The sequence below is a fragment of the Arachis ipaensis genome, chromosome B9 (genome assembly GCF_059453495.1).
Source record: "Arachis ipaensis isolate K30076 ecotype BB chromosome B9, ASM5945349v1, whole genome shotgun sequence".
In the NCBI taxonomy this organism is placed as follows: domain Eukaryota; kingdom Viridiplantae; phylum Streptophyta; class Magnoliopsida; order Fabales; family Fabaceae; genus Arachis; species Arachis ipaensis.
The window spans coordinates 113,557,779-113,629,867 of record NC_142444.1 but is presented as its reverse complement, the minus strand read 5'-3'; the positions used below and the strand labels follow the sequence as shown (position 1 = coordinate 113,629,867).

Below are 72,089 nucleotides of genomic sequence, written 5' to 3'. Positions count from 1 at the left end.
TATCTCAGGTGTATAACTACTAAAACTAGGTGTATCGGAACACTTGTAAAAACATCTCTAAAAATTATTTTCTGAGCTACTAGCATAAATGACACTAGTAACATATTTATTATGAGAATAGAACATGTATGATGAGGCCTTAGCATTGCTAAAGTCATCAGAGAGTGCTGGTGCTAAGCTGCACCAGTAAACTGTGAACCCGGTTAAATCGATTTCCTGTTTTTAACTAAAACAGACAAGGTAACCTTATAATATCATTCAAGCATATTCTAATACTAATTTAATGATAATATTATACTATTATCTCTCTTCTATCATGAATCGAGTCCGGTTCGTCAAACTGAGACTACTTACGAAAATCAGAATTAAAACTCCTAACCGGTACGGTTCAAAAACTAGGTTCTTCGTGATTGCGTTATCGAGCGTGCCTCAGAAAAGGTTCTATCTTAAAGATGACATAATGACAATGAGAATTGAGATACTTGATGATATATCAGAGGTTCTCCCCTTACTGATCTTCCGGAGGATTCCGTGCCTTCGGAAAAGATCTCGCATACTCGAAAATCAGGGTTGTTACATTCTACCCTCCTAAAAGAAAATTTTGCCCTCAAAATTTCAGCCACATGCAGAATCCATCTTCAAGCGATTTACTTTCTTCAAGCCATCCTGATGAAGAGATAGGTCCGTTCCTTACAGCATCCAAATCTAACATAGTCATTGCCATGTATATCATAACAGCTATTAGGATAGCTGGTCTCACATCGATTCGTCGTTCGGATATCGATTAAACCAAGCCTATTCACAGTCATTGAGGTCTTATCCGCACCAAACAATCAACATTAAGGTGATCAGTCTTAATATCTCAAGTTAAGTACGAACATTCCCAAAATGAGTGCTCATAGACATTCATGCCAAATGTATCTTGAAGATACCCTAACAGCATGAGACACACAAGCAGAGTATGCAACGAAGCATAGTCAGTCCACTCCCCAGGCTCTACTAGGAATGAACTGCTCTGATACCAAATATTAACGACCCAATTTCTGGTACGTCATGATCATACTAGAAACTGAGCGCTACCAACTTGTCTTCCTAATTATTATCTATTATTTATTATATGAGCCTGATTCGTTGTTAAAAACGTAGTTATTTTGTGAGGTACTTTTTTTTTTAAAACGTTTGGATTAAAAATTAGAATCATTCATAATCAATTCACAAATAATAACAGATAAAATAGTTATAAACAACCACACATAAAAATATCTCAAGTAGTTAACAACATTCAGTGATCCAGCCTTTATTTAGGTATAGACTTTTAGTTAGAACACCCCTAGGTATAGCTAGATAATAACTATATACATATATATACATACAACATCCCAGGTCTTGACCTGTTCAAGAAGTCCCTAAGCTGGCACCCAAGCTAGCCTAGACTCTATACTCACCTAGTCCCTCTAAACTACTAAAGCGAGGGTCAGTACGTTCTAAGTCTTCAAAACTCAAGTCAGGTGGAACGTCATCAACGAACTACGGAAGGGTACTCATGCTTCCATCTGAAGGGGGAAGGGAGAGAGAAGGGGTAAGAACTGGGGAGTTCTTAGTAGGGCTGGGGTTATTAGTTACGTTCATTAATTCCGTGTTGTTTAATAGATAAATAGCAGAATACCGAGAAGCAGTAAACAGAAAAAATAGATAAATAGAGAAAATAGAGAAAACAAAAACAAAAACACAAACAAAAGAATACAAGAAAACCAAACACAGACACGGTGAATAGAATACAAACAAAGAAAGCATACATTCAAACAACAATCATAACAGAGGAAATGTGCAACCAAGTATGATGCATGTCTAGCCCTAGTTCAGGTAATGAGCTCATCTGTCGGTTTCTACCCGCTCCCGATGTAACCCGAAGCAGCTGAAACGGTTATGATTTTCCAGTCAGCATAGGTACAGTTCTCACTAACCGACGTATGCATCATATCCTCTGTAAGCAGACTCTGCCTTACAGGTGGCGGCATTCCAGCCGTGTATGAAATCATATTCTCTGTAAGCAATCCTTGCCTTACAGGTGCGGCATTCTAGCCGTGTATGAATTAATATCCTCTGCAAGTCATCCCAGGTTATCAGTTGCAGGTATAGCTCTCAATAGCTGTGTAGCACTGGAAAACGCTCTGTGGTCGTACCACTATCTTTCTGACTTCCTCAATGCAGCAAATGAGCATACAAATAATTCTAGAGTTGCCTTAATGCAACAAATGAATAAACAAACATCTCTTGGGTTGCCTCAAGCAACAAATGTACATAAAACAAATATCTCTTAATTGTATTACTCATCTCTTTTATCTCTTTACTCTGTTCTGGTTTCTCTTTTCTCTGTATCTCTTTACTCTGCTCTGGTTACTCTGTTCTCTGTAACTCTTTACTTTTCTCTAATTACTCTTTCTTCTGTATGTATAGTGCTCTTTTTCTCTTTATCTCTTTACTTTAATCTGTTCTTTGTGTTTCTTTATTCTACTCTGATTTTTCTGCTTAACGTATGTATTTAAAGCTTATGTAAATTTTGGTATGAATAGTTAACCTGTCCCAAGAAAAGGTTCATTAAGTCTATACTGAAACAGTTTAACTTTTCATATAATACCTAACCCTGGTCGTAACTCAAGGACTAACTATGTTGCCCTAGTTCGTTCACTAATCTCTGTCTATTTTTCTGTCATTAAAACTTTACAGTCTTTTTCTTTGGTTTTTATATTTTCTTTAACTTTCTATCTTTCATTTATCTTTTCCTCACTAATATGTTCTTACCACTCCCTAAGTGTTTTATGAAGGTAATTATGAGATTCTACGCTTAAAGTTGTCTTTCTAAAACTTTTACAGAAAACTGCCTTTTTCGCATTATTTTATTATTTTTATTAAAATATTATTTTTAATTAAATATTATTATTTAATATTTTATTATTATTTATTATTTTATTAATATATTTTCGAAAATTACCCCACTTCAACTTTTAACCTTTAAAAATTCACTTTTTACCACCCGTAACTTTTAATATTTCTACTTTAACCACCCTAACTTCCAGAAATTACAAAATAACCCCTCAAACACCAAAATATTTACTTTCTTGCCCTTTTCAAGATCTAAAAGGTGTTCTTCATTGTTCTTCACCACACTCAAAGTGTTCTTCATGTTCTTCATAAATTCTTCAGATTCTTTCTCTGTTTTTAACCGTTTTTCAGTCTTTTCAGCAACCGATTTTTACCAAAATTCAAAATACATTTCCAGCCACTAAAACCCCATCTTTTCCACATGATTTTAACACAAATTGAACCCCAATTTAGGGCCTAGGGTTTCGTTTTCCCGCAGCCACAAGAACACAAGTTCATAGCTTGAATTTCATCAAATTTCATCAAATTTTCACCAAAATTTCAACAAGAATTACTCATATAAACAACCAATTTCAAGCACAGACAAACCATATCATAATCACACAACTCAAACACCATCAATCAAGATTAAATTCGTCAAATCCTACCTGGTTTTGCTGCTCCTAATTCAATTAGACTTTCAGGTGTTCCTTTAGCTCTTTTTCCTCCTAAATCAGATTAAGAACAACTTTAAATCCAAAAACCCTCAACTAACCAAATCTCTCTCAGCACATTAGGAGGTGATTTCTAACCTTATACTTGCTGGAAAGTCATGTTTCTTGGCCCTCAAGTCAAGTTAAGCATGATTCCTAAGGAAGAACATCAAGAAAACACATGTATAAGCATGTTTCCTTGAAAACCGAGTTGAAAGGGGAAAAAAACAGCCATCTCACCTTATTTCCAGCCTTGATAAGTTACATGGTTATGTAGAGGAAGAAGAGAGGATCATTTTGTTGAAATCGGAGTTTTGATTTGAGTTTTAGTTTAGAAGAAATCAAGCTTTGAAGATTTGGAACTAAGAACTTTTCTCTCCTTTTTCTCTTGATGATTTTCGGCCACAATGAGCAAATGAGGCAGCCTTGGAGTGTCTTGGGAGTTTAGGGTGAGTTGTGATTGGTTGGCTAGGAGGTGGATTAAAATAATATTAAAATATCTCAGGTGTATAACTACTAAAACTAGGTGTATCGGAACACTTGTAAAAACATCTCTAAAAATTATTTTCTGAGCTACTAGCATAAATGACACTAGTAACATATTTATTATGAGAATAGAACATGTATGATGAGGCCTTAGCATTGCTAAAGTCATCAGAGAGTGCTGGTGCTAAGCTGCACCAGTAAACTGTGAACCCGGTTAAACCGATTTCCTGTTTTTAATTAAAACAGACAAGGTAACCTTATAATATCATTCAAGCATATTATAATACTAATTTAATGATAATATTATACTATTATCTCTCTTCTATCATGAATCGAGTCCGGTTCATCAAACTGAGACTACTTACGAAAATCAGAATTAAAACTCCTAACCGGTACGGTTCAAAAACTAGGTTCTTCGTGATTGCGTTATCGAGCGTGCCTCAGAAAAGGTTCTATCTTAAAGATGACATAATGACAATGAGGATTGAGATACTTGATGATATATCAGAGGTTCTCCCCTTACTGATCTTCCGGAGGATTCCGTGCCTTCGGAAAAGATCTCGCATACTCGAAAATTAGGGTTGTTACAAAGTGGGCCCGGAAGAAGATTTCTGCATTAATTACTTGATTCTGTAACCCTAGGCTAGTAGTTTTCTATAAATAGGACCTTTTGCTATTGTATTTTCATCCTTGAATAATCTTTTAATCATGTTTTGATGATTGAACCCTCTTTGGGGAGTCTAGCCATTCGGCCATGCCTGGACTTCCATTATCACTTTTGTATTTTCAACGGTGGAGTTTCTACACACCATAGATTAAGGTGGGGAGCTCTGCTGTTCTTCATGAATTAATGCAAAGTACTATTGTTTTTCTATTCAATTCAAGCTTATTCTTATTCCAAGATATTCATTCGCACTTCAACTTGATGAATGTGATGATCCGTGACACTCATCATCATTCTCACCTATGAACGTGTGCCTGACAACCACCTCCGTTCTACCTTCGATTGAGTGTGTATCTCTTAGCCTCCTGGTTCATGATGCATGGTTGCCTCGCCTGACAACTGAGCCTTCCATTCTATGAGATCAGAGTCTTCGTGGTATAGGCGAGAATCAATTGGCATCATTCCTAAGATCCAGAAAGTCTAAACCTTGTCTATGGTATTCCGAGTAGGATCTGGGAAGGGATGACTGTGACGAGCTTCAAACTCGCGAGTGTTGGACGTACTGACAGACGCAAAAGGATCAATGGATCCTATTCCAACATGATCGAGAACCGACAGATGATTAGCCGTGCGGTGACAGCGCATTTGGACCATTTTCACTGAGAGGACGGGAGGTAGCCATTGACAACGGTGAAACCCAACATAAGCTTGCCATGGAAAGGAGTATGAATGATTGGAAGAAGGCAATAGGAAAGCAGAAGTTTAGGAGGAACAAAGCATCTTTATACGCTTATCTAAAATTTTCACCAATGAATTACATAAGTATCTCTATCTTATTTTATGTTTTATTTATCTTTTAATTATCTTAAACTCCATAACCATTTGAATCCGCCTGACTGAGATTTACAAGATGACCATAGCTTGCTTCAAGCCGAGAATTTCCATGGGATCGACCCTTACTCACGTAAGGTTTATTACTTGGACGACCCAGTGCACTTGCTGGTTAGTTGTGCGGAGTTGTGACAACGAGTTGAGATTACAATTGTGCGTACCAAGCTGTTGACGCCATTGATGATCACAATTTCGTGCACCAAGTTTTTGGTGCCGTTGCCAGGGATTGTTCGTGTTTGGACAACTGACGGTTTATCTTGTTGCTTAGATTAGGTAACTTTATTTTATTCTTTAGAATTTTTAAGAATGAATTCTAGAGTTTCAGATGATGCTTTTATCATCACAAAAGCTACTTGATTCCCATCAATTTGGCTGTTGTATGTAATGTCTGCTGAAGCTTGGCTAGCCATGTCTAATCTTTTAGACTGAAGCTTTAGACTAACATTGCATGATTCCTGGAATTCTTATTAAAAATTTTGAAATCCTTATTTTTCTTTTTATGAATAATTTTCGAAAAAAATACAAAAAAAAAATTTATAAAATTATAAAACCAAAAATGATTTATGTTTCTTGTTTGAGTCTAGTGTCAATTTTTAAGTTTGGTGTCAATTGCATGTCTTTATTCTTCTTGCATTTTTCGAATATATGCATTATGTTCTTCATTAATCTTCAAGTTGTTCTTGATGATTTCCTTGCTCTGATCTTTAAATTCTCTTGTTTTGTGTGTGTTTGTTATTTCTCATATGTATTCTAAATTTGTTAGTGTCTCTAATATGAAAATTTCTAAGTTTGGTGTCTTGCATGCATTATTTATTTGATCGTAGTTCTTCATAATTTAGTTTCATTTTGTTATTATTCTCTAAAAATTCAAAAAAAATTTCAAAACTATGTCTTTTCAAGTTAATAATACAGAGAATTGAAGATTCAGAACATGCAGCAGAGGAATTACACAGAAAAAGCTGGGCATTCAAAACGCCCAGTGAGAAAGAAAAACTGGCGTTTAAACGCCAGCCAGGGTACCTGGCTGGGCGTTAAACGCCCAAAAGGGTAGAATTTTGGGCATTAAACACCAGAATGGATACCATTCTGGGCGTTTAATGCCAGGATGGCACAAGAGGGAAGATTTTGTTTTTAATTCAAATCTTTTTCAAATTTTCATACTTTTTCAAAATCATATCTTTTTCAAATCATATCTTTTCAATCATATCTTTTCAAAATCAATTTCTTTCCATTTTTTATTTTTTTACTATTTTAGAAAATCCTTGCTACAATTAAAGATTTAATTCAAAATTTTCAAGTTGTTACTTGCCTATTAAGAAAGGATCAAATTCTAGAATCATGTCTTTTTAATTTCTTGTTAGTCAAGTAATCAACTTTAATTTCTTTTTTTAAATTGATTTTCAATCATATCTTCTCAATCATATCTTCTCAATCATATTTTTTTTCTCTGATTTCACAATCTTTTTCAAAATCACTTAACTACTTTCTCAATTTTAATTTTCGAAAATCATCAATCAATTTTTTTCAAAATTTCTTTTAATTATTTCAAAATCTTTTTTTTTAATTTCGAAAATTCTTCCCCTCTTCTCACATCTTTCTATTTAAGGACTAACACTCCTCCACTATCAGCAATTCGGACTCTCTCTCCATAAGTTCGAATTCTCTCCTCTCTACCTCCTCTTTCTATTCTTCTTTTCCTCTGACACCTCAAGGAATCTCTATACTGTGACATAGAGGATTCCATACTTTCTTCTCTTCTCTTTCATATGAGCAGGAGCAAGGACAAAGGCATTCTTGTTGAAGCTGATCCTGAACCTGAAAGGACCTTGAAGAGAAAGCTAAGAGAAGCTAAAGTACAACTCTCTGTAGAGGACCTAACAAAAATGTTCAAACAAGAAGAAGCCATGGCAGCCGAAAACAACAACAATGCAAGGAAGGTGCTTGGTGACTTTACTGCACCTACTCCCGACTTCTATGGGAGAAGCATCTCTATCCCTGCCATTGGAGCAAACAACTTTGAGCTTAAGCCTCAATTAGTTTCTCTAATGAAACAGAATTGCAAGTTTCATGGACTTTCATTAGAACATCCTCATCAGTTCTTAGCTGAATTCTTGCAAATCTGTGATACTGTTAAGACCAATGGGGTTGACCCTGAGGTCTACAGACTTATTCTCTTCCCTTTTGCTGTAAGAGACAGAGCTAGGACATGGTTGGACTCACAACCTAAAGAAAGCCTAAACTCTTGGGAAAAGCTAGTCAATGCCTTCTTGACAAAGTTCTTTCCACCTCAAAAATTGAGTAAGCTTAGAGTGGAAGTCCAAACCTACGGACAGAAGGAAGGTGAATCCCTCTATGAAGCTTGGGAAAGATACAAGCAATTGATCAGAAGGTGTCCTTCTGACATGCTTTCAGAATGGAGCATCATAGGTATCTTTTATGATGGACTATATGAACTGTCCAAGATATCATTGGACAGCTCTGCTGGAGGATCTCTTCATCTGAAAAAGACGCCTGACTCATTGAAATGGTTGCAAATAACTAATTCATGTACACTTCTGAAAGGAATCCTGGGAATAATGGGACAAATCAGAAGAAAAGAGTTCTTGAGATTGATACTCTGAATGCCATATTGGCTTAGAACAAAATATTGACTCAGCAAGTCAATATGATTTCTCAGAGTCTGTCTGAAATGCAAGTAGCAACAGGCAGTACCAAAGAAGCTTCATCTGAAAAAGAAGCTTATGATCCTGAGAATCCAACAATGGAAGAGGTGAATTATATGGGAGAACCCTATGGAAACACCTATAATCCTTCATGGAGAAATCATCCAAATCTCTCATGGAAGGACCAACAAAGGCTTCAACAACAGTAATGGTGGAGGAAATATGTTTAGCAATAGCAAGCCTTTTCCATCATCTTCTCAGCAACAGACAGAGAATTCTAAGCAGAGCCACTCTGACTTAGCAACCATAGTCTCTGATTTAATTAAGACCACTCAAAGTTTCATGACTGAAACAAGGTCCTCCATTAGAAATTTGGATGCACAAGTGGGTCAGCTAAGTAAGAAAGTTACTGAACTCCCTCCTAGTACTCTCCCAAGCAATACAGAAGAGAATCCAAAAAGAGAGTGCAAGGCCATCAACATAATCCACACAGCCGAACCTGGAGAGGAGGAAGAGGCAGTGATTTCCACTAAGGAAGACCTCAATGGACGTCCACTGGCCTCCAAGGAGTTCCCTAATGAGGAACCATGAGAATCTGAGGCTCATACAGAGACCATAGAGGTTCCATTGAATTTACTTCTTCCATTCATGAGCTCTGATGAGTATTCTTCCTCTGAAGAGGATGAAGATGTTACTGAAGAGCAAGTTGCTAAGTACCTTGGAGCAATCATGAAGCTAAATGCCAAGTTATTTGGTAATGAGACTTGGGAGGATGAACCCCCCTTGCTCACCAAAGAACTGAATGACTTGACTAGGCAAAGATTACCTCAGAAGAGATAGGATCCTGGAAAGTTCTCAATACCTTGTACCATATGCACCATGACCTTTGAGAAGGCTCTGTGTGACCTGGGGTCAAGTATAAACCTCATACCTCTCTCTGTAATGGAGAAGCTAGGGATCTTTGAGGTACAAGCTGCAAGAATCTCACTAGAGATGGCAGATAATTCAAGAAAATAGGCTTATGGACTTGTAGAGGATGTCTTGGTAAAGGTTGCAGACCACTACATCCCTGCTGATTTTATAATCCTAGACACTGGAAAGTATATGGATGAATCCATCATCCTTGGCAAACCCTTCCTAGCCACAGCAAAAGCTGTGATCGATGTTGACAAGAGGAGAATTGGTCCTTCAAGTGAATGAGGACTCCCTTGTGTTTAAGACTCAAGGTTCTCCTTCTGTAACCATGGATAGGAAGCATGAAAAGCTTCTCTCAATACAGAGTCAAACAAAACCCCCACATTCAAACTCTAAGTTTGGTGTTGGGAGGCTACAACCAAACTCTAAGTTTGGTGTTGAGAGGCCACAACCAAACTCTAAGTTTGGTATTGGGAGGCCATCATCATGCTCTAAGTATCTGTGAGGCTCCATGAGAACCCACTGTCAAGCTATTGACATTAAAGAAGCACTTGTTGGGAGGCAACCCAATTTTATTATATTTATTTATGTTTTCTGTAGGTTGATGATCATGTGAAGTCACAAAAATAACTGAAAAAGCAAAAACAGAATGAAAAACAGTATAAAAAACAGCACACCCTGGAGGAGAAGCTTAATGGCGTTTAAACGCCAGTAAGGGTAGCAGAATGGGCGTTAAACGCCCAGTCTGGCACCATTCTGGGCATTTAACACTAGAAATGGGCACAAGACTGGCGTTTAACGCCAGAAAAGGGCACCGAGCTGGCGTTAAACGCCAGAAAAGGGAGAAAAGCTGGCGTTAAACGCCAGAAATGGGCAGCAACCTGGCGTTTAACGCCAGGATTGGCACAGGAAGGGGCGTTTACACGCCAACATGGTGGGATGAGAAATCCTTGACACCTTAGGATCTGTGGACCCCACAGGATCCCCACCTACCTCATCTCTCTCTCTCTCTCTCTCTCTTCTTCAGACCTTCCCATAACACCCTTCTCCAAATACCCTTCACCAATCCACATCCATCCATCATAAAACCCCACCTAACCTCACCTTTCAAATTCAAACCACTTTGCCTCCCAAACCCACCCATACATGGCTGAACCCTACCCTTCTCTCCACTCCTATATAAACCCATCTTCACTCCTTCATTTTCACACACCATACACCCTACTTACCCCCCTTGGCCGAACCACTAAACCCCCTCCATCTCCTCTATTTCTTCTTCTTCTACTCTCTTCTTTCTTCTTTTGCTCGAGGACGAGCAAACCTTCTAAGTTTGGTATGGTAAAAGTGTTGCTTTTTGTCTTTCCATAACCATTTATGGCACCTAAGGCCGGAGAAACCTCTAGAAAGAGGAAAGCGAAGGCAAAAGCTTCCACCTCCGAGTCATGGGAGATGGAGAGAATCATCTCAAGGGTGCATCAAGACCACTTCTATGAAGTTGTGGCCAAGAAGAAGGTGATCCCCGAGGTCCCTTTCAAGCTCAAAAAGGGTGAATATTTGGAGATCCGACATGAGATTCGAAGAAGAGGTTGGGAAGTTCTCACCAACCCCATTCAACAAATCGGGATCTTAATGGTTCAAGAGTTCTATGCCAATACATGGATCACCAAGAACCATGATCAAAGTGTGAATCCAGATCCAAGGAATTGGCTTACAATGGTCCGGGAGAAATGCTTAGATTTCAGTCCAAAAAATGTAAAGTTGGCATTCAACTTGCCCATGATGCAAGGAGATGCACGCCCCTACACTAGAAGGGTCAACTTTGATCAAAGGTTGGACCAAGTCCTCATAGACATTTGTGAAGAGGGCGCTCAATGGAAGAGAGATTCAAGAGGAAAGCCGGTTCAACTAAGAAGTCATGACCTCAAGCTCGTGGCTAGGGGATGGTTAGAGTTCATCCAACGCTCAATCATTCCCACTAGCAACCGGTCTGAAGTTACTATAGACCGGGCTATCATGATTGGAGAGGAAGTAGAAGTTCATGAGGTTATATCCCTAGAACTCTACAAGGTGGCGGACAAGTCCTCTACTTTGGCAAGGTTAGCCTTCCCTCATCTCATTTGTCACCTCTGCAATTCAGCTGGAATTGACATAGAGGAAGACATCCTCATTGATGAGGACAAGCCCATCACTAAGAAAAGGATGGAGCAAACAAGAGATCCCACTCATGGACAAGAGCATGAGGGAATTCCTCATCATGAAATCCCTGAGATGCCTCAAGGGATGCATTTTCCTCCACAAAACTATTAGGAGCAAATCAACACCTCCCTAGGAGAATTAAGTTCCAATATGGGACAACTAAGGGTGGAGCACCAAGAGCATTCTATCCTCCTCCATGAAATTGGAGAAGACCAAAGAGTCATGAGGGAGGAGCAACAAAGGCAAGGAAGAGACATTGAGGAGCTCAAGCATTCCATAAGGTCTTCAAGAGGAAGAACAAGCCGCCATCACTAAGGTGGACCCGTTCTTTAATTTCCTTGTTCTTTATTTTTCTGTTTTTCGTTTCCTATACTTTATGTTCTATCTATGCTTGTGTCTTTACTACATGATCATTAGTGTCTTAGTGTATATGCCTTGAAGCTATGAATGTCCTATGAATCCATCACCTTCCTTAAATGAAAAATATTTTTAATTGAAAAAGAAAAAGAAGTACATGAATTTCGAATTTTAAAATAGTTTAATTATTTTGATGTGGTGGCAATACTTTTTTATTTTCTGAATAAATACTTGAACAGTGCATATTTTTGATATTGTTGTTTATGAATGTTAAAATTGTTGGCTCTTGAAAGAATAATGAAAAAGGAGAAATGTTATTGATGATCTGAAAAATCATAAAATTGATTCTTGAAGCAAGAAAAAGCAGTGAACACAAAGCTTGCAAAAAAATGTGAAAAAAAAAAGAAAAAAAAAAGAAAAAGCAAGCAGAAAAAGCTAATAGCCCTTTAAACCAAAAGGCAAGGGTAAAATAAAAAGGATCCAAGGCTTTGAGCATCAGTGGATAGGAGGGCCCACAGGAATAAAATCATGGCCTAAGCGGCTAAACCAAGCTGTCTCTAACCATGTGCTTGTGGCGTGAAGGTGTCAAGTGAGAAGCTTGAGACTGAGTGGTTAAAGTCGTGGTCCAAAGCAAAAAGAGTGTGCTTAATATGGATACCTCTAATTGGGGACTCTAGCAAAGCTAAGTCACAATCTGAAAAGGTTCACCAGTTATATGTCTGTGGCATTTATGTATCCGGTGGTAATACTGGAAAACAAAATGCTTAGGGTCACGGCCAAGACTCATAAAGTAGCTGTGTTCAAGAATCAACATACTGAACTAGGAGAATCTATAACACTATCTGAATTTTGAGTTCCTATAGATGCCAATCATTCTGAACTTCAAAGGATAAAGTGAGATGCCAAAACTGTTCAGAAGCAAAAAGCTAAAAGCCCCGCTCATCTAATTAAAACTGATCTTCATAAATGTTTTTGGAATTTATTGGATATTCTATTCTTTTTATCCTACTTTGTTTTTAGTTTCTTGGAGACAAGCAACAATTTAAGTTTGGTGTTGTGATGAGTGGATAATTTATACGCTTTTTGGCATTGTTTTTAGTATGTTTTTAGTATATTTTAGTTAGTTTTTATTACATTTTTATTAGTTTTTAAATAAAAATCATATTTCTGGACTTTACTATGAGTTTGTGTATTTTTCTATGATTTCAGGTATTTTCTGGCTGAAATTGAGGGACCTGAGCAAAAATCTGATTCAGAGGTTGAAAAAGGACTGCAGATGCTGTTGGATTCTGACCTCCCTGCACTCGAAGTAGCTTTTCTGGGGCTACAGAATCCCAATTGGCGCGCTCTCAATTGCGTTGGAAAGTAGACATGCTGGGCTTTCCAGCAATATATAATAGTCTATACTTTGCTCGAGATTTGATGGCCCATACCGGCGTTCTAAGTCAGCATAAAAATTCTGGCGTCAAAACGCTAGAACTGGCATAAAAACTGGAGTTAAACGCCCAAACTGGCACAAAAGCTGGCGTTTAACTCCAAGAAAAGTCTCTACATGTGAAAGCTTCAATGCTCAGCCCAAACACACACCAAGTGGGCCCAGAAGAAGATTTCTGCATTAATTACTTGATTCTGTAACCCTAGGCTACTAGTTTTCTATAAATAGGACCTTTTGCTATTGTATTTTCATCCTTGAATCATCTTTTAATCATGTTTTGATGACTGAACCCTTTTTGGGGAGGCTGGCCATTCGGCCATGCCTGGACTTCCATTATCACTTTTGTATTTTCAACGGTGGAGTTTCTACACACCATAGATTAAGGTGGGGAGCTCTACTGTTCTTCATGAATTAATGCAAAGTACTATTGTTTTTCTATTAAATTCAAGATTATTCTTATTCCAAGATATTCATTCGCACTTCAACTTGATGAATGTGATGATCCGTGATACTCATCATTATTCTCACCTATGAACGCGTGCCTGACAACCACTTCCGTTCTACCTTCGATTGAGTATGTATCTCTTAGCCTCCTGGTTCAGGATGCATGGTTGCCTCGCTTGACAACCGAGCCTTCCATTCTATGAGATTAGAGTCTTCGTGGTATAGGCGAGAATCAATTGGCAGCATTCCTGAGATCCGAAAAGTCTAAACATTGTCTGTGGTATTCCGAGTAGGATCTGTGAAGGGATGACTGTGACGAGCTTCAAACTCATGAGTGTTGGGCATAGTGATAGACGCAAAAGGATCAATGGATCCTATTCCAACATGATCGAGAACCGACAAATGATTAGCCGTGCGGTGACAGCGCATTTGGACCATTTTCACTGAGAGGACGGGAGGTAGCCATTGACAACGGTGAAACCCAACATAAGCTTGCCATGGAAAGGAGTATGAATGATTGGAAGAAGGCAATAGGAAAGCAGAAGTTTAGGAGGAACAAAGCATCTTTATACGCTTATCTGAAATTCTCACCAATGAATTACATAAGTATCTCTATCTTATTTTATGTTTTATTTATCTTTTAATTATCTTAAACTCCATAACCATTTGAATCTGCCTGACTGAGATTTACAAGATGACCACAGCTTGCTTCAAGCCGAGAATTTCCATGGGATCGACCCTTACTCACGTAAGGTTTATTACTTGGATGACCCAGTGCACTTGCTAGTTAGTTGTGCGGAGTTGTGACAAAGAGTTGAGATTACAATTGTGCGTACCAAGCTATTGGCGCCATTGATGATCACAATTTTGTGCACCAACCGGCCTCCTTAAGAGTGACTCTTCTTGGAGCGGCCATAGTCTCGGTACCTAGATCAATGGAAGAAGTATTAGTAGTATCAATGGAAGAGTAGATAGTTTCTTCCTCGAATGATGCTTCAGATGCAACCTTGGATAAGGTTGGTGAATTGGTAGAACCCTTTCATCACCTCCAAAGGCTAACTGTCTCCGAGCTTGCCAAAGATGGAGTAAGGTCCTCTCAATTTCGGGAACAAAAGTAGCTAACCTCAGATCCTATAGTGAACACGTCATTCAATGAAAGAATCATAGAGCTCATGACAACAAAATGTACTAAACAAAGATTAATCCTAACTAACAATTGAACTAGCAAACAATCAATGAAAATACAAGTATTCACATATCAACATATTTACACTAACCAACAACATGGCACACATATGCAACTCCCCGGCAACGGCGCCATTTTGATGTGCGATATTTTATATGGTCTAGAATTTTACCAATAAATTCCGTCGTGAGTATAGTCTAAACCAACAAGCTATGACGCATCAAACATAGAAAATGTGTGTCCACAATTCAAAATCAATAACCGAGAGTATTAGTCCCGAGTCGTTCTCCCTAGGAGTTTCCCTAAGATGCACATCATTGGTTAGGAGTTCTCTTGGTAGTTTGAAGTTGAGTACAAGAAAAGTAAATGAGTATGAATTAGAACAATGAGTAATTAACAATTGAACTAAGGAAGACAAGAACCTAAGCTAGCAAGTGAATCAATCAATGTAAAATCCTTGGCTAGGGGTGAGAATTGAAATTCCTATCCTCGTTGCCTCAAACAATTGTGATAAGAATTGGTTATTGCTCCACTTAGTTAACCTCTAACTATGAAGGAAATTCAAGTGGAGATAATCAATTTGAGTCCACAAGTCCTAGTCAAATCCTAAGGAAAGACTAGAGTTAGTGTCATTTAAATCAATTAGTAATTTCCAATTATCAATCAATGAAAGGCTTTGATAATTCAAGTGTCTCCAATTACCCAACCCCCAAGCCAAGAGTAAAGATCTACTCCATAGCTATAGTTGACATTTTCTCAAGCACTTGGTGAGCAATAATGGAAGACATCATGAATTTGAGAAGAGAATTTGAATTAAAGCTATCTACTACAAACAATTAACAACAATCAAGCAACTAACAATAATGAACATGAAATTCCTCAATGCATTAATAGAAATCAAGTAAACAAGATCCAAATCCTAGATCTACAATACTAGAGTAACAAGAACACTAAATTGAGAGTAGAAGAATGAGATCTACAAATTAGAGCAAAGTAAAATTGAATCAAATTCAGATCTAACTAAGGATCCAAGTGAAATTGAAATTGAGAAAGCCAAAACCTAGAGAGAAGTGAGAGTTTCTCTCTCTAGAAACATAAACTCCAAAAACTAGCTCAGAAAGTGTGTAATGTTTGAATCCCCCCTTCAATCCTTGGTCCCTTGGGTCTTTTCCCTCCAAAATTCAGCTCAAACTGGGCTTGGAGCTCTTCAGAAATCGCCAGCCACGATTTCACTATTGAAGTCACGCGTACGCGTGGTTCACGCATACGCGTGGCTCATGCGTACGCGTCGTCTGGGTTTTTGAAATCCATGTGTACGCGTCAGGTGTGCATATGCGTCGATGAGATTTCTGCCCAGCCATGCGGAGGCATCGACGTTTGCGCGCCAATCCCAGATCCAAGCTCCGACGCGTGCACGTCGATGCTAATACTCCAAAGCTCCATTTTTATGCTCCTTCCACTTATGCATGCTTCCTTCCTCTCTTCTAGACCATTCTTGCCCCTATAAACTCTGAAATCACTTAAAAAATAGATCACGGCATCGAATGGTAATAGAGAGAGATAAAAATATAGCATATTTAGGGCCTAAAAAGCATGTTTTCAACCATTAAGTGAAAGTGGAAAGGAAACACAAAACTATGCATTTTATATGGATAAGTGTGATAGAATATTGATAAAACCCTCCAAATTCTATACAAAATAAACTCTAAAATTGGGGTTCATCAATTCTAAACCCGCAGATCTTTTAGTAAAAAAGGTTCCCTAACTCTACTCCTGTTTATCCCTACCCCCTACGTTTAAACATTCTCTTTTTTTCTCTATGTGTACTCTCTATATTTTATATATTCTCATGAAAATTTTGAGTTACATCTCATCCATCTTGTTGTGTTGAGTTTTTATAAAATAAAAAAATACAAATCACTACGCCAGGCACGGTAAATAGCGGCAAAGATCTGGAGACCACACACCTCGCCGCCGCAAAACATGCTAGGTAAGCAGAACTCCTTCGCGTGCCTTATCATCAGCGGCGACTCTATCACAAAACGCCGCCAGGTGAGGATCCAATCTTAAATCAATTTTTATTTTGCCCCCTTTTTTTCTATAACCCTGAGTTGATTCCCCCCAAATTTGCAGAAAACCCGCGAAGAGTGATTGGTAGCCCGCAAAGCACACCCATTGCTGCTATTCCAAAACAAGGTTGTGAAGGCAGGACTCCTACGCGTGCCACAAATCAGCGGCGATTGCATCACAAAATGCCACCAGGTAAGGATTTGTTAACTCAATTTCTCCTCTACCCCTTTTAAATTTCTCCTATAAATTCTAATTCATTCTTCCCCAAATTAAGCAGAACCCCGCGAAGAGTCCTTGGAAGCGTGCGAACTCTGCTGCCGTCGCTGCTCCACTGCGGAGGTGCTGCCGATACTGGGTCCTCTGCCCGCCGTGCACAAAACTGTTGAGCCACCCTCCACTGTTCGCCATCCTGAGCTATCGCGGCCTCTCCCTGTCCCTGGTTAGTTCTAACACCCTAAGTTTTCCTTCGTGCTTTCACTCTTGGTTCGGAATTTTGAACAGGAATTTGTCCGAATCTTCTATTAATTGGGGTTAAGTGCTGTTTTGATTGGGTTAGGGATTTGATTCATCTGACTTGGTCCCATGTGAGCAAGCTCAGCTGGCTACTCATTATTCTGCTCTTGTCATAATTTTAACCAACTGAACACATGAGTGTTGATTGGCTAGATAGATAATTGAGTTAGATTAATTAGCAGATTGTAATTCAATATTTAAAGTGACATTGCTGATTAGAACCTCATCAACAAACTCGGTTCTATTGCAGGAAGTGACTTTGTTTGGTGTCGATTGCTAAGTATTGTGCACGGAAATTGTCAATTGGTGTTGTTTACGCTGTTGATAATAATTGCAAAATAAATTACAGCATAGAAGCTTCTAGAGCACATTCCAAACAAGGTTTTTTTCTTTCAACTTTCTTATTATATATGAATATGATGATCTTGATTTATTATTGTTGTACTATTCCTCGTTGGGCTTTGTGAGTAGTAGAATTGATCATTCTGTGCTACACAAGAATGCATATCTAATAATGCATGATATCAGCACCAGTTTATAAAAGAATGCATTACCTGGTAGGGACGTTAAATTGGAAGGGTGGGGGTTAAAAAGGCTAAAATTCACATAATGCTTTAAGGATAAAGGATGAATGGTATATTGAGAATACATATCTAATGAAGCCATTTTTTACAAGAACTAGGACTTTGTAAAATTGACTCTTCCAAGTGACCATTGAACGTTGGTAATTTATTTTTCAACTGCTGTTTTGCTGGTCTGTTAAGTGTGCTTTAGACCTTGGTATTTTGTAAAAACATTCTTGCTAGAAGAGGTTAACATTTTATTTCAGCAAAATTTCATTAACCTTTTTCAGCACATAAATAAGGTAACATTGTAATTCCTTTGAAGTTAAATAATTAGAAGTCAGAAACCAAGCTCACCCCAATCTAGGATGAGATGCTAAAGTGAGAAGAATGAGTTCAAACTGTAGAATGAACCACTCATGCATTTAATGGTTACTGCAATATTTAACTGCAGGAAAACTCGCAGGATTCTAACACATTTATCATTGCCCGAAAACTAAAAAAACCTTGTCTCCCTGATAGCGCTTGCCCTGTTTAATTAGAACCTAAACATGGAAAAATATGGAGTTAATATTAACATCACTTGATCTGGAATCTCCTATACGATTATTGAAGACGCTAAGGCAAAATTAGCTTACTAGGACACACTGGAGTATAGCAGCTAACACCATCACACCAGAAGATTGTGGTTGAGAGAATAAGCCCTATTTGTTTAAACACTTGTCAACTCCTAATGCAATAAGCAAGAGACCTAAACCCTCCCCTACAGTTAAATACTGCAGTAAATCTGTTATCTTATTTGAACAATTTTTAATGCAAGAAGGAAAAATGAAATCAAGAATATGCGCCCTATTGATCATCTTCCACAGTCAGCATGGTTGTAAGTTGTAACTATGATTAAGCTGAGCTAATTTATCAATATGTCAGTTGCTAAATTTGGTAACGGATTAGTCTCTCATAACATTTAAGGATGGAGGGTATATAGGGAATACATATCTATACTGTGAACCTCACAACTAAGCTATACTTTCTTGATCTTCCTTGATCTCACTCTCTTTTAACAGTGTTATTTTACTCAACTTAAAAGACTTTCAAACTTTTAGTTCCTTAATAGTCTATACTTATCCCTAAAAAAACAACATTCATTCTATACTTTGCACATATGCATTTTTTATTTATAAGAAACAGAGGTGAATGGAGGTATATAGTGTTTATATTAAAGTAGCAATGTTGATTGATAGAAGTAATAGCATTATTGCCACCTTGGGATGATGAAACCAAAGTAATAGCTTTATTTTTCTATGGACTTCGCTGTTTTCAATTGTTATGAGAAACGGTGAAACTAATCCTTTATATGAGTTGTGTTTCCCTTGCAGCTTTTAAAGTAATACAATAAAATAAAATAAAACCATGTTAGAGTTTGAACTTATAGTCCATCAGGATTTGGTTATTTTTGCATTGCTTTCATTCTGAGTTAGTTATGAAATGCTATTTGGCTTGCTTGATCCCATGAGATTTTTATGGAGAGTAGGAACTCATTCAGTTGTCACTATCTTTATCTTCAAAATCTTTGAATTTGTTTGGCGCTGTAGCATAACTGGCTAGTCTCCTGAATAAATGCCTTCTTAACATGCTTTCATGAAAATGTCAGTGTTAGAAATTATTTTAACGATGATCCCAATGCTATTTTTGTTCAAGGCACCTTCCCTAAAATTTTCGTGAGAGATATTAACTATTGGAAAAGGCATATAAAACTTTTAGCAGAGTTGGTGAGAGACGTACTTTTTGGTCCTGCATATGGGGGTAGCATTCCCAGATACCTTTTTCTTTTAAAGCTTAGTACAAAGCATCCCGGATTATCAACAGATGAAATAATATACTGCAGAGCATTAATTATCCAATATCTGAAACAATATTCGAGCTTTGCAATTGAATGTTCGTTTTATTTATTTAATTTTCTACTTGTGGTTCATTTGGCAGCATAATGTTGATTGAAAGGAAATATAGCCTTTGCTTGTGATATCTAGATTGTTGTCTTCAACGTATTTATAGGCTTTTGCCACTGCATGAGAGAGTTATATATGAATTATATAAGTATTAATATATGTAGTTTCCACTGCATGTTAGTTTTCTTTATTAAGAACCTTTTGTCATCCTTGCAAAGATCTTCATCATCAACATAAACATGCCAGCATGCTTTGCTAGAGAATCTTGGGAGTAAATGTTTAGATTTATCTCCAAAATTTTTTTTATTAAATTAATTTTTTATTAATTTTTTCCTAAAATGAACATTTTATTTTTTTCAAGTGAGCTTTTTAATCAAATTTATCTTTCAAAGAATTTAAATTAAACATAACAGAGGATATTATATTCGGCCATTCTCTTCTTATTTTGTTGAATTAACCCGCAATTAAGGGCAGAAAATTTGTATTTGAGGTTTCTGTTCTTTATGAATGTTTAGTTTCTTATTAATTATTACATAAATCTAACTTTTACTCCTATTATTTTTTTTCCTCATTTTTTAAGGTTTTTCCTTCTTTGGCTTTTCATTGTTTGGACTTGGGATCAGCAATTCTTTCTACCAGTAATTTTTTAGAAAGCACAGAATTTTGACAATGAGTAAGCAACCTCCTCAATACCTTTCTACATGGTTTTGCTTGCAATATATTGTCGAGTTTATTATGTATGGTACTCTCCCATCTCATAACTATGATAAACTGTTACTGGTTTTCTTGACACATACCCCATTTTTTCTTTTTTTTTAAGTTCTATGTAATTTTTTACTATTTATTTATTTGTTTGTACTATTTCATCTATTTAGACATTGATAAGAGCTGCATTACAAAGCCACGAGGTAATGTAGAATATATGGATGGTCTGAATAGATTTCTTGACTTCGCATTTGCCAATGCATCATCCGATGGAATAATACATTGTCCATGCCATTTGTGTGGGTTCCGATTTTTCCAAACTAGAGAGGACGCCTACGATCATCTTTTGATGAAACCCTTTTCCCCTAACTATACCTTTTGGTTACATCACGGTGAGAGGATCATAGACGAGAGATCCAGCGGTAGGGAAAAACTATAACCAACTGTAAATTCAGGATATCAAATGCGTGACATGGTTCACGACGCATTCAACATGTCGGGACTGCAGAGTGACGATGAAGACTCGATGAATGGGCATGTCAGAGACATTGCGGAGGGGTTGCCGTACTTTTCTGACAAACCTAGCCACGAGGCTCGTGCCTTTCACAACTTGCTGGAGGATGGCGAGCAGGAATCGTACCCGGGATGCTCAAAATTCTCGAAGCTGTCTTTCTTAGTGAGGCTGTACCATATCAAGTGCATGTATGGAGTGCACGACAAGGCTTTCGGTTTGATTCTAGAGCTACTGGGGGATGCCTTCTAGCATGCAAAGATTCCGAAGACCTTGCACGATGCCAAGAGGATCATACGGAAGCTTGGTATTGAGTACAAGAAGATAGATGCATGTCCAAATGACTGCATGCTATACTAGGGCTCCGACCAAGACCTGTCTAGATGCAAACAGTGTGGAGCATCCAAGTGGAAGCAAAAGACCCGGAAGAATTCTTTAGTAAGGATCAACGTCGTCGTCAAGAAGAATGGGAAACCTCAGGTGGCGAAGATTCTCCGCTACTTTCCTCTGATTCCACGGTTGCAGCGATTATTCATGTCCAACAAGACAGCCATGGACATGTTGTGGCACAAGAGAGGAACCAATACTGACGATTATTTGAGGCATCCCGGGGACGGCGAGGCCTGGAAAGCATTTGATAGGAGATACACTGACTTTTCTGGTGATTCGCGCAGTGTTCGCTTAGCCCTGGCCAGCGATGGCTTCAATCCTTATGGAAACCTCAGTTCAAAGTATTCAATATGGCCAGTGATTCTTATTCCGTACAACTACCCCCCTGGATTTGCATGAAACAAACCAACTTTATTCTCTCTATGATTATCCCTGGCCCTAAAATGCCTGGCAATGACATAGATGTCTACCTACAGTCCCTGATCCACGAGTTGAAGCAGTTGTGGGCCGGTGTTGATACGTACGATGCCAGTGAGAAGAAAACATTCAAGATGCGTGCTGCGTTGATGTGGACTATCAGTGATTTTCCTGGATTGGGCAATTTATCTGGCTGGAATACGTACGGCGGGAGAGCTTACCCCACGTGCAATTTGGACGCCGAGACTAGGCGACTCACCTTCAGTCAAAAATGGTGTTTTGTGGGTCATCGTCGCTTCTTGAATCACGATCACAGATATAGACAGGACCGGAGTAGATTTGATGCAAAGGTAGAGGATAGATCCCACCTATCAAATTGATTGGCAGGGATATCTTGAGACAGTTGGAGGGTGTGCCAGTCTCACACAGCAAGGTGGGAGCGGTGGGCGGTAAAACAAGGCGCGGACAGCAGACCGTGGTTCAAGACGAGTCTCCCTGGAAAAAGAGGAGTATATTCTTTGATCTCTCATACTGGGAGAACAACGAATTATGCCACAACCTTGACGTGATGCACATAGAGAAGAATGTATGCGACAACATTGTCTTCACCATGTTGAACGAGAGTGGTAAGTCCAAAGACCACCTAAGGGCTCGAAAAGATCTCCAGTTGATGGGAATCAAGCATGATATATGGCCACTTGAAGGTGGAAAGTATCCCTCTGCAGTCTTTACCATGTCAAATCCACAGAAGGATGTCTTTCTTAGGACTATCAAGAATATGGTCTTTCCATACGGGTACTCTAGCAACATCTCTCGTTGTGTTGATTTAAAACAGCGCAAGTTATCGGGCTTGAAAAGTCATGACTGCCACATTCTAATGGAACATCTATTGCCAATTGCGTTAAGACACGTATTGCCCACCCAAGTGTCCACCGTCTTGGCTCAGTTATCAACCTTTTTTCGGCTACTATGCAGCAAATCCATAGATCCTCATCAACTCCCTATCCTTCAGGATCGTGTAGTCTACACTCTATGCCACATGGAGATGATATTTCCACCTTCCTTTTTTATAGTCATGGTTCATCTAACGGTTCATTTGGTCGCAGATGCACGCCTTGGTGGCCCAGTGCATTACTGGTGGATGTACCCAATTGAGAGGTAAAAATCTACTTGATATTCTTGATAATGTTTTTGAAGATAGCCGGCATCTATAATTTTACGTGTTATGTTCTCGAAGGTACCTATGTCGTCTCAAGCAGTACGTGCGTAATAGGGCACAACCGGAGGGATCTATTGTAGAGGGCTACTTATCAGAAGAGATTCTCATATTCTGTTCAAGATATTTAGATTCACACCAGTAATCGAGAAGACGATGAGCCATACATCCTAGCATCTGAGGCGCGTCTTGTGTTCTACGTGGAGGATAAGGTGGACAACGGATAGAGTGTAGTAGTCCATGTGATGCCAAGAGATTTGTTTGACATGGACGAAGATTATGAACAATGTGAGGTCGACTTTCACCCCCAGTTCTGTATGACTAGCTTGCCTGAATTTGATGTCGAAGGCTTGCGGTTGACAAGAGATGAGGTTTTAGAGGAATCCACTCATGACGTGGTTAAGAATTGTGATGAGGCCGCCGATTCCTAAAATACATTTCTCCATGATGGTAATATATCTCATATTCACGGGATTTCATGCATATATACTACTGTCATGATTCACCTAGGAGAGATAGTGGATTGTATTCTAGTCATTTAATTATCAGAAAAGATATCTAGATTGAGTTATTTCTTATTATTTAAAACTTATCCACTCATATAAAGCTCTATTATTTGACTGGGTTCTGATATAAATCGATTTTATCTAACTGTTGCCTCTCATATAAGATTTCCTACAATCACATTTTTTTAATTGTCCCTGTACGTTCGTTCTATCTCCGTTGCCTATCAGGGAAATTGGAGAGCCGAGACTTCTATCTCATTACCAGAAGCCGTTGGTTCGCAGAGAAAATGATAGAGGCATCTCCATTCTCTTCGTTGGACCACGCAACATCCTTTGTAAGGCAGTTGTGGTTCAAAGAGTCAAGTATACAGTCATGGCTGGATGCCTTTTCTGGACAAAGTCATCTCTATCGAGCCATTGGTCATGCGCCGGCTTCTCTGATGAGGGTTTGTTTGCTGATTCCCAATTTATTAGTATGTGTTTCCTTGTCATATTCTTTGTTGAAACCCATTTCACTGTGGTTATGTTAAATTTATAGGAATTGTTTCAATGGGACCGAAAGTACCGAGCTAAATTTGGGTTTGATTTTATAACAAGTACGAAATTGTGGTTCTCATAGAAAATACTTGATGAGGCAAAGGTAATACTTCCTATTTTACCTTTCGATTTCTCTAATTTATACAACATCTCTCTATCTATGTGGCTAAATTCCTACCTTGCACTGTTTTGGTAAAATTGGTACAAGTGAAACAGTTTTGCATTTATGCGTGCATTTTTTGTCATCCCATATTGATTAGAATTAAACAAGCCGAGTTACCATTGAGGATGGATATTTAATTCTATTTTTTAGATCAGAGTAAACTCTATTTCCCCTTGCTAGAAGAAATTTAGTTGCTTTAAGTTGTCTGCTAATATCTACCACATACAACTATGTGCGGGTTTAAATTTACTCAAATTTAATTGCTTGTATTGGCATGATGTGAGCTGGCTCAAGACAGCACCCAATTATTCAGTATGGCAAGTGATTTCCTAATTCACTCAGTATTGTAAAAGATTACTAACATATCCCTACAAGTTTCAGGTGGTCCATGATATATTTTGACCGTGATAACATGTATCTCACCATTTGAAACCAAAACTAAATAAAATGGAGTTGAACTTAACAAACTAGCCCTTCGGACAAATCCAGGTGGATGGATACTTGGATCATAAATACAATCTCAGTTAAAAATCCCATTTAAGAATGCTTTCTTAAGATTGAGTTGTTTAAGAGGCCAGCCTTTGAAAAGTGTAATTGATAAAATAATTATAGTGGTAGAGGAAAGAATTATTGGACTACAAATTTAGAGACACCCATTTTCCACCAATCTATGTTTGTATTTCTTTATGGAGTTTAGGTGCACGATTCACTACAAAGAGCCACTTGCAAGTTGGAACCTATAAAAATGGGATTCGGGTAAGTTGAGACCAATGCATGGTCTTATTTCTCATAAAAAAAACTCGTGGTCTTCTTTCATTGCTTGAAGCTTGAGATAAGAATCTAATACTTGTGAGAGAGTTTACGATGGATTTTGAATAAGATCAGAATTATTTGTTGATGCTAGTGATAAGAATTATGGGCGAGATCTTGTTGTCCTTATTATCTTTTTTGATTGATAATTGGTTTCTGTGTACTTTCCTTTTTCTTCTGCTTCTTATTTATAGTATTAATAATAAATATTTTGTACAGACACGCTATTAAAATACTCTGGTCGTTGAACTGGATATTGCATCACGGGAGGAATTCAAGCTCATAGAACATGGCCTTGAACGACTATGGGACAGTAAGAAATACATTATATATGCAATGGTAATATAATAGGATTGTATATCACACTCTAATATATCAATTGTTCCTTTGTGTTTGGATATGATGCTGGACTCTCAGGGTTATCTCGACCAAAGATCCAAGAGGCATCCGAAGAACCAGGAGAGGTGGTTCCAGATTCGATGGATAAAGAGGACGTTGTCTCCTCCGATGGGTCCGATGAGGCTGTTTCTGCCGGTCAAAATGGTTTCATGCTGTCCTATGACCTTAATAAAACGCCAGAAGAGAATGAATATCCTTACAGTGGAATGTCTCCTGAAAAGAAGAATGCATGACACTTGGCTATGTGGGTAACACGGTACTTGAATCCTTGAGGACAGTGCTTTAGTTTATTTGATGAATTTCAATTGAAGTGATTTGGGAAAGTCGAACCTTGTTCATTGATTTTGTCGTGACTCTATAACTTCTCAGATTGTTATTAGAGATTATTCTTGTTGGACAGTTTATCATGTTTGAGAACTTAGGGAATGTGATATTTAGGCAAGAACGGTTTAGTTGTTTTGTTAATTTTTGGGGGGTGAATAATTAATGAATTAGATTTATCACTGTTCCGTGTCACAATGAAGGCCCTCGAGTCTCTATTTTATATAAATTTCATTCGCTGGTGTTTATAATTTTGTTTCTACGGCTTACCTTGTGTTCAATCCGTATCATGGGCATATGGAGTTTGAGAAAAGTAGGTTTTGTTAAATTTAGCTTAATCAGCATTCTACCACTTCCTAATAGCATAGTTTCATTTTAATCGATATTAATAAAGTGCTTCTAACTCTAAAGATTATCATAATTGATGGAAATGGAACTAATTGTACCAACTCCAAAACTGATATAGTTTAAAATTATCTTCTGAAAATATTTTCCAATAAGCACAACTAATAAGAATTGTATTTGGAAAATAATTTTTTAAGAGCTAAAATATTATAATAAATATAAATATATGAATTTTTGATCTTTTTGGTCAAATTATATTAAAAATTGTTCTATTATAATAATATTAATAAAAATAAGATTATTGAGAATATTTAAAAACAGTACTAAAAGAATCTGTTGAATGAATAAGTTAAAAATAAATACAAAAAGTTAAATTTAAAATTATCTTCTAAAAATATTTTTCAATAAGCACAACTAATAAGAATTGTATTTAGAAAATATTTTTTTAAGAGCTAAAATATTATAATAAATATAAATATATGAATTGTTGATCTTTTTGGTCAGAGTATATTAAAAATTGTTCTATTATAATAATATTAATAAAAATAAGATTATTGAGAATATTTAAATAGAGTACTAAAAGAGGCTGTTGAATGAGTAAGTCAAAAATAAATACAAAAAATTTAATTTAATATTATCTTTTGAAAATAATTTAATTAATAATTTTTCAAAACAAGCACTTTATAGCCAAAGTCAATGCATATCGAATCCATTAGATTTAAATTATGGGATGTCAAGAAAACATGTTTTAGAAATTTTTATTATGACTAACCCCTATACTGTACTATTTAATAATAATAATAATAATAATAATAATAATAATAATAATAATAATAATAATAATATTATTATTATTATTATTATTATTATTATTATTATTATTATTATTATTATTATTATTATTATTATTAATTTAAAATTTAGAATATCAACCCACCTATTATTAATTTTGCTTTAAAATGCTATATTAAGGATTTAGGTTTTCACAAATTCAAAGACCCACGAAATTAAACAAGAACTCCTTTTTTGAAATACCCCAGCTCCGCTATTAGTAAGTTACTCTGCTTCTCAATCCTTATTCCCCAGCCGTAACTCGAAGACATTGAACGAAGGAACCCCTCCCCAATAGAAGCTCTCACAACTCGCGCTCCAACGAGGGATCCTCAGCTCGCGCCGGACCTGGGTCTCCATAAGCTCCCGGTCGCTCAGGCCTCTCCTCACAGCTTCCAGTCGAGATCAAGGTTGGCCCATCCTCTCTACTTCGGTAACCCTCCCTCCTTCTAACAATCTAACTTTTGATCTTAAAATAATTTATTACAGTAGTAGCTCATATATTATGAATGAAATCTATATTGTTCTTTTCACCGTAACCTTTTTTTTCTTTTGGGTAAGAGTTGTAATTCCAGTCATCACCTCAAGCTTGTTTTGGGCACTATTCTGACCTGAAGTTTCATCAAAAATTTGTGGAAACTTATTAGGTAATGGGAAGCTTTAACTGCCTAGGATTTTAAATAACTAATTAAAGGAAATTAAATATGGTATTTTATTGCCTAAAACAATTGAAACTGATGATGAGTTCCCTTGGGCAGTGATGACTAACATAAACCCTAATAAAAGGCTTGAAATCATGCTAATTATGAGCTTCATTTGATCACTGTTTCTTCTATATGGTTTTGTATCTTTTCTTTTTTGTTGAACAACGAGAACATGATTTTATCGAGAGTTAAAAACAAAGTAGTTTAAACATAGGTCAAAGCTTGATTGTTTAGTTTATTTATTATAGATTTAATTATTTTATTATGAGAGATTTGATTATTTTAGTAGTTAATTATTTAATTAAAAAAATATAACATATGATTATTAATTTAGTTTTTTTTTTTTGGTATATTATTTTTTGAGTGTATAATGGTATACTTAGGATTGATTTGAGTTGTAAGAAACTGAATAAGTAACCATAAAAGTCATAACTTGATTTCCACAATTTTATATTAACACCGTATATTAAAATAGTAAAATTGAGAAATGATTATAGCTAACACTCTAGGACATGCATGAAATAATCAATGGAAAGAGCTAATTAAATTGGGAGAGGTGATGAGTAATTTATATGCTTTTCGTTGTTCAAGCCTGTACCTAAAATATGACATTAATATATATAGCCATTTGGTTTGTATTTTGATATGTGCGTGGTGTTTTTTTAATAGTGTTGTCTCCCTAAGATTTAATGGATCGGTCATATCTACCTATAGGCATTTCATCGTATATATTTCAAATATTCCCTGTATATTTGGTACAACATGTTCTTGGAACTTATTTAGTCACTTGTTTTCTTAAATAAATATATTAAATTATTTAGTCACTTAGCCTTAAACAGTGTACGTGATATTTGAAACTGAAAGCTGTATATGGAACATAGCAACTAATTTGGAGTTGCCCTTTGCAATTGCTACAATCTTGAATGTACGTGGTGCTTTTTTTGTTGAAATGGTTGGGAGTATCTTAGAGTCCTGGGCAGAACTTATAGTCTCACATGTATGTAATCTCATATCTATATTTAAATTTGTGGTTTCTATATGGATTAGTCAATGAATTATATTTCAATTTTGGATGTAACAAATTTACCAAAACAGAATGATATGTGCTTTGACTCTTCTTGGTTCTAATTTGTTATTTGGTTGAAACAAGCGCCCATTATCTTCTAAGATGGCTAGAAAAGGTCGTTTCATGAAAAAATCGAAAGTAGGACCAGGATGTCAGCGACTACAAACGGCTCCGCCTCCGGCCTCTGCTACCCACCGCGATGACTCTGAAATTCTCCTGAACAGTGGTGATAGTGTCCCTCCAACTTCACGCCTGTTCCTTTCGCCGCGCAGTGTACCAAGGCCTGCTCCACAAACGAGCACAACTACCATTCAGAACTCGGAGCCAAGCCGTGTAAACTCTATGGATAATGCCAATGATGTAGATTCTGTTGATCAAGAAGCTGATGACTCCTTTGTCAATTCTAGAGCTCAAAATCGCAAAGAACGCAAGACTACAGAGTTTTGGAAAGTCAGGATAATCGGTAATTTAGCTATTAAATTTTATGTGTTCAACATGATTTACACTCTTGGTGATTATTCTTATTCTCGCATGCTGTCCACTACGGATACACATAAGATATTATGTTTGGCTTTTAGATTCTGATGGCACAATCAAGCCAGCAAGACTAAGCGTGAGGGAGGCTATGGAATGGCCTAACGGTAGAAAGATCGTGCTCAGGTTCAACAAGGCAAAGCAAGCAATTGGAAACGAGCCTGGACTGTTGAGTGGCGTGCTTGGTCTGCTAGGATCTGACTTTGGAAAATTTCCTATCTGTGAGGAAAGTTGGCATAAGATTACCACTAAGGACAAAGTTTATAACGAATGTGTCAAGGTAAAAGTTTATGTCCCCTTTGAAATAAATCTGCCTTATTTTTACAACTTTTGACAAATTGTTGTTATCTGTATAGCAAATTTTTCACATTGATGAAGATAGTGAAAGAACTATCAAGAAAAATATTTTGAAAAGTATGGGAAAATCCTGGAAGGAGACAAGGCCGAGGTTGTATAATGCTTATTTCGAGCCAACGTTCACGACTGAACAAAATATTGAGAACCGTCCGCCAGGAATCGATCGAGAGCATTGGAGATGGTTCCTTGACTATCGCGCCAAACATGAAACGAAGGTAATCTAGTATATCATTGGAACACAACTTTTATGTAAATTATTGTTGCATTGAATCTTTTTAAATCATCTTATAATCGCCTTTTGTCTCTACTGGACCAATAGAAGAAGTGCAAGAAAAATGCGAAAAATCGATCAAAACAACAATATACCCACACTGGAGGTTCGAAAAGCTTTGCATGACGGATCAAAGAAGAGGTACTTTACTTATTTTGTTCACTCTTTGGACTATTTCCGTGACTTGAGGTTGCCTTGATTGTGTGGAAAACGGTAATGGCATAAAATTTGTTGATACAGTCGGAACAACTAGGGAGAATATTCGGTAGAGGGGAGTTATGGATCACAGTGCACAAAAAAAGGATGGCCCCTAAATGAATGATGAAGCAAGAGCAATCGGTGTAAGTACCACTACTTATAATTGATCGATAAAGTTATGACCTCAAATAGGGTTGTAGTCTACTTTTCTATGTTATTTTATTTTTGTTCCTGTTTAATGAATGGTTTGATACTCTATGTTAAAATGGACTAAGAGACTTTTACAATTCATATTCCAGCTTACTTTAATTTTCATTGCTAATTTACCTGTTATGTTTTTAGACTTTTTGAACTTCGACGTAATTTGGAAATAGTTGGGATAGAATTTGAATGATTGATTTTCATTTATCCGTTACAGCTAGTTATAGTGGTTGGCATCCTATGTTATCATTTGGTGTGTTCTTGACATGAGATGGACCCATCAACAAAATTGTTGTATTTACTAATTTGTGTCTGTAGAAAATAATTGAGGAGATTGAGCAACAGGATGAGTCATATAGGGTGTTGTCTCAAAATGATTCCATTGCTCAGGTTTTCGAAAAAGAGAAATCGGGTAGAGTACATGGTGTGGGTTTTGGACCGACTCCTAGTCAACTCTTCTGTCCAAATTCACATGGGCCTGGCAACGGAGTCCAACTAGAGGAGACTCAGAGGAAGCTGCTTGAACTGCAGGCAGAGCTGCAAGGCGAGAAGTTGAAGAGGAAGGCAATGGAGGATGAGGCAGTAGCAGAGAAGAAAAAGATGAAGGCGATGGAGAGTGCTCTGATTTATCTGTTTCAACGGTAGGGTGAGGAACTGCCACCAGACATCGCTGCGTTTCGTGGAATGATAGAGTGAATACTAGAATATTAGGATTGGAGATATGTTGCATTGAAGCAAACATTTTATTGAATTAGATTGAGCAACTCTTTGAAAGAGATTTCTTTTTGTTCGTATTTTGATGGATATATATATTTCCTGTTTTGCTTATATCTCGATTTTGTTTTTGATACAAGTTTAGATTCTAAGGTTGAAAATATTCAATCTTTAAAATAATAAAATATATAAGAAGAATTATAAAAAATCATTGAATAATATTTTAAACCAATTTGGCGTGTTTTATTGAAAGACCCAAATTTTCATTTTTTTTTTTAAATTTCTGTTAACATAGCGGCGGTTTTAAACCGCCTCTATTTTAGTTCAATGATTGTAGAAACTATTATATTTGGCGGCGGTTTGTAACCGCCGGCATCTTTGACAGAAACTACATTAGTATTTAACGGCCGTTTTAAAACCGCCGCTAAACGTTCGGCCAGTCAGACATATCGATAAAAATTGCGGCGGTTAAGAAACCACCGGTAAATATGAGGGAAATCGTGTCAGTAGAATTCAGCGGCAGTTTTCTGTTGTTGTGCCGCAAGATTTTGATTTAGCGGCGGTTATGCCAGCGATTGTTGGAAACCGCCACTAAATCCAATCCCAACACCCATATCTATGGTAGTCCGGTTAATCGCCGAAAATGATTTTGCGGCGGTTTTAAACCGCCGCTAATTCATAAAAAAACCGCCGCCAATTCCCGCCTCCCTTGTACATTAATGTCCTTTTAGACTTAGGATTGTTTCATTGTACCGGGAATTAGAAATTTCGGTTTGATTTTAGAAGTATAAAATACAAATTTGATTAATTTAATAAGAAGATTAAAATATTCCTTCTAAGATTAATTATAAAAAAACTAAAATATTCTATTAGAGTTAACGTTTAAATGAATTAGACAATAGAAATTTTAATTTGATTTTAAAATATAAAAATATTCTTGTAGTAAATTTTAAAAAAAATAAAATATTCCTTTTTGGATTAATTGTAAATTACTAGTATGTCTTTTAGGACTAAAGTTGTTTAATTGAATTAGAAAGCAAAAATTTGAATTTTTTATTTTAAAATACTAAATGCCCTATTTATTAATATTAGAATGAAATTTCAACCTAATTCTTTTTTATTTTTATGAAAAACAATCCGATTCATACAAAAAAATTCTATCTTAGTCTTTGATTTTGTTTTTTCGTGAGACAATATAGTCCCTACGTCATCTCTACTATTAATTCATAATAAAAAATTATTTATTTAGCACGTTATAAGATGATAACTGATAAATTCATTTGTACATTAAATGTCATACTATTATTATCGAATTAGTCATCATGAATTTATTTATTTCTGGTCACTCAAACAATACATCATTTTAACGTCAAATTAACTAAAAATCTATTTGTTAAGAATATATTTGTCTTATTTACTTGTGTATATATGAACATATTGTGTTCAAACATCACTCTAGAACATGTTATTTATCTTGCCATATCGCTAAAATAATCTAGAATTTGCATCTAGCATCTTCCATTACTATTTTGCTGTTAAGGCGAGATTCCTCTATTTTATTCTAATGAGAGGCAACTATTATTGTGCTCTTAAATCAATTGTGATCTCGTACAAAATTTCTCATATAATAATTTTATCTCTTTTAAATAACTTTTTTATTCCTATAATATTCATTATATTATTATTTCTTTTTTAATAAATGCTTATATGTTTGATATAATAAGTATAAATCAATTAATAAATTATTCAAATTCAAAAGTATCATTTATTATGAAAATAAATAAAAAGTTCTCAGTGTAATTTTTAAATAAACAAATAAAAAATTATGCAATTAAAAACAAAGAATTAATAGAGTACTCTACCAGTAAATCATATTCATAACAACGTGTAAAATGTAACAATTATTATAAAACAAGGGAATCGGGAGTATAAGAGACTCCAAATCCTAATTATAATTATATATCACAGAATTATTATTTTAAAAAATATATTACTAATTTATTAATTGTGTTCCAATTTTTATGAATATTCTTTGTTCTCAACTACATTATTTTTTTTATTTATATACTTAAAATTACATTGCAGACTATTCACTTATTTTCATAATAAATAATATTTTTAAATTTAAATAATTTCTTAATTAATTCATACTTATTATCACATACATTTAAGCATTTATTGAAAGAATATTAAAATAATGAATATCATAACGATAAAAAGAAAAAGTGATTTGGGAAAATATTGTATGAGAAACTTTTTCAGAAGATCACTTGTAATTTAAGAGCACAACAATAGTTGCCTCTCATTACTTGTAGATGAGTTTCTTTTAAGATCACAAAAGAAAAATAAGGTCATTTGAATAAAAATTAGAAAAGAACCATCTAGAGTAAAATAGAGCGAAAAAGATAAATAGGTTCATAGCCAATTTAATGTTAAAATGATGTCATTTTCTCTGGGTGAACATAAATAAATAGGCCGTTAACTAATTTAACAGTGATATCAAGGCACTATAATGTGCCAACTAAAACAATTTTAAATTCTAAATTTTTAAAAAGGATAAGTATTGTTTTGGTTCCTCACGTTGAGGGTCGGAATCGAATTCGTCTCTAACGTAATTTCTGATTTAAAATCATTCTTAATGTTTTTTTTTTCGTATTAAAATCGTCTTTTTTAATAAAATTTTTAATTTTATTTCTAAACTACCACTACTTTAATAAAACCACCGAATCAAGCCCACCACCACAGCGCCACCGTGACCACCTTTCCCCTACTCCCCTTTCTTCTTCCTCTTCTCTCATCTCTTCTTTGTCCCCTTGTCCCACTCTCCTCTCCTCTGCTATCGAACAGCCACCGCGCCCCTCAGTGACGGCGTTGCCACCCAACCTTCGCCACTGCGCCCTTACCGGCGTCCCAACCTGTCACCACCCCCTGTCCGAACCCTAACCCAGCCAACCACCCCCGCGACCCTCTACCCTATTCTCCCCCTCGCGTCTCCTCTCAGCGTCGAACCACCATCGCAAACCAACCTCCCCATGGTCGAACCACTGACCCGTAGCCTCCACCATCGACGAGCCATGGCGACCCAACCCAGCGCCGCCGCGGCATCCAGGCCCTCCCCTTCGTGTGAAGCCCTTTCCCCTTTCCCTTGCTCCATCGCTCCTCCCACTGTCTTCGAAGGTTAGAACAGGGCAAAATTCCTGTTTCCATTTCACTACGTATTGACTTTTGCCACGTCACCAGCGCCACCACCAGGCCAACTAAGTTGCTCCGCCCGTTCCTCACCACCATGTTTCCTTCTCCTTCCCTGCTCCAATTTTCTGCTTTTCAGATCTCAATTTTTTTCTCTTCTGTTTATTATGTTGGTGTTGGTGTTGGTGGAGGAGAGGGAGGAGGGGAAGTGGAAGAAGCCGGAGAAGAAGAGGAAGAAAATGAAGAGGAAGGGGAAGTGGTTTTGCTGTTTTTGTTGTTGCATTTGAATTTTGCTTCTTTTTTTTCTGCATCTGTTGAATTTTGCTGTTGAATTTGTTTCTTTTTCTACCTCTGTTTCTGATTTTTCTATTTTTTATTTTGCTATTGAATTTGGTGGTGGTGGTGGTGGTGGTGGTGGTGGTGGTGGTGGTGGTGGTGGTGGTGGTGGTGGTGGTGGTGGTGGTTCTGGTGGTGGTGTTGGTACTGATTGTGGTGTTGGTGTTGGTGTTGTTGGTGGTGGTGGTGGTGGTGGAGGTAATTGTGCTGTTAGTGGTGAGGGTATTTTTGTCCAAAAAAATTAAAAGGACGATTTTAATACGAAAAAAAACGTTAAAGATGATTCTAAATCAGAAATTACGTTAGGGACAGGTTCGATTCCGACCCTCAACGTGAAGGACCAAAACAATACTTATCCCTTTCTAAAACAAATTAAACAAATTTAATTTTAAAAATGGTATTTTAGTCTTTTAGAATGAATTTCAAATTTTTTTTTGTTTAATTAAACAATATTAATTCTAAAATAGCATTTTAGTCTTTAAAATTAATCTTAAACAGGGTATTTTTGTCTTTTAAAATAAAATTCAAATTTCTACATTCTAATTCATTTAAACAATATTAGTTCTAAAGGAGTATTTTAGTTTTTTATAATTAATATTGAAAGGGATGTTTTAGTCTTTTAAAATGAACTAAACTAGTATTTTTAGACTTTGTAATCACAAAAAGTTATTTTATTTTTTTAAATTTTTTTCTTAAAGAAAATTTTTAATTTGAAATATAATTAAAAAATTAACCTTAAAAATTATTTTAATCTTTTAAAATTAAATAAAAAAATTTTACATTAAATAATATATTTAAAAATATATATAATAAATACTAATACAGATAGTATATTCAAATGTCATCTTTTTATTCGTCTATATTTTTCATCGTATCAATTTGTATTAGTTAACTACTGTTGATTTATTAAGTATTAACTAGAAATTTGAGTTTCGGGTCTTTAAGATGAAATCGTTACAATACAAGATTGCTCCTTTATGGATCTTTTGAGTGAGTTAGATTTTTTAGTATGACCTTACTTGATATTAGTGGTTCGATTTTTTTTTTAGAAAAAAACAAAACAAAAAAACAAAAATAAGAAAAAGAAATTCTGGTTGAAACTTCACATAAGGTCCACCAATTATTTGTATCATCTTCTCCCCAAGTATAGAGCAAGACAACAAACGAGGGGCCATCTTAATATAATGCAAAATTAATTAAATCATAGACCAAAAGACAGAAAATTCACCTATGAGGTTTTCCGTAGACCCCTATTGTTAACAATGTTCTTGGTAGTGGTAGCAACCTGAAGTGATCTAGATCTGTGTTTGCTCTTCCTAGTGCAGAAAGAATCAAACACCATTTCATAATGTAACTGGCATGCTGATTAAATATATATTTTAAATTATGCAAGGTTTGAAATATGGAGTATGGTGTTGGCATGTTAGGGTCTACCATTTTCCTTGATTTGTTTACATGTGTTTGCTTTATTTTTCTTTAACGTAAACCTAAGGATATCTTGGCCAATAGGTTGGTCTTTAAATGGATGTGGAAAACGAGGTTTTGGCTTCATCATTATGTGTTTACGGGGACAACAGCGATAATCCAGCAATATACCTGATCCAATGAAATTTATTAGTTATTTTGTTAATATTTGATCAATTTTAAATATTAAAATAAAATAAAATTTTAAACTATAATTTCTAAATTTTAAATTTAAATAGTATAAAGATAAAATATTAATCTAAAATATTAACTAATATTAATAAAAACTATTAATTTCGAATATTTTTCTAACAGTCCTGTTACACATACAAATTTTTTTGGCAAACAAATCCAAACAAGTTAACTCTAATCCAACAAAACCCACTTACATAACGCGCGTGTGAAATCACGCCGTTCCTCCTCCAACGTTTGTATCGCGCATTGCTCCTTCTCCTCCTCCTTCTTTGTTGCGCTCCTCCTCCTCTTTCTTTGCATTTCTTCTTTTTCTTCGCGTATTTCATCCTCTTCATCATTCTTTTTATTGTTGTTGTTGTTGCTGCATTTTTTTCCTCCTTCTCTTTCTATTGATTTTGCAACATTATATATATTTTTTTTGTTTAATTTTTTTCTCCCAAGAAGAATTATGAGAAAATGAAATAAAAAGATGAAGAAAAAGAAGCAGCAGATGAAGAGGAGGCCGGAGTTTTGAATTATGCATAACTTATCAGTACAAATACATTGAAATTTTTTAGCAATTCACATAAATGTCTTAATTTTACACCGAAATTTGCTACAAATACATAAAAATATTTTCTTTAATGCTGCATTTTTTTCTTCTTCTTCTTTTCCTTATTTCTTTCTTTCTTTTAGTTGAATGAATGTAGGTTCATCCTCTTCCAAGTAATTTTGTAGCATCATGTGTTTTTTTTCTTCTTTGTTTGATTTTTTGTTCTTATTCTTGTTAAGAGAGTAAAACAAGAAGAAACTTGAGAAGGTAAAAGAAGAAAAAAAGAAGAAGACGATGACGACGACGACGATGATGATGATGATGATGATGATGATGATGATGATGATGAGTTTTGAATTATACAGAACTTATCAATACAAATACATAAAAAATTCTTAACAATACACATAAATATCTTAGTTTTACACCAAAATTTGCTACAAGTAGTCAAATACACAAAAATATTTTCTTTAATGCTGCATTTTTTCTTCTTCTTTTTCTTTTCTTATTTCTTTTTTTTTTGGATGAATGAATGTAGGTTCATCGTTTTTCAAGTAATTTTACAGCATTACGTGTTTCTTCTTCTTCTTTGTTTAATTTTTTTTTTTTGTTTTTATTCTTGTTAAGAGAGTAAAATAAGAAGAAACTTTAGAAAGTAAAACAAGAAGAAAAAGATGAATAAGAAAAAAAAGAAGATGATGATTGTAACACCCTCACTATCAGAATGTCACGCTTCCGGCAGCGCTACTCTGATAGAAAGAAGTATTACGACGACTTCATATACTTAATAATAAAATAGGAGCCTTTGACTCGAAATAGTATCACTGTTCTTTTTATAAACCGGGAAAAGAATACTTTTTAAATAAAACAAAACAAGCATATACATGTACAAAAACAACTATTACATAATAAAATATATATACAAATCATACAACTCATATTCCTCTTACATAATATAATATTGATGGCGAGGGGTAAATAAATAAAAATTAAATAGCATTATCGACTAAGCGAAACGCAATACAACCCTTCGTGAGCTTTTTCATCCGTCTCTTGAAAAGGATAAAGCTGTAGGGGGGTGAAAACCTAACCACACGGTCTCACCACAGAGTTTCAGAGTTGTCATAATAAGATATTTAAAGAGAAATCTATTTAAGCTCAGTGATTATTGTTCGTCCTTTGAATCCTTTAAAAACCAACTAGTTATCCAAAAACCCTTTTCGAAAATCAATACCTAAATATCCAGAAATCCAAAACATTTCTTTTCTTATAAGAAAAATCTTATTCAGAAGCCAATCACAAATCATTCAACGCAATCATCAATTCAGCACCAAAGCTCATTCTCAAAAGTAGCACACCAGGACAAACACAGACAAAACAGACAAGAAAAGTACAGGTTTAGGTAGCAGTTAATAATAGTTTAACAATTAGGCAAACCAAAACAAATTCAAACCCAAGCAAAGAATACAAATGCGTATGATGCATGCCTGTCCTATGGCTAATGAGCTCATCTGTCGGTTATACGGCCAACCCGACAAGTCTGGTTTGCTAAATCCATGGACTGTCTCCCGACGCGCATCCCCATAAGTCTATGCATAGCTTTTTCTCATATATATATCAAATCGCTCAATGGGGGTACCATTCCTGGGAATTTATAAGTACCCGGTCACCCTTACGTCGTAGGGTCAACAGAGTATCAAGTCTCAACCTGGAGCAAGTGGTGGCAAGCCACTGCGTCTACCCAGAAAAACTCGTGTCTCAGATAATTCAAATTCATAAGCCATATGAATAATTCATTCAACATTCATCAATATCTAAGCCATTCTCAATATCATCATCATTCGTCAATCTATATCTCATTTCCAAATTCATTCAAAAATCATATTTCAAAGTCAATCCTCATTGTCCTTCTTTCCATTCCGTTCATCAACAATCCCAATCCAAAACATAATTCTTTTTTTTCTAAATAAATCAATCTTAAAACATATAATGTTTAAAACCAAATCTTTTTAAATAATTACTTCAAACAAAACTTCCAATTTTATAAAATTTCGGCAGCATCTCTTCTAAAACTCGGACTCTGCCACCCTTTTCGGGTCCCATCCAAACATTCCTCAAACCCTTTCTCAACCATTTTAAAATCTCAATCATTTTTCAAAAATAAATCTTTTCAAAATTAAACCAGCTCAAATATTAAATCATTTATAAAATCAAACTAATTCAAAATTAAACCGCTTCCAAAATTAATTCATTTTCATGATCAAGTTAACTTCAAAACCAAGAAAAACCACTTTTCATAATAATCAACTAAATAACTTTTCAAACTAATTTCTTTTCAACAATCACACGCCACTCAAGCAATCAAGCAAACAGTCATTCAGTCCAGTAAACAACCACATTCATAAGACAATCATAATCACAGACATATGTTTCTCACATTAAAATCTATTTATAACAACTCTATAAGATAAAATAAATTTTAAGAAAACCCCTACCTCAATTATTCGCAATCCACATAATTAAATGCGTTGAATTCCTTTTTCCCTCGGCTCATCATAGCAGCAGCCAAAACCGCAGTTCCAAACCATATTTACAGCAACCATAGCTACTCTAATTGCAACAAGAAATAACCGAAACTCAATCAAATCGCAAATAGCATCGCAAATCCTCAGCCACATAACAGAACAGCGACTAAAAGAGTTTCAAAGCAAGAACAACTTACTGTACTAGCAAGGAACTAAAGTACAGCGCAGCCGCAGCTTCAGCGGTTAACTCCGGCAAGCTCCAACGGCAGCGGCTTCAGCCCGCAACGAAAAAACTCACTACAACATTATCAAACATATAAGACTTAATCGATGACCCTTATGGTAACAGATTTCGACGGATAAGGAAGATAAAACAGAACAGGGCTAGAACTTACCAAGAAAACAGAAGCTTCAGTGGCGGTTTCTGACGGCAACAGCGACGGAGATGGCTCGACGGTGACGAAGGTGGCTTCCTTCCCTTCCATCCCGTTCTGGTCGCATTTCCCTCTTCTCCTCTAGTCAGATCTGTGTTAACGGCGGCTCGACAGTGGCGAAGAACGGCGACAGAAAGACCTCGACGACGACGACAACGACGCGAGCTCCACTGGCGACGACGCCTTCTTCTCCTCGCGCGGCTCTCTCTCTCGGTTCTGAGCTTCCTCACAATGGTGACGAATGGCACAGTGTTGGCTCAAGCTGAATGGTGGCAGTGCAGGCAGCAGGACGCGGTGGCGGTGGCGCAGCTGCAGCGGCGGTCTCCCTTTCCTCCTGCGCGAGTCTTCCTTCTTCTCCCTTTCTCTTCCTCAAGTCCTCTCTTCCCTCTTCTGCTCTCTCTCTCAGATCTCATAATATATATAAATAATCAAATGCAACTACTAAGCCAGTAAAATTCATCAAAATCCTTCCACAATAAAAGCTTTCATCGTCATCATCACAAGCACCAACAGCAACACCAAATTTAGTGCGTGTGGGTGCGACTGGATGGAGTACTCCTATATAATAATGATGATGATGATGATGATGATGATGATGATGATGATGATGATGATTAAATCAATGGTGCAAGAAGGCTATTAACAAAGCATGTTTCAAAAGCTACGGATAATGTCTATATAGCTAGGAGATCTGAGGGTTTAGAATTAGGGTAGTTTAGGTAATTTTAATAAAATTAGAGGTATAGAGTATTAATTAAAAATCTAATTTAATCCTTTAAATTTATTTTTAAAATATTATTTAATTATTAATTTGTTAATTGACTTTCAATCAAATATTTTAATTTAAAATTAGAGATAATATAATTAATTTTCTTTATCTGTAAAAATTGAAAGTATTAAATTCCGAAATTTTCATATATTTAAACCAAATCATATAAAATTCTTATTATTTTATAATTACTAAACTTTATAATTTAAATATAGAAAATACTTCAATAATTATTTCAAACTCAATTAATCAAAACTTACTTTAATTATCTTTAATAAAGAAATTTCTAAAATTAAAACTATAAATAAATAATTAAACTTGAAATTAATTTATAATAAAATTTTCAAAAATTTTGGGACTTACAATGATGATGATAAAAAAGAAAAAGAAGAAGCAGCAGAAGATGAGGAGGAGGAAGAAGAAGAGTTTTGAATTATGCAGAACTTATCAGTATAAATATACAACAAATTTTTAACAATACACATAAATATCTTAGTTTTACACCGAAATTTGCTACAAATACACAAAAATATTTTTTAATGTTACATTTTTTTCTTCTTTTTTTTCATATTTCTTTCTTTCTTTTAGTTGAATGAATGTAGAGTCATCTTCTTCTAAGTAATTTTGCAACATTATGTGTTTTTTCTCCTTCTTCTTTGTTTGATTTTTTTTGTTTTTATTTTTGTTAAAAGAGTAAAACAAAAAGAAATTTGAGAAGATAAAACAAGAAGAAAAAGTTGAATAAGAAAAAAAAGAAGATGATGATGATGATGATGATGATGATGAAGCAGCAAAAGATGAGGAGGAGGAAGAGGAAGAGTTTTGAAGTATGCAGAACTTATCAGCAGAAATACACTGAAATTTCTTAACAATACACAAAAATATCTTAGTTTTACGCTGAAATTTACTATAAATACACAGAAATATTTTTTTAATGTTGCATTTTTTTCTTCTTCTTCTTTTCGTTATTTCTTTCTTTCTTTTAGTTGAATTCATGTAGGTTCATCCGATCCTCTTCCAAGTAATTTTGCAGCATTATGTGTTTCTTCTTCTTTATTTGATTTTTTTGTTTTTATTCTTGTTAAGAGAATAAAACAAGAAGAAACCTGAGAAAATTCTGTGGCAAAAATTTTGGATCAGGCAACGTCATCAATATATATGGCAAAAATTCTACGATAACGATAACAATGATAAAGACGATAACGATAACGACGATACGTATAAGAAGAAGACGACGATGACTATAACGATGATAATCATAATGATGAACATGATGGAAGAGAAGGAGGAAAAAGAAAAAAGAGAAGAAAGTTCAATGAGAAAAAAGTGACGAAAAAGAAGGAGAAAAAGAAAAACGTGCAGTAAGGGCGCATGAATGTAAATGATTTGTTGGACTTATTTGGTTAAATGACTTTATAAGTGTCCAATTTAGTGCATTCTAAGCCGGCCAAAGTAGTCCGTTCAAATCAGAACCACAATAAAAAGTTTGGTTAAAAAAAGGATCTTGTTACATTATAAGTCTATCCTATTCCAAATTAACTTGCAATCCATATAAATATACTTTTTATAGAAAAAGAGCTACAAGAAACAAGGCAATGCAATAATGCAACAACAACATAAACGCGATCAGCAACGGTATAAACACAATCAGCAACAACACAAATGCAATCAATAGCAGTGCCAATCAAACTCTAAGCAAGAACGAGGATAATAAAAGAAATCTCAAACAACACTAAATACGATCAGTTAACTTCTCATGAGAGTGAGAACAAAAAACAGTAAGAGGTAATAGAAAAAAAGTTCATGAGAACGAGAATTTTGTACATTCTAAATATTTTTTAGGAATATATTTTAATTATATTTTTTAATTTTTATTATTTAAAATAAAAATTTCTGTTAATAAATCTCTAAAAATACAAAAGAAAATTCTTTATTTTTAAAATTTATTTGTAGGGATTTTTTAGAATTTTCATTAAAATATTTTTACAAAATATTATTGTTATAATTGTTATTATTATTATTATATATACTAAAAAGACCATTATTCATTTTATATTGTATTATATCCATGAGTTACATAATATTTATTTTTATTTTTGTGAAAATATTGTTTTATATTTAAAAGTATTTTAGTTTTGTTTTTGTATCATAAAATAATTACATGCTCAATTTATTTATTGTATACATTTGTAGATGCTTAATTTAAACATATACTTAAAGAAATTTAGTATACGGGTTGGAATTATGATAAATCTAAAAACAATTTTAAAAGAACTTCAGATATTTCGGGTAAGGATGAAAAAATATGGGATAGAACATAGGGTGATGACGTTATATTGTATAAATGTTTTTTTTAACCAAGTCTAATTGAGTTGGTACAAATTCGGTAAAAAAAAATTATGCGTTCATCATGTAATTATTTGTCTTTATGCTTTTCTGGCACAAAAATTTTATTATGGAGCATAAAAATTTTGTTATAGAACAAATTAATTTTTACACACAACGCAAAAAGTTTTATACATAACACATAACCTTATGGATATAGCACAAAACTTTTTGCATATGGTACAAAAATTTAGTGATATAGCACAAAAATTTTTGTGTTGTGCAACAATTTTTTTGTACTGTGCAGAAAAAATTATGTACTATGCATCAAAATTTTTGTGGTCAGTATCTTTTTCTGAATATATATTAGAGAAGGAGCAGAAGAAGAAGACGATGATGATGATGATAACGAAGGAAGATGAGGAGGAGGAAGAAGAAGAGACAACATTGACGGTATCAGCAGCAATGACGACGACAATAATGGAGATAGCAATGAATACATTGAAGCGCGCAAAAAGAGAAAGAGCAGTAGCACGTACGAACATACGAAGAAGAATTTTTGACCGCATGATGACTTGGTTAGAGACTTTGTTTAAAAAAAATACTTGAACGCCTAATTTTATTGTGGAACATATATGATTTTTGAATATTTAAACCTCTAGGTAGAATACAAGCATGTTTAGTTAAAATTAAATTGTAGTAACTATACTGTGTGTATGGAAAGAATTGAAAAGAGATTTAAGATAGCTCTGTTATGTCATAACCTGAAGTTATTAAGATGGGACCTCCTGATGTAGTCCGAGTAATGCAGATGTTGTAAAGAACGGAGATGGTACCTACAAAATCACTCTGACGCCCAAGTCATTATGGGCAGTGACGTAGAGGGTATTAGAATCTTTCAGTTGCTGGGTTTCCGGAAGATTCTTTTGTCCGCGATCTATTGGTACACCTCCACGATGGGAACCGTTAGAGGCACGTAGTTCATGAACTTTCCCACCCGCAGGATCTTGGACAGTTTGTTTGCCTATTCCTTCTAGCCCTCTTTGCCAGAAGGAAGGTTTGTCAGTTGATGGGGAGGCTGGTTGGTGGGATTGCCGCTTGTTGGCTGCTACCACTATGCTAACCTCCTCGTCATTAATATATTTCCTTGTCAAATTTTGTATTTCCTGCATCGTCCACACAGGTTTAGTGGTTAAATATTTTTGGAAGTCCTTATTTACCCGATTGTTGATCAACCACAAGTTCGCTACTGAGTTTGTTAGACCATCAATCTCTAAATAATCGCTCTTGAAACAATCCAAGTACTTCAAGGTGGATTCGTCACTTTGAAAGATTACTCCTAAGAGATTTATTCGGTGTTTTGTCTTTGTTATTCGAGCGGTGAACTGGGCCAAGAATTTCTGTCTTATGTCTGACAAGGTCGAAATGGACCCATGAGGAAGGAAATTGAACCACTATATTGCCGAGCCATCTAAGGTTATAGGGAATGCAGGACACCTTACAGCATCTGCTACTTTCTTAAGGTTCATCTTTGCTTTGAAGGCAGTAATGTTCTCTTGTGGATCCTTTGTGCTGTCGCATCTCATGTCCGTGGGTTTGTCAAAGTTTTTGGCAAACAAACACTAAGGACCCTAGTATTAAAAGAAGTAGCGCCCATTACCATTGGCTCACCCCCGCCTCCGCTTCTTCTCATCTCTTGGTCTCTCCCGGCTTAGCGACCTATGGTTTTCTTGGTAGGTGTGATCGTACCAATCGTCCCCATCATCATGCTTTCCGTATTCCCTACATTGTGGCTGGAGATTGGTTATGTGTGCCAGCTCGCCTCTGTTTCGTTGTAGAATGGGCTTCTTAGCTTGTTTTGGGTCTGGAACAATCTCGGGCTGCCACTTCTCTTTTCATTTTTGGACTCGATGCATAAGTTCCTGCATAATTCGGACACTATCGCTACTGGTCTCCCAAATGGATGCCTTTCTGGCGAGTGCGGGGCACCATTGGGACTTTGATGTCAACTTCGGGAAGACGCAACATTTACCACACTTCTCATGCGACCGTCGTCAGCGGCATTGTGGCCTCTAAGATGGTCATCATTTCCGTCCCCCTCAGATTCACGGGGATCGTGTTGGGGATCATTTATCGTCGGCTATAGTTAGGTAGTCTCCGCAGCCGGTGCCAAATGTTATGTTGTTACCTGAAGTTATTAAGATGGGACCTTCCGATGAAGTTCGAGGAATGTGGATGTCGTTAAGAAAGCGATAGGGATGGTATCTGCAAAATAACTCTGCCGCCCAAGTCAGTGTGGGTAGTGAGGTAGAGGGTATTAGGGTAAGGTAGGTACCTCTGGAAAGGTTAGTTCCTCCCTATATATTGGTGTCATTTTATGGGTCCCTCCTCTCCAGGGATTGCATGGGTGTCCCACTCTCTAGATTCTCGCATTTTCTATAACCGTCATGCTCTGAAAGCATCTAGTATGGAGATCACTAACTCTGCCACATGACCAAGAGACTAGGTGAAGGATATTGGCCCGATCTTACATAATGGGCTAATCCCAAACAAGCACCAATCCACTTTTTTCCTTAACAACTCAATTTTTATGAATGATAACTATAAAATCTCTTTAAAATTAAAATTCTACTATGTAAATACAGACTTCCATGCTCATAACCTCCTCTTATCAGGGAAGGTAATATCAGGGAGTGAAGACAAGGGACGATCTCTAAATTTTCATCCTAGAAAGCTTGAAATTTCGTTCTATTTTCACATGGATATACCACGAAAATTATTCTATTAAAAAAATTGAACAAAATTTAGTATAAATAATATAAAACTATGTCAATGTTTCTAATTATCTCACATAATAACATATTACAAAATACAAATTTAGTAGAATATTTAGGTTCCCAAATTTAAATAAACTACACAAATACAGTTCTTATATGGCTCAGATAGAGTCTTGCGCATTGCACCATACCACATTAGGTCCACTAGCACAAAACTAATAGACTCATGCCCATTCTCCCTACTTTGTAGGGTCGCGGCCTCCAGCCTTTCTATGTATAATGCCTAACACATAAAAGAATTATATGTTATGACAAGTCACTATTGTTTAAAAAAAATTATGTTATGCAATAAAGGCAGGTTTCCATTAAGTTCTCATATAGCTTGTCCATAAATAACTCCTTATTTTTCTTCGGTATATGGGTGTACTTCAAGACTTCAGATTTAAGAGGCACGTGGTTCAATGACTTTGCTTGTAGATAATAAATAAACATGTTAAAACAAGTGACAGTTAATTTTAAAATACAAAATCAAATCAACTTAAAACTTAAGTAAGTAAATTAATTATTATACCATCCTCTTCTTGGTCTTCACAATAGTGGTTGAACCCCTACAGTACAAAAAGGCACTGTTGGCGGCTGTCCTATTTGCCCAATTTGTTGTTTGGAGATTCTTGAAACTGGCATAATTGTCCAGTATCCACGTAGCTCTCGCATCAACTAGGGTCACACTCACTAACTATACTCCTCCTTACCGTTACAGACATTGATAAGCATCTATTGAAGATGTCGACCAATAAAATAGTCAAACATCTTCCTTACGAATGAATTGTGGGTGGGGTCCCATCTTCCTTATGATGGTGTGCTTGATGTCCTCCTCTAGGGGATTAGCAACTGATGCATATGACGAATCAGTTTGTGAGATATGCATCAGTCTGTAAAGGTAGTAGAGATACACTAGTCGAAGTAAAACCCAGTTAGAGTGGGTTAGGGATCATCAAGAACGTTTGCTGTGAACTAGGAAATGATGATGTCCCAAACATCATTGAGGTAGAGGAAGACAGAGTACTGCTAGGTCTGGGTATGATAATCACTCTGCCTCTACCCCAACCCTTAGAACCAATACCTCGTCCTACCATGTTTACCTAGAAGAGACAAGGGAACAATTATAAACAATATAATTAACACAATATAAACTAAGTTTATCCTAATCCAAAAGATTAAGCTTCTTTTGATATTCTCGAAGCTAACATTTTCATCATCAAATTCATCTTCTTCCTCATCGTCCTCTTCAATCTCTTCTTCTATTGGTGACATTTCATTCTCTCTCCAAAGATCAATGATTTTGTCATCCATAAGAAGTGAATTAAGGGTGGTCGAAGCACCAATTTCAACGACTATCTTTAAAGGATTTGAATCATTAAATTGGTAGGGCTCTTGAACTTATACCACATTACATTCGATGTGGCCCCTTAGTTTAATCTTAACCACAACTATCCAATTTGACTTACAACTTTAAAATCATGCAAATAGTACACTTGTGTGTATTTCGGAATAAGATAAAAAGTTCATAATATCTCTGTTCATGCATTTCTTATAGTGATTTTTAGAATAGAGATCTCCATAAGGTGGTTAATATAATTTTGTCTCCACTATAAAATTCCTATAAGGATCTTTATTTCCATTCTCATCCTCAGAAAGATTTTTATGCTCATGTGCGCTTCCATCTTCAAATATCTCACAGAAATCATGTTCACAAATTATTTTGTCATTCCTACTCCAAAAGGAAAAAAAAACAACTTATTTATGTTATCACACTTTTGCTTAGATATTTTGTGTATTGAATTTTTATTTTTTAAAACTCAAGGATATTTTAATTAAGAAAAGAAGGAAAAAATTCCATTCAGAATGTTGAAGGTTTGCTTAATTTTTTAGTTATTAATCTTTCTCTTGTTTCGATACCATCATCATTCTCATCCCTAACAAATGCCAACAAGGATTTAAATTCTGATCAACAAATTGCTTCCATTCAAGATAAGTATTATAAAAGAATTCAAGAGAAAAGGACAAATAGGTCACTAACATTTTGTTTTGTAGACATTTTTGTTTCTGACCATTTGAAAATACTTTTAAATTACTGACCTCTTTAAAAGTTGGATATATGTATCCCTTCGTTCATATGGGTCCTTTAGACCCAATGAAAATATCTTATGTGACTTCCGTTGTGCTGACTAGGCTGTTGCAAATACACACAGTGAGAGAGTTTTTAAAACGAGACAAATTACTCTCCCTTCAACCAGCTCAGACTCAAGTTGTCCCATGTCCACCTTGTTATCTTCCACCTTAGCCTTCACATCATCAGATCCATTACCTAAACAGCTCCATGATGAAGATGACCATGGTTCCTTTAATAGCACCCGATTCCAAATTAACTTATGGTGAGGGAACAACTTATCCTTAAGCTCTTCAGTTTTCAACCCTTTATTCAAGATCTTTCCTTCACCCAATCTCTTAGATTTATCATTCACAGATTCCTTTTTACAAATGTTTTCAATATTTCTATTACTACAACTATCCATTTTACCGAAATCAGCACCAGTAATATGAACCATAGCCTTCTTCCTCTGGGGACCGAAGAAGTGGATCTCTAGACAATGGAATCCCTTGATGCAACAGTAGAAGCAATGATTGATGCCTTGTTGGCATGTGGCACAACTCGGATCGCGGGCTTCTTGGATCCATGAGACGTGGATCAGCGGAGTTGGTGGTGGTTTTCTTTCTTGGCGGAAGAACAAAACTTTACAGAGGTAGAAGAAGAGAGCTTGGTAGTAGCCGAGGCATCGTGGGAAGGGGTCTTGTGAGAGGCGAACAGCGATGGGGTTGCTGACCTAGATTAGCGATAGAGGGTGGCGGCTGTGGCATCTCTGCAGTCACAATATTTGATTCGCGCAAGTGGACATGAAAATGAGAATGAGATTCAGTAATTAGAGTTTTTAGTGTGATTTAGAAAGAATGAGTAAAACTTGAAATGAAGGATATGGAAGAAGGAAGTGGAGAGAAGATTTGGGGCTATGGACGTTGTTTTGAAGAAGGGGGATTAATTTTTCACCTTTTAAAAAGTCTCCCTCCACATGCACATTTGTAATGGCCACGTGAGCACAACGGGAGATATGTTAGACATTTTCGTTAGGTCTGATAGATCCATATAAACGAAATGATACATATATCCAACTTTTAAAAGAGTTAAAGACTTAAAAGTACTTTCAAATGGTTAAGAACAAAAATATTCGCAAAATAAAAAGTTGGGAATGTATTTATCATTTTCTCATAATTTAATTAATACACTTAGTGACTAAAAAACCTAAATCGAAAATAAAATCGTTCCTAATTGAATGGAAATTGAATTTGTAATAAACTCTAATAATAATAATAATAATAATAATAATAATAATAATAATAATAAATTTTTCATCATATGCATATAAATTTTATCAATGAGAAGAAAATCAGTAAAATATCTGATTAAAAAAGTAGATGAAATAGATGATAGACAAAGAATATAAAATAAAAAAAATAATAAAATTATATAAAAAATAATAAAAAAAGACTTATGTATAGTCTTCCTATAAATATAATATATTATAAAATTTAATAATATTATTTGATCTATTTAGTCAATTCCACCCAGTAAAAGAGGCTTTATTGTTATTCACTTAATTGTTATTGTTATTGTTGTAGTCACATAGGCTTTATCTATGTCCTTAGCTAGTTGGATTATCCCATGACCCACCATAGGTCCCCCAAGATCCCTTGGTTGCTCATATTCCTGTATTGTATATAAATAACCATAACCAAAGGCCAATCGACCCATCATTCACATCTCCAGTCTCGCAATCAACATTCTCTCTTTCATCCAAAAACAAGCTATAAAATTGAACAGCTATGGCTTGTTGGTCTGCAGAAAATGCCACTAAGGCCTATCTCAGCACTTTAAAAATGGTTAGTATTACTACAAAACCATCTTAATTAGACATACGTCTCAATCTTAATTATCACCATAAACTTCTTAATTAGTCTCTATTTTTCTAACATAAAAAACTAAAAATATTTTTCTAATGTATTTTGTGTGATGTTTTCTCTTCAGGGTCAAAAGGCGAAGGAACCAGACGTGGCTGAGTTCATATCAGCACTAGCAGCAGGAAACAACGCACAAACAATGGTCGTTGCCTGCGCCGGCTCAGCCGGATCCACCACACTAGCCTTGGTGGCCGCTGCAAACCAAACCGGCGGCCAAGTTATCTGCATTGTAAACAGCCATCAAAATCTAAAAGCCTCCAAAACCGCATTGGGTACCGCGGCACAACGAGTCGAATTCATGGTTGGAGAAGCACAAGAACTAATGGTAAACCACACTTTTGATTCAGCTGATTTTCTGCTAATAGATTGCAACCTTGATAGCCACGAAGAAATCCTCAAGAAAGTGCATGGAAATAATAACAATGGAACAGTAGTTGTTGTTGGATACAATGCATTTAGTTGCAACGGGTCTTCTTGGTTTGGTTCAAGGACTACTCAATTGCTTCCAATTGGTGAAGGACTTTTGGTAACTAAATTTAGAATTGGATCCAATGTGATTAATAGTCCTAAGTATGGTGGAGGAAACAGAGTAATGAGTAACAAGAGCCGTTGGGTTGTTAAGGTTGATAAATGCACAGGGGAAGAACATGTTTTCAGGGTCAGATTTCCACCACAAGGGAAAGTCATTCATGCTTAAACAAAAAAAAAAAAAAAAAAAAACAAAAAAACAAAAAAACAAAAAACGTGCTTTGTGTTTTAATTTGGATTTTTTATTTTGGACACACAAAAATGGAGTGCTGAATTCTTTTTGCTTCTTGTTGAGAGACACAACTCATCATCACAAGGAGTTATTGGCCCTATTTCAAGATGTATATAGAAAATCATATCATATTATCATGACATTGTTTTGTGATCTTTATTTTTATTTTTTATTTTTTTTACATGTGGCATATAGAACAAGTGTAGATTCTTGGTCACATAAAGTTTGCCCTTGTTGCACTTTACGTTACATGGAAATTGAACATAATAATCATATACTTTGCCCAACGTTTCCTTCAGAAATTTGAAGTCACGAAGGCATAGTGATGAAAAGATTGTCTCATCTTCCTGAAACTGTCTGGCTTTAAATATATGCCACATTAACAAAGCACTTGAACATTATTATCCAGAACAATAATATAATTAAGATCTTATGATTAAAAAGAAAGAGTGCAAAGTCGTCATCTCATAACACATCAACATAAGACTTTAACCAATGAATTAAGCAAGTAATCATTACAGTGAATAAATCGTCACATCTTAACCCAAAATCTTAATAAATCTGATCAGTAATTTTCTATGGATGTGGACTTTCAATTGTATCCCTCAAACTTAATATCTAAATACACTTTCATTTTCCATTATGTAAAATTCTTGCTTGAACAGCATTCTTTTCTTTTCCTAAGCTGAAAAACCGTTTTCCTAAGTCAAATCTACAATCACAATTACCATGTTTCCAATCCCCTTCCTTGTGTTACCACTAAGACATATTAGGCCCACATGATGGTCATAACTAGGTTAGAACTGAGTCAAATCATCAACTTATTAAATTAATCGAGTATGAACTTCAATAAATTCAACTTATTAGATCATGAGTTATATATATATATTTTATACTTTTAATTTATCAAAGAAAAATTATAAGTTCACTATTATTTATTAAATATATGAGTATGCATTATTTTTTATTTTTGTCATATCTAAATTATAATATCTTTGTTATTTTATTAGAAAAGTTAAATGAGCGATATAATTTAATTATTTTATTAGACGACAAATTTAATTAATTTTTTTATGGAAAAAAAACCTGACATATCTCTATATTAATGTTTTGGTACAAAATTTTATTGTAATTTTTTATATATAATTTTGATAGAGAATATAAACTATAACTAATAGTTAGATAATATATATACTTTATAATTTATTACTACTAGAAAATTTATTTTTAGTAGCTATTTATTTTATTTTTAGTGACAATAAAAATAGTTGCTAATATGTTTATCATTAATTTGACATTAGTCGTCTTATATATTCTTACTATAAAGTTTCAGTGACAAGTACACAATTGTTAGCAAACATCTTTTTAATAGTCGTAAAAAATATATAATTGTCGTTATAACATATAATAATAATAATGAACATATAATTTCCGTAAAAATATAAGTTAAATAAAACATATAGTAGTTATATGTTATTATCACTAAAAATAATTTTTGTTGTAATATAAATAGATATACTTACAAACTTGTTCGGTTGCTCGTTAGAATGATGGGTCGGATGGATGTCGGGTTATGAGCAATGGGTTGAGTGAAAGGGGGATATCTGGACCTAGCGCGAACTCTACGAGAAGAGGTGTTGTCACGATTGTTGGTGGGTCAGCGGGTGAGGCCACCTGTAGGGACATTCCGATGCTAAAGTAAGCGTTCGTACGATGAGCGGCTAATTAGGATAAAGATGTTGTACCTCTGGAGATGAGTAGGTCCCTCCCCATTTATACCTTGTACTCAGGTGGGCCCTTATTGGGTTTGGCCGGAAAGTTTCTGCCAGCTATCCATGTCTTCATCCAGGAGTGAGGTGACGCGCGAATCACCTTTGTATATGGGTTGAAGACCCGTGGGTCGGTAGTTCGTAGGATGGACCCCCGGCCCTTATTGGGTTTGGCCGGAACAATGCCCCAACGTGGCAAACCGTGAGGCTCACGGTTGGCACGTTCGAGTTACTCGCGTCTTCCCAAGTAGTAGTTTTCCTTTACTCGGGGACCCGTTGACGAGATCCACGTCTTTAGTGCGCGTGAGCTGTCCCCAACCATTGCTTGGGGTGTCATTTCGATATCCGTACTAAGAGCATTAAATGCTCTTTATGCCTGATTTGAAAGTGAAGGAAAAAAGTCCGTTTTACACTTGCCTTTTCATGCTCTCCACAGATGGTATCAATGTTCGGTTGCTTGTCAGAGTGATAGATTAGATGGATGTTGGGTCATGAGCAACGAATTGAGTGAAAGGGGGGTATCTGAACTTGGGCGCGAGCTCTACGAGAAGAGGTATTGTCCCGATCGCCTGTGAGTCGGCGGGTTGGGCTATCTACAAGGACACTCTGATGCTAAAGTAAGTGTCCGTACGATGAGGGGGCTAATTAGAATAAAAGTGACGAACCTTTAGAGAGGAGTAGATCTCTCCCCATTTATATCTTATACTCAGATAAACCCTTTATTTTGGACCCGTCCGTCTAAAAACTTCAGTCAGTTGTTCAGGTTTTATCCAGGAGTGAAGTAATGCGTGGTTCACCTTCGTTTTCGGATTGAAGATCCATCAAGTCAGCAACCCCTTAGAATGGATCCCCGACTCTTATTAGATTGGGTCGGAACAAAACTTTTAATTAATTATTGAACATAATAAATTTTACAAATAAATTTGATTATTAATAAATTAAATTTAAAACCAAATTTAAAGTTAGCCTTATTTATCTAAGTCTGATTCAGTTCCAGTTCTAGTTGCAGGCGAAGGCATTCTTAGCATTCACGTGAAAAAATTGAGAAAAAAGAGTCCCTGTCAACTAGGTACAGACAACAGGCTGTAAGCACAGCACTAAGGATATATCCCTTAACAAAGTTCCTGATCATTTTGCACAATTAATTATATTGTGGATCTAATAATTCTATGCACGTAGGGTTAGTGTAAAGATATTGAATTATATATTGTTACAGTAAAAAAAAGCTATTTCTTTCGTTGACTACTTAAAAATAATTTGATTAAATCACGACAATATAATTATTAATACATCAAAACTAAACTCATATTATTATTTGAACTACCTTCCAAGGCTGCTGCCTACACTAACGTGGGACTGTGTGGTTTTGTCCGTGTGAATCATAGCATATACCCTGCTACAGTGTGGCTGCATAGTTGTATATCATAGAATCATGGATGAGTGTAATAAAATAAATTCATTTAGCATAAAAGTTAAGTTAGCACTCAACAACACCAAACCAATGCTTAGATATTTAAGGAATCGGCTCCAGCATTAACATGTGTGCTCGAAAGGACTTGTCTCTTCAGATATTCTTTTGAACATTTTGCCTCATAAAATATCTTCATATGCTATATAAAATTGTAAGGTACGTAATGTATGTTACTTATTTATTTAAGATACTCAACTCTTGGAATAAAAGCAAGTCTATTAATTTTATTTCAGATATACTACTCATTTATTTATGAGTCTTGTGCATATAAAAGATTTTCAGCTATAAATAGGAAAAGTAAAAATTTAATATATTTGTGATGTTACTGTCTTCAAAGAAATTGGTTTAGAATTTACCTAGGGGAAAACTATTTATTGCTCAGAAAGAAACGGCTGGGAGAAAGAGAAATATTGGTACACCTACCTTCAATGTTTAATTATTTATTTAAGATAAAGTACTGATGAGGAGTAAATTCTAGTTTCATCCTTTACATTCATATTTTTATTTGAATTTTTTATTTTATTAAATTTTAAATATTCGATCAATTTTCTTTTTAAAGTATCTTTTTTTATTATAATTTTTTTAAATAATAAAAAATTATAATTATAATGATCATAATAGTGATTGTAATAATTTGAGAATAAAAATAACAGAATAATAAGAGAAATAAGAAGATAATAATAAAAGAAAAATAATATTTTTGAAAAACAAATTTTTAATTTTGACCAAATAATAAAAATAATAAATAAAATATGTAAGACAAAAATAAGACATTTTATATATTAAGAATGAAATTAAGATTTAACCAAATCATTAGGGATAGAATAATTCTTTACCCTATTATTTATTTTCAATTGAAAATGGAACATAGTACAAAATTGGGCTGAAAATGGGGTGGGTCGGCTTAACTTTAAGTCTTTAACTAACAAATCATTTGTAGAAGTGTGAGAGAAAGTAATAGGCCTGTTAGGGGGTTGAGTAACCCGTATGGGGAATATGGACCCAATTGAACAAGTGGCTAAAATAAGTATTCTACACATTGAGTCCAAGAGGCCATTACATGTGGGGCACCAAACCCAACCATCCCTTCCCCTTCCTTCTCTATGTCCACACAAAAACATCAATATATCTTTCTTTCAATAATGATACCTGCAGTCACGGAATACGTGTCAATAACATATACATCAAATCCTAATTTCTAATCATTCATCTTATATGTAGGGCCTACAAATTTGAATCATATAAAGTGAATGGTCATGATTTAGTTTCTATAACAATATTCAGATCGGTTCATAAAAGATTATATATAAACTTGGTTCTTAAAATATTTAAGATTTAAATTTCATTCTTAAAAAATATCCATGTAAGTTAAATTAGCTTTTCTATGTCATATCGAAATTGACCTCACACCAATAGTTATTTATGTATAATACATCAACAAAATTTAATAGAGTAACTAATTTAATTTATGTTAATTGTTCCGATCTAGCCTAATATTGGCCGGAGGTCCATTCTACGGACTACCGACTCGACGGATCCTCGACCCGCACAAAAAAGTGACCCGCGCGTCACTTTATCTTAATGAAGAGCTGGACAGCTGGCAGAAGCTTCCAGATGGATGAACCTAAGATAGAGGCCACCCGAGTACAAGGTATAAATGGGGAGGGACCTACCCCTCCCTAGAGGTACGTCACCTTTACCCTAATCAGTTGTCACATCGTACGGATGCTTACTTTAGAATCGGAGTGTCTTTGCAGGTGGCCCCACCCGCTGACCCACTGATGATCGGGACAATACCTTTCTGTAAAACTCGCGCCCAGGCCCAGATACCACCCTCACTCAACCTGTTGCTTACAACCTGATGTCCATCCAATCACCATTGATGCCGTCTGTGGGACCTAACGCGACTATGGAGCTCATCCCTCATCCGGAGGAGGTGCGAGCAGAGGGTGGAGCCAGCCTGCGGAGTAGGGTGAGTTTGGAGACCTCGCAGGAACGTCTGAGATCTTCGTCTCGCCAGGGCGGCACGCACGCCCGATCTCCTGAGAAACGCACGTTCGGTGGTACTCGTAGCGACAACTCTCGGATTATGCAAGAGCTCAGACATAGAGTGCGAAACCTGGGGAGGGAATTGGCAGTGAAGGACCGTTATCGTCCCAAACACAGCCGAGATTCTCGTCCAAGCTTTTCACGAACCCAGTCTCCAATGAAGAGGTTGAAAAACCGCAGGAAGTGTCCCAAGAGGGACGGCGAGTGTGACCAAATTGACGCTTAGTCCCTCACCTACACCGAGGGCAAGTCGGAGGACCGTGGAGAGCGAAGGAGAGACAGAGGAAAGAAACAACAAGATCCCGTTGTAATGGGAGCTACTCCTTTCCACCCATCTATCCTCAAGGTTTGACTACCCAAGAACTTCGACAAGTCAACAGACATGAGGTATGATGGTACTAAAGACCCACAAGAGCATTTAAGGACCTTCAAGGCCAGAATAAACTTGGAGGGCGTGGGTGACGCCATCATATGCCATGCATTCCCCATAATCTTGGCGGTCCCAGCAATTCGTTGGTTCAATGCACTACTTCAAGGGTCCATTACAGCCTTCGCGGACATCACACAAGTTTTCGACGTAATTCACCACTCGGATAGCCAAGGCCAAGTACCCGATTAACTTGCTCGGAGTGACCCAACGGGTTGGAGAACCAATGAAAAAGTTCCTCAACCGATTCAATGATAAATGCTTAGAGATCGACGGTCTGACAGACTCCGTAGCAGGCCTGTGTTTGACCAATGGTTTGGTGAATGAGGATTTCAGGAAGCACCTTACCACCAAACCCGTGTGGACGATGAAAGAGATCTAGAGTGTTGCAAGGAAATACATCAATGACGAAGTGATACGTGCTTCAAATGTTCGAGATATGAAGAGTTCAAGTATTATTTAGAAGATATTAATTTACATTTTTAGAATATTTTAATTTAATGTATTTTGATTTTGTTTATTTAATTACTAGATTGGGCCTTATGTTTATGGGCTTTAGGATTTTTATTTGTTTTAACCTAATAAGAGGTTATAAATACCTCCTTAGCTATTGTAGTCGTAGCATAGAATGATTTAGAGGTTTTAAACCTTTTTTGGTTTCGTGATGAAACCATGGTGTGGACAATTGAGGTTGAGGAGTCCCTCTCTTGTTGCATCGGGGAATTGGTTAGAAGGTTGAGGAGTCCCTTCGAATCAATTTCCAAACCATGGCGTTGACAAGTTAGGTTGAGGAGTCCCTTTCTTGTTGCGTCAAGAAATTGGGTAGAAGTAGAGTGATTCTTTTTGTACTCAATTTCAATCTATCATTTTTGTTTCTATTTCAATTTCAATGTATCTTTTTTATTCAAATTCAATTCTTGTCTTGTTTATCTTTTTATTTCTTTATCATTTGGTATCAGAGCTCAGGTATTAGATTAATTCTTATTAATCTATATTTGTTCTTCTTTTATCATTAAAAAAAAAAGAGTCCAGTGTATGTTGCGTCTTTCTTTAAGTTATTGTGTTCTTGTTTTCGTTTGTGTTTCATTATTGTTTAAAAAAAGCATAAAGTGCAAAAAAAAAAAGGAAAAAAAAGAAAGAAATTATCTTCCTTGTAATTATTGTCCTTTTCATATATTATTTTTTCCACCTACAAGATTCGAGGACGAATCTTTTTTGAAGAGGAGGAGAATGATACGTGCTTCAAATGTTCGAGATATGAAGAGTTCAAGTATTATTTAGAAGATATTAATTTACATTTTTAGAATATTTTAATTTAATGTATTTTGATTTTGTTTATTTAATTACTAGATTGGGCCTTATGTTTATGGGCTTTAGGATTTTTATTTGTTTTAACCTAATAAGAGGTTATAAATACCTCCTTAGCTATTGTAGTTGTAGCATAGAATGATTTAGAGGTTTTAAACCTTTTTTGGTTTCGTGATGAAACCATGGTGTGGACAATTGAGGTTGAGGAGTCCCTCTCTTGTTGCATCGGGGAATTGGTTAGAAGGTTGAGGAGTCCCTTCGAATCAATTTCCAAACCATGGCGTTGACAAGTTAGGTTGAGGAGTCCCTTTCTTGTTGCGTCAAGAAATTGGGTAGAAGTAGAGTGATTCTCTTTGTACTCAATTTCAATCTATCATTTTTGTTTCTATTTCAATTTCAATGTATCTTTTTTATTCAAATTAAATTCTTGTCTTGTTTATCTTTTTATTTCTTTATCATTTGGTATCAGAGCTCAGGTATTAGATTAATTCTTATTAATCTATATTTGTTCTTCTTTTATCATAAAAAAAAAAGAGAGTCCAGTGTTTGTCGCGTCTTTCTTTTTGTTCTTGTGTTTTTGTTTTCGTTTGCGTTTCATTATTGTAAAAAAAAAAAGAAGAAGCATAAAGTGAAAAAAAAAACAAAAAAAGAAGAAAGAAAACAAAAAAAAAGAAATTATCTTCCTTATAATTATTGTCCTTTTCATATATTATTTTTTTCCACCTACAAGATTCGAGGACGAATCTTTTTGAAGAGAAGGAGAATGATACGTGTTTCAAATGTTCGTGATATGAAGAGTTCAAGAGTTATTTAGAAGATATTTTAGTTTATATTTTTAGAATATTTTATTTAATGTATTTTGATTTTATTTATTTAATTACTAGATTGGACTTTATGTTTATGGGCTTTAGGGTTTTCTTTGTTTTAACCTAATAAGAGGTTATAAATACCTCTAGCTCCTTAGCTATTGTAGTCATATGATAGAATTTTTAGAGGTTTAAAACCCTTTTTTGGTTTCGTGATGAAACCATGGTGTGGACAATTGAGGTTGAGGAGTCCCTCTCTTGTTACATCGGGGAATTGGTTAGAAGGTTGAGGAGTCCCTTCGATTCAATTCCCAAACTATGGCGTTGGCAAGTTAGGTTGAGGAGTCCCTTTCTTGTTGCGTCAAGAAATTGGGTAGAAAGTAGAGTGATTCTCTTTGTACTCAATTTCAACTTATCTTTTTGTTTTTATTTCAATTTTAATGTATCTTTTCTATTCAATTTTAATTATTGTCTTGTTTATCTTTTTATGATGAAAGAGATCTAGAGTGTTGCAAGGAAATACATCAATGACGAAGAGGTCAGTCAAGTGGTAGTTGTGATAAACCCATATTTTATGATATATTTTGTGCTTAGTTTGAGTGATTTATTCAATCCTTCACCCACTTATTGATATTAATTGCATGGTTTTACTTTCCCTTCCTTAATATGTGATGTATGTGAAAAACATGTTTCCTATGCTTTAAAATTAATTATTTTAATTACCTTTATTTCCATTCGATGCCGTGATTAGTGTGTTGAGTAGTTTCAGATCTTCTAAGGCAGGAATGACTCAAAGGATGGAAAGGAAACATACAAAAATGGAAGGAAAACACAAAACGAAGTTTTTGGAGAAACCGACATCCACGCGATCGCATGAGCGACGCGGACGCATGCCAAACGCGAAGAAGCAGCGACGCGGCCGCATGACTGACGCGACCGCGCGCCTTAAGCAGAACACATATGACGTGGCCGCATGACTGACGCGACCGCGTGGCAATGACAACTCCGAATGACGCGACCGCGTGACCCACGCGGACGCGTGACAGAGGCCACGCACCAGAAATTGCAGAAAACGCTCCCAGCGAATTCTGAAGCCCTTTTTGGCCCAAATCCAAGTCCAGAAGGCATAGACCAGAGGTTATGAAGTGGGGGAATGCATCCATTCAGAGGGAGACTCCACTTTAGTTAGTTTTTCCATGATTTAGATTTAGTTTTGAGAGAGGTTCTCTCCTCTCTCTTCTCTCTTTAGGATTAGGATTTAGAATTAGGATTTTATTTGCTTTCAGGATTATCTCTTTATCAGGTTCAATATTCCCTTTTATTTACTTTTTCAATTTAATTTATGAATTCTTCCATGTTACAGATTACTCTTTTGAATTAATGTTATTTGAGGTATTTCTGTTTAATATTGCTTTCTTTTATTTACATTATTGTTATTCCCATCTGAAGACATTTTTATTCCAGTAGATTTACTTTTCTCCTTTTGGTCTTGGTTAAGAAATCAGTAACTCAGGAGTTATCAAACTCAAACATGATTGATAATTGTTATCTTGTTAGTTAAATTGAACTTCAATAATCCCAATCTTTTCTTAGGAAATAAATAGGATTCGAAGATCAAACCAATTAATCCCTTGACCTTCCTTTATCTTAGTAAAGGTTAACAAAGTGGAATTAAGATTCAATTCTCATCATCATTGATAAGGATAGCTAGGATAGGACCTCTAATTTCTCATACCTTGCCAAAAGCTTATTTACAGTTATCTATTTATTTTACTTGCCATTTAAATTACTTGTTCTTCATTTACTTTAATTGTTGATTAAACTATTCCCTCCTCATTCTCAAAACCCCAATTTACAATCTCCATAACCAATAATAAGAACATACTTCCCTGCAGTTCCTTGAGAAGACGACCCGAGGTTTGAATACTTCGGTTATCAATTTATTTAGGGGTTTGTTACTTGTGACAACCAAAACGTTTGTATGAAAGGACTTTTGAAGGTTTAGAAACTATACTTGCAACGAGGATTTATCCGCAAATTTCTAGACCACGCAAAAGTTCTCTCATCAAAATGGCGCCGTTGCTGGGGAACTGCAATCGTGTGCCTTATTATTGGTTATTGTAAATATTTTTCTTTTACTTGTTTATTTGTCTTTATTTTCCCCTTTCTATTTCTATTGGCTACTATGAATTCTCGCCCCTTTCGCTTTGAGTTTGGTTCTAATGTTATTGAAAGGAATGGAAGTTATAAAGGAACATGCATCAAGGTCAGAGCAACCAAAGATGGATGGAGCCAAGAGGATCTGATCAACCCTTTAGGCAACAACACCCTCCAAGATATCATGGACAATGACCATTCTACAATGCATACCAAGCAAATAGACATGGTGGACAACCTTGTAATTACCAATAAGCCCCACCCTGTGCTTATAGACCATCCTCTCAACATAACTCCGAACCACCACACTCACAAGCTCCTTTTCACCATTCACCACCGTATGATCCTCATTTACCCCGATTCCAATCCAATCACTCCCAAACACCACCACTTCCCCCTGTGCCATATCCAAATCTATCACCCCGAGAATCAGAGGTTCGCCTCAAGGAAACAGTAAATCGACTTCAAACAACCCTTCATCAACTGGAGCAAGCAGTAAGTCAATTATCTTCTAGACGTTCGAGCATTCAAGGACATCCCACAGCTCCATGTGGACAATCTAATGAAGAGCGTAGCATGAAGGAAATACTAGAAACTCCAGTAGACAAGACAGAGCATGGTTTCGTACTGGAACAAGTAAAGGAAGCTGTCATTATTGAAGAAGAAGAGTTGGTTGAAGACTTAGGAGACGTTGAACCTCCATCGGAATCCAAAGTTGTGGAGCATTCTGTCAAGGATGTTACAATTGATGCTAAGGAGGATTGTGCGCAATCCCCAGAGCAAGTATTTCATGAAGAACTAGACAGAATAACCCAAGAAGCAAATTTCCTTGATGATGATAGTCACAAGTCAAGTTCTCCTAGTAATGAGCTTGCATCCGCAAGTGAATTCTCTGAGATCGAAGAATCTTCCCCAAGTGAATACGAAGATGATACGGAGGTAGATTTCTCTCAACCTCCAGTCTATGACTTAAGTGATGAGGAAGACATAGATGGCTTTGATCAGGACATGGATACATTTGAAGAATCTTGCAAGGAAGTGGAGAATTTCACAGAAGAGAACAAGGGAGTAGAACTCACAGAACCACTGGAATCACCTATCCCAAGGCCATTACCACCCAATACAAGTTTTAAGCGGGTACAATCCTTAACATTTAGCTTTATTTTTCCACTTGAATATGGTTTGCTTGAAACAAATGGCCAGCTTAGAGCTCTTTGCAGCTTTAAGAGTAAAAGGGAAATGGCTCGTACTCAGACCTGGTGCACGAGGTTCAATAAGGTTCTACGCTTCAACTCGAAGTGCACAGATTGGCACCATGATCAATCGGATGGATCTCGGAAAACGTTTGGTTATCCTGGTGAGAATCTAATTTCTAAAATGCCCAGATGGAAGAGTATAGATCAAGACGAAGGCGGATTTAAAAGTAAAGTTTGGGATCCTGGAATCTATGCTGACATTCGTCACCCCGGGAGCCTGACAATCTGTTTGAAGCTGCTCAGAAGCTTCACATGCCTAGTTTGGGACCCCGGAGGCTATTGGCATTCCAAGCATTGGTGGAGATTTCTGGATGAATTTAAGCATAAGCCGCCATAACAGGAAGATCATCCAATGTCCAACTTAAGGACTTTAACTAAAAGTGCTAGATGGGAGACAACCCACCATGGTATGATCGTCCCTTTTTCAATTTTTATTTAGTTTTATTTGTTTTCAAGTTTATTTTATTGAACCTGGAGTTTTGCATCTCATTCATATTAATCATTGCATTCTGCATATTGCATAATTGCATACCTGCATAAAAAAAAAGAAAAGGGTGCGCGACGCGACCGCATCATTCATGCGATCGCGTCAAGTTACGAAAAACACTTCCCACACGACCGCGTCCTTCACGCGGCCGCGTGACATGGAGATCGGCGTAAAGATCCAACGTCCAGAAAGTTAGGCTGGAATCGTGCGGCCATTGTGCGTTTTGCACAAATGACCCACGCGATCGCATCACTTGCACAACCTCAATCCCACGCGACAGCGTGAGCGACGCGATTGCGTCGCATGGATTGCACAACACCCCTAAAGGAGACAGAGAGTTGTGCTGAAACGACGCTGGATTCGTGCATTTAGCACAATTTCCAGCGACGCGATCGCATGCCCCAGGCGATCGCGTCATTCACTCTTTTTGCCCTCCACGCGATCGCGCCACTCACGCGATCGCGTCAACCACCATTTCAGCCCAACCACGCGACCGCGTGCCCCACGCGATCGCGTGGATTCAAATTTATAACCCCCCTAGTCACGCGAACCCTACCAGTCGCGCCCCCCCAAACCCCTCTCTTCCCTCTCTTCTTCTCCAATCACACCACCACCACCCAGCCACCACCACCGAACCACCATCACGCCGCCGACCACCCAGACGCCGCCGCCTCCCATCCCCTTCCTCCTTCCCCCTTCTTTCTTCTTCTTCCTTCTTCTTTCCCCTCCAACGCCACTGCCCCCCCTCCACGACCACCACCCACCGCCGCCGCCCGTCACCACTGCCCAGCGCCACCCACGCCCCCCTCCCTTCCCCTATTACTCCCTACCCCCATTACCCCTACCTTTCCCTCCCTTCCTCCGAACAGCAGCCACCACCACCGCGCCACCCTCTTTCGCCGCGCCGGCTGCCACCGCCGTCATCCCCAACCTCCTCTCTGCCCCCACTCTCTTTCTTACGCCTACCAAGTTTCGACGAACGCCACCCTTCTATCCTTCGTAGTTAATTCATATTTTTCTGTTTATGTTCGTCATTAGGCTAGTTAGATATGCATGTTGTAGTGGATTTTAGGTTGTTAGGTAGCCTAGGATGTGGTTAGTGGATTTAGGTCTGTTTAATTGCGTTGTTCGTGTTTCTTGTTTCATTATTTTTACAATTCTGCTGTTGTTGTGATGTTAGTTTTGTTCATATGCTGTAATTTCTTATTTCATGCTGCTATTTACTCTGATTTTTCATGATTCTTATTCCTTATATGTAAGTGAAGCTTTATTTTTTATTCATATAAACTATTCTGTTGTTGTTTATTTTCTGGGACAATCCAATTTTAGCCGAAATGCTGCCCAAATCTCTGTAAAATGTTTCCATTCTTGTCTTGATTTTGGCATTTTCAACTGTGCTTTCCTTAGATTTAACCAAAACAATTCATGAATGCCAGGGCAAGCTTTCTTATTCTCTTTGATTTCCTGATTTATAATTTGCATTTTTGATATTTGATTCCAATTTTTGCTATTTCTATATCTATTTGAATCATCATCAACCTGTTTTCCTTATTTGCATATGAGTTACTTATAGCTTTTAACCGTGAATACTTGTTACTTGGAATATTTTCATTATGCCACTTACTTTAACCCCCTTTTTACTAACTCACTAATGTTAACTTCCTAAACTCTTTTTCAATTCTAACCAACCTAATCTTTTAAAACTTCTCTTCTGATTTTTTTTCACTTTCTTTTAACATTCTAACCATGGCATGATGTTAATTTTTCTATTTAACATGAATTCAATTACATTTTGGATTGTGAATTCTCCTTTTCGGACTTTTAACTCCTATACAATCCTTAATGCACATTTACTTAACTCATTTTCCTTATCATTTTGCTCCTTTTCCACTTTGTGTTTCTTTTGATTATTTACCTATTAGTTTTTCTGTTTTTATTATATCTTGGTTTTCTATTTTTCAGGATGTCTGCCAGCCAGAGAAAAGGAAAAGGAAAGGCTACTACTGGTAAACGGAAAAGAGGAGAATCCTCCATGTCCATTATGGATATTATGCATGATGACTGATGAGCGGATAATTTATACGCTTTTTGGCATTGTTTTTAGTATGTTTTTAGTAGAATCTAGTTACTTTTAGGGATGTTTTCATTAGTTTTTATGTTAAATTCACATTTTTGGACTTTACTATGAGTTTGTGTGTTTTTCTGTGATTTCAAGTATTTTCTGGCTGAAATTGAGGGACTTGAGCAAAAATCAGATTCAGAGGTTGAAGAAGGATTGCTGATGCTGTTGGATTCTGACCTCCCTGCACTCAAAATGGATTTTCTGGAGCTACAGAACTCGAAATGGCGCGCTTCCAATTGCATTGGAAAGTAGACATCCAGGGATTTCCAGAAATATATAATAGTCCATACTTTTTCCAAGTTTAGATGACGCAAACTGGCGTTCAACGCCAGCTCTCTGCCCAATTCTGGCGTCCAGCGCCAGAAACAAGTTGCAAAGTGGAGTTCAATGCCCAAACTGGCACAAAAGCTGGCGTTCAACTCCAAGAATGACCTCTCCATGTGTAGACTTCAAGCTCAGCCCAAGCACACACCAAGTGGGCCCCGGAAGTGGATTTATGCATCAATTACTTACTTCTGTAAACCCTAGTAGCTAGTTTATTATAAATAGGACCTTTTACTATTGTATTAGATATCTTTGGACGCCTGGTTCTTAGATCAGGGGGGCTGCCCATTCGGCCATGCCTGGACTTTTCACTTATGTATTTTTAACGGTAGAGTTTCTGCACTCCATAGATTAAGGTGTGGAGCTCTGCTGTTCCTCAAAGGTTAATGCAAAGTACTACTGTTTTCTATTCAATTCATCTTATTTCGCTTCTAAGATATTCATTCGCACTTCAACCTGAATGTGATGAACGTGACAATCATCATCATTCCCTATGAACGCGTGCCTGACAACCACTTCCGTTCTGCATTAGATTGAATGAGTATCTCTTAGATCTCTTAATCAGAATCTTCGTGGTATAAGCTAGATTGATGGCGGCATTCATGAGAGTCCGGAAAGTCTAAACCTTGTCCGTGGTATTCCGAGTAGGACTCTGGGATTGAATGACTGTGACGAACTCCAAACTCGCGAGTGTTGGGCGTAGTGACAGACGCAAAAGGATAGTAAATTCTATTCCAGTATGATCGAGAACCTCCAAGATGATTAGCCATGCAGTGACAGCGCATCGGACCATTTTCACAGAGAGGAATAGGATGCAACCAACGACAAGGGTGATGCCTCCAGACGATTAGCCGTGCTGTGACAGAGTATTTGGATGAAGACAGCAGGAAAGCAGAGGTTTAGAGGAACGATTGCATCTCCATACGCTTATCTAAAATTCTCACCAATGATTTACATAAGTATTTCTATCCTTCTTTTATTACTTATTTTCGAAAACCCCATTACTATTTTATATCTGCCTGACTGAGATTTACAAGGTGACCATAGCTTGCTTCATACCAACAATCTCCGTGGGATTCGACCCTTACTCACGTAAGGTATTACTTGGACGACCTAGTGCACTTGCTGGTTAGTTATGCGAAGTTGTGAAGATATGTTTAGACCATGGTTCTGTGCATCCGTTTTTGGTGCCATCGCCAGGGAATCAATTTCGAACAATAATTCACAACCTGAGTAACAATTTCGCATACCAAGTTTTTGGCGCCGTTGCCGGGGATTGTTCGAGTTTGGACAACTGACGGTTCATCTTGTTGCTCAAATTAGGTAATTTTCTTTTTGTTTTATTTTCAAAAATTTTTCAAAATTCTTTCAAAAATTTCTCCCTTGTTTTCGAAAAAAAAAAGGTTTTCAAAAAAATAATAAATGTTTTCAAAAATATATTTTTCTTCAGAATTTTTAAGAATGAATTCTAGTGTTTCATGAAACATGTTGAATCCTATCTGGCTGTAAAGCCATACCCAAACTGCCTTGGGATTGGTCTTCAACTAATCACCTCAATGGATGTAATTTACATGCTAGAGCTTGGCTGGCTATTAAGCCATGCCTGACCCTTTGATTGGAGCTTTAGACTAAAGAGCATAAGATTCCTGGAATTCATATTAAAAATTTTGGAATCCTTATTTTTCTTTTTTTTCAAAATGAATTTCGAAAAAATTAAAAAAAATACAAAAAAAATCATAAAATCAAAAAAAAAAAATATTTTTCATGTTTCTTGTTTGAGTCTTGAGTCAATTTTAAGTTTGGTGTCAATTGCATACTCATCTTGCATTTTTCGAAAATTCATGCATTCATAGTGTTCTTCATGATCTTCAAGTTGTTCTTGGTAAGTCTTCTTGTTTGATCTTGATGTTTTCTTGTCTTGTGTTGTATGATGTTTTTCATATGCATTCTTGCATCCATAGAGTCTAAGCATCAAAGATTTCTAAGTTTGGTGTCTTGCATGTTTTCTTTGCATTAAAAATTTTTCAAAAATATGTTCTTGATGTTCATCATGATCTTTATAGTGTTCTTAGTGTTCATCTTGACATTCATAGCATTCTTGCATACATTCATTGTTTTGATCCATAACTTTCATGCATTGCATCATTTTTCTTGTTTTTCTCTCTCATCATAAAAATTCAAAAATCAAAAAAATATCTTTCCTTTTTTCTCTCTCATAAATTCGAAAATTAGATTTGACTTTTTCAAAAAAAAATTAAAATCTAGTTGTTTTTATGAGTCAAATCAAATTTTCAATTTTAAAAATCTTATCTTTTTCAAAATCTTTTTCAAAAATCAAATCTTTTTCTTATTTCTTAGTTATTTTCGAAAATTCTAAAAAAATATTTTTCAAAAATCTTTTTCTTATTTTTATATCAAATTTTCGAAAATAACAATAACAATTAATGTTTTGATTCAAAAATTTCAAGTTTGTTACTTACTTGTTAAGAAAGATTCAAACTTTAAGTTCTAGAATCATATCTTGTGATTTCTTATGAATCAAGTCATTAATTGTGATTTTAAAAATCAAATCTTTTTCAAAACTAATTTCAATCATATCTTTTCAAAAATATCTTCTTATCTTATCTTTTTCAAAAATATGATTTTAAAATATCTTTTCTAACTTCCTATCTTCTTATCTTTTCAAAATTGATTTTCAAATTTGTTTCAACTAACTAACTAACTTTTTGTTTGTTTCTTATCTTTTTCAAAACCACCTAACTAACTCTCTCTCTCCAATTTTCGAAAATATCTCCCTCCTTTTCAAAAAGTTCTTTTTAATTAACTAATTATTTTGATTTTTTATTTTAATTTTCGAAAAACTACTAACCTTTTTCAAAAACTATTTTCGAAAATCACTAACTCTTTTTCAAAAATTATTTTCGAAATTCTCTCCTCCTCTCATCCCCTTCTATTTATTTATTCATCTACTAACACTTCTCTTCATCTCACATCTCTGCTCCTATCATCACCTTTGTGTTTGGATTCTTCATTCTTCTTCACCCCTATTCCTTTTCTTCTTCTGCTAACAATAAGGAACCTCTTTACTGTGACATAGAGGATTCCTCTTCTTTTCTTTTTCTCTTCTCTTTCTTTGAGCAGAGACAAAGAAAAAGGCATTCTTGTTGAAGCTGATCCAGAACCTGAAAGGACTTTGAAGAGAAAACTAAGAGAAGCTAAATTACAACAATCCAGAGACAACCTTATTGAAAATTTCAAACAAGTAAAGGAGATGGCAGCCGAACCCAACAACAATAATGCAAGGAGAATGCTTGGTGATTTTACTGCACCTAATTCCAATTTACATGGAAGGAGCATCTCCATTCCTACTATTGGAGCAAACAATTTTGAGCTGAAACCTCAGCTAGTTTCTCTGATGCAGCAGAACTGCAAGTTTCATGGACTTCCATCTTAAGATCCTTTTCAGTTCTTAACTGAATTCTTGCAGATCTGTGATACTGTTAAGACTAATGGAGTAGATCCTGAAGTCTACAGGCTCATGCTTTTCCCTTTTGCTGTAAGAGACAGAGCTAGAATATGGTTGGACTCTCAACCCCAAGACAGCCTGAACTCTTGGGATAAGCTGGTCACGGCTTTCTTAGCCAAGTTCTTTCCTCCTCAAAAGCTGAGCAAGCTTAGAGCTGATGTTCAAACCTTCAGACAGAAAGAAGGTGAATCCCTCTATGAAGCTTGGGAAAGATACAAGCAGCTGACCAAAAAGTGTCCTTCTGACATGCTTTCAGAATGGACCATCCTGGATATATTCTATGATGGTCTGTCTGAATTAGCTAAAATGTCATTGGATACCTCTGCAGATGGATCCATTCACCTAAAGAAAATGCCTGCAGAAGCTCAAGAACTCATTGACATGGTTGCTAATAACCAGTTCATGTACACTTCTGAAAGGAATCCTGTGAATAATGGGACGCCTATGAAGAAGGGAGTTCTTGAAATTGATACTCTGAATGCCATATTGGCTCAGAACAAAATATTGACTCAACAAGTCAATATGATTTCTCAGAGTCTGAATGGAATGCAAGCTGCATCCAACAGCACTCAAGAGGCATCTTCTGAAGAAGAAGCTTATGATCCTGAGAACCCTGCAATAGCAGAGGTGAATTACTTAGGTGAACCTTATGGAAACACCTATAACTCATCATGGAGAAATCATCCAAATTTCTCATGGAAGGATCAAAAGCCTCAACAAGGCTTTAATAATGGTGGAAGAAATAGGTTTAACAACAGTAAACCTTTTCCATCATCCACTCAGCAACAGACAGAGAATTCTGAGCAGAATCCATCTAGCTTAGCAAATTTAGTCTCTGATCTATCTAAGGCCAATGTGAGTTTCATGAATGAAACAAGGTCTTCCATTAGAAATTTGGAAGCACAAGTGGGCCAGCTGAGTAAAAGGATCACTGAAATGCCTCCTAGTACTCTCCCAAGCAATACAGAAGAAAATCCAAAAGGAGAGTGCAAGGCCATTGAATTAATCACCATGGCCGAACCTGTGAAGGAAGGAGAGGACGTGAATCCCAAGGAGGAAGACCTCCTGGGACGTCCAGTGATCAATAAGGAGCTTCCCTCTGAGGAACCAAAGGACTCTGAGGCTCATCTAGAGACCATAGAGATTCCATTGAACCTCCTTATGCCATTCATGAGCTCTGATGAGTATTCCTCTTCTGAAGAAAATGAGGATGTTACTGAAGAGCAAGCTGCGAAGTTCCTTGGTGCAATCATGAAGCTAAATGCCAAATTATTTGGTATTGAGACTTGGGAAGATGAACCTCCCTTGTTCACCAATGAACTAAGTGATCTGGATCAACTGACATTGCCTCAGAAGAAACAGGATCCTGGAAAGTTCATAATACCTTGTACCATAGGCACCATGATCTTTAAGGCTCTGTGTGACCTTGGTTCAGGAATAAACCTCATGTCCCTCTCTGTAATAGAGAAACTGGGAATCTATGGGGTGCAAGCTGCTAAAATCTCATTAGAGATGGCAGACAATTCAAGAAAACAGGATTATGGACAAGTAGAGGACGTGTTAGTAAAGGTTGAAGGCCTTTACATCCCTGCTGATTTCATAGTCATGGATACTGGAAAGGAAGAGGATGAATCCATCATCCTAGGAAGACCTTTCCTAGCCACAGCAAGAGCTGTGATTGATGTGGACAGAGGAGAATTGATCCTTCAATTAAATAAGGACAACCTTGTGTTTACAACTCAAGGATCTCTCTCTGCATCCATGGAGAGGAAGTAGAAAAAGCTTCTCTCAAAGCAGAGTCAACCAAAGCCCCCACAGTCAAACTCTAAGTTTAGTGTTGGGAGGCCATAACCAAACTCTAAGTTTGGTGTCAAACTCCCATATCCAAACTCTAAGTTTGGTGTTGGGAGGTCTCAACAAAGCTCTGCACATCTGTGAGGCTCCATGAGAGCCCACTGTCAAGCTATTGACATTAAAGAAGTGCTTGTTGGGAGGCAACCCAATGTTTATTTATCTAATTTTATTTTTGTTTTTCATGTTTTCTTAGGTTCATGATCATGTGGAGTCACAAAATAAACGAAAAATTTAGAAACAGAATTAAAAACAGCGGAAGAAAAATCACACCCTAGAGGAAGCACCTGCCTGGCGTTCAACGCCAGAACAGAGCATGGTTCTGGTGCTGAACGCCCAAAATGAGCAGTATCTGGGCGCTGAACGCCCAAAATGGGCATCATCTGGGCGCTGAACGCCAGAATTGCACCCTGGAGAGGAGCTGGCGCTGAACGCCCAGAACAAGCATGGTTCTGGCGTTCAACGCCAGAAATGGGCAACAAATGGGCGTTGAACGCCCAAAATGGGCACCAACCTGGCGCTGAACGCCCAGAGTTGTGTGCAAGGGCATTTTACAAGCCTAATTTGGTGCAAGGTTGTAAATCCTTGAACACCTCAGGATCTGTGGACCCCACAGGATCCTCACCTACTTCCACTCACTTCTTCTCACCCTCTCTCTCTCCATTCATGGTCATCCCTTCTGTTTTCCATTTACCACTCACATCCATACACCCACCTACCTTCAAAATTCAACATCTCTTTCCCACCCAATTCCACCCATATGGCCGAATACACACATCCCTCCATCTCCTCCATATCTTCTTCTTCTTCTTCTATTCTTTCTTCTTTTGCTCGAGGGCGAGCAACATTCTAAGTTTGGTGTGGTAAAAGCATAGCTTTTTTTTGTTTTTCCATAACCATTAATGGCACCTAAGGCCAGAGAAACCTCAAGAAAGAGGAAAGGGAAGACAATTGCTTCCACCTCCGAGTCATGGGAGATGGAAAGATTCATCTCAAGGGTCTATAGCTCAGTGGTAGAACATGTGGCTGCAAATCAAGAGATCCCTGAGATACCTCAGGGGATGCACTTCCCTCCACATAAATATTGGGAGCAAATCAACACCTCCCTAGGAGAATTAAGTTCCAACATGGGACAACTAAGGGTGGAACATCAAGAGCACTCCATCATCCTTCATGAAATTAGAGAAGATCAAAAAGCAATGAGGGAGGAGCAACAAAGACAAGGAAGAGACATAGAAGAGCTCAAGGACATCATTGGTTCCTCAAGAAGGAAACGCCACCATCACTAAGGTGGACTCATTCCTTGTTCTTATTTCTTCTGTTTTTCGTTTTCTATATTATGTGCTTATCTATGTTTGTGTCTTCATTACATGATCATTAGTAGTTAATAACTATGTCTTAAAGTTATGAATGTCCTATGAATCCATCACCTCTCTTAAATGAAAAATATTTTAAATCAAAAGAACAAGAAGTACATGAGTTTTGAATTTATCCTTGAACTCAGCTTAATTATATTGATGTGGTGACAATGCTTCTTGTTTTCAGAATGAATGCTTGAACAGTGCATATGTCTTTTGAAGTTGTTGTTTAAGAATGTTAAATATGTTGGCTCTTGAAAGAATGATGACTAGGAGACATGTTATTTGATAATCTGAAAAATCATAAAAATTATTTTTGAAGCAAGAAAAAGCAGCAAAGAACAAAGCTTGCAGAAAAAAAATAGGCGAAAAAAAATAGAAAGAAAAAGAAAAAGCAAGCAGAAAAAGCCAAAAGCTCTTAAAACCAAGAGGCAAGAGCAAAAAGCCAATAACCCTTAAAACCAAAAGGCAAGGGCAAATAAAAAGGATCCCAAGGCTTTGAGCATCAGTGGATAGGAGGGCCTAAAGGAATAAAATCATGGCCTAAGCGGCTAAACCAAGTTGTCCCTAACCATGTGCTTGTGGCGTGAAGGTGTCAAGTGAAAACTTGAGACTGAGCGGTTAAAGTTAAGGTCCAAAGCAAAAAAAGAGTGTGCTTAAGAACCCTGGACACCTCTAATTGGGGACTTTAGCAAAGC

The 72,089-nt window shown here is 36.3% G+C and overlaps 3 protein-coding genes and 1 non-coding gene across 4 annotated transcripts; 3 read left to right on the top strand and 1 right to left on the bottom strand.

Annotated features, from left to right (window-relative positions):
• Positions 1-22,495: 22,495 nt before the first annotated feature.
• Positions 22,496-25,791, top strand: LOC107617078 (uncharacterized). The gene is made up of 3 exons (XM_088499117.1): positions 22,496-23,085; positions 23,878-24,122; positions 25,577-25,791. Exons 1-3 carry the CDS (start codon positions 22,496-22,498, stop codon positions 25,789-25,791), a joined length of 1,050 nt encoding a protein of 349 aa, XP_088355243.1.
• Positions 25,792-28,708: 2,917 nt separating this feature from the next.
• Positions 28,709-30,113, top strand: LOC107618724 (uncharacterized). The gene is made up of 5 exons (XM_021110375.2): positions 28,709-28,756; positions 28,910-29,288; positions 29,404-29,639; positions 29,716-29,931; positions 30,036-30,113. The coding sequence occupies exons 1-5, from the start codon at positions 28,709-28,711 to the stop codon at positions 30,111-30,113; spliced, it is 957 nt and encodes a 318-aa protein (XP_020966034.1).
• A 19,409-nt stretch (positions 30,114-49,522) lies between these two features.
• On the top strand, positions 49,523-50,661 carry LOC107615753 (uncharacterized). The gene is made up of 2 exons (XM_021110850.2): positions 49,523-49,642; positions 49,788-50,661. The coding sequence occupies exons 1-2, from the start codon at positions 49,586-49,588 to the stop codon at positions 50,415-50,417; spliced, it is 687 nt and encodes a 228-aa protein (XP_020966509.2). The 5' UTR covers positions 49,523-49,585; the 3' UTR covers positions 50,418-50,661.
• Positions 50,662-68,326: 17,665 nt separating this feature from the next.
• LOC148545961 (small nucleolar RNA R71) lies at positions 68,327-68,434 on the bottom strand. The gene has a single exon (XR_015900994.1). It is a non-coding gene; the product is annotated as a small nucleolar RNA R71 (small nucleolar RNA).
• Between the last annotated feature and the right edge of the window lie 3,655 nt (positions 68,435-72,089).

Coding starts and splice junctions, on each gene's coding strand:
- LOC107615753 (XM_021110850.2), top strand. CDS start 49,586: ATGGCTTGTTGGTCTGCAGAAAATGCCACTAAGGCCTATCTCAGCACT. Junction 49,643..49,787: donor ATCTCAGCACTTTAAAAATG/GTTAGTATTACT, acceptor TTTTCTCTTCAG/GGTCAAAAGGCGAAGGAACC.
- LOC107618724 (XM_021110375.2), top strand. CDS start 28,709: ATGGTTGGGAGTATCTTAGAGTCCTGGGCAGAACTTATAGTCTCACAT. Junction 28,757..28,909: donor CAGAACTTATAGTCTCACAT/GTATGTAATCTC, acceptor GGTTGAAACAAG/CGCCCATTATCTTCTAAGAT. Junction 29,640..29,715: donor TTTATAACGAATGTGTCAAG/GTAAAAGTTTAT, acceptor TTATCTGTATAG/CAAATTTTTCACATTGATGA.
- LOC107617078 (XM_088499117.1), top strand. CDS start 22,496: ATGCACATAGAGAAGAATGTATGCGACAACATTGTCTTCACCATGTTG. Junction 23,086..23,877: donor TGGATGTACCCAATTGAGAG/GTAAAAATCTAC, acceptor GTTGCCTATCAG/GGAAATTGGAGAGCCGAGAC. Junction 24,123..25,576: donor TGCTGATTCCCAATTTATTA/GTATGTGTTTCC, acceptor CTGGACTCTCAG/GGTTATCTCGACCAAAGATC.